The sequence below is a fragment of the Papaver somniferum genome, unplaced genomic scaffold (assembly GCF_003573695.1).
Source record: "Papaver somniferum cultivar HN1 unplaced genomic scaffold, ASM357369v1 unplaced-scaffold_84, whole genome shotgun sequence".
Classification (NCBI taxonomy): domain Eukaryota; kingdom Viridiplantae; phylum Streptophyta; class Magnoliopsida; order Ranunculales; family Papaveraceae; genus Papaver; species Papaver somniferum.
The window spans coordinates 280,537-345,007 of NW_020651415.1; the positions used below are offsets into that span (position 1 = coordinate 280,537).

The following is a 64,471-nucleotide window of genomic DNA, read 5'->3' on the forward strand; positions in this document are numbered from 1 at the left end:
TTTTCACTAATGTCTAAGGTGAAATTTAAATCCCCAACCAACATCCAAGGATTTTTAATATTCTCACTAAGACCTTGTATATACTCCCATTGATCCTTCCTATTAACCGTATTTAGATCCCCATACATACACGACAGAAAACATAATAACCCATTAATTTTGACTGACACCGTAATGATATTAAACTTCAGTTCTAAAAATTGTGCCATGCAATTAGAATTCCAAGCCACAATTTGACCACCCAATTTGCCAATTGAAGGAATTATAATCCAATCCCTAAAGTGAAGTTTTTTAGTCGTATTTTTCATTTTTTTCTCGACCCATTTCGTTTCAGAAATAAAGACCAAATCAGGAGCATACTTTTCAAGCAAAAATTTCAGATGATTAAATGCTTTAGGACTGTTACATCCTTGAGCATTGTAGAAAATTATTTTCATCCTAAATGATACTTGTTTAAAACTGATAAAACTAGAAAAATTTTGAGAAACTTAGCATGCAGAGTAAACTCAAGATACAACATCACCAAGCAAACAGAGTAAACACAAGTATTTTCAAAAGAATAATGAAAGAGTACCAGTAGAGACAACAATATTACCACACAAACAGAGTAAACACAAATAAGCTGAAAGAGATAAACTAAGAAAAACAGCATAGAATGCAATAGTTTAGAACTAACCTGATCAGAGCCTCCAGCACTTGAGCTCCCTTCCCCTAGCTTTAATTTCCTCACTTTGTCCGAAACCACAACTTCCTCCTTATTTTCCTCATCTAGCAAAACAGCTGGTAAGAGGTTTGCATCAATAGATTCCCATGGTTACACAAATGGCACATTAGTTACCCCTTCTCTACCCTTTTCATAACCCAAATTTCAATATTCATCTAGCATCCAAGCATAACCCTGAAGATAGTGTCTACCAGCCAACACTTTTTCCATGAATTTTTCTTTCTCCCTTTGTTTCTGGTATTCCATCTTCATTTCTTCATTGACATTTGACTCCTTATCTTCCTTATCAGTCTTATTTTCTTCGTCTCCTAAATTATCAACCTTTTGTTCCTCAATGACCACTTCCTTTGCTTTGATATTAGGATTTGGACTAACCCAGTCAATCTCCATCCTCTGCCTCTTGCCATTAGCCTTATTCACTGCCTCTTTATCTATTAGACTCATAAACTCATTTGAGGACTGAACTTTAATTTTTCCCATGTTTGCTTTGTTCTTCTTCAGAGTTAAAAATGCCTTAGCTTCTTCTTTTGTACTGACAACCAATGGACTTTGTCTCTTAAGCTTTGGAGTATCCTTCTTACAATCATATCCATCAGGATGCATCAACCAATTGCAATAAGAGCAAGTTCTTACAGGGAGACCTTCATAATAATCTTGACATTATCTTTCACACAGCTTAAATAGACCAAGACATCAACCTTCTTCACCAGGGGCTTATTAACATCAATAATGACAAACACCTTATACTCGCCATCATGAGGGCCAATCATAGTCAGGACTTCACCAATCAGAGGAGCAACCTTTCTTGCTAAATAAACTCTATCAGCATAAATGTACTTAAAAGTGAATTTATCCCAAAAAAAACATTTACAGAAATCTAAATCTGATAATCTAACATGTTCTATCTTTTCTCTAAAAGTTAAGAGTCTACCTTCTACAGAAGCTACAACCGTTACTATTTTAGCAAACTCATCAGGATCTTCAAAAGTAAGAAAAAACATGTTCTCAACTCTTGATTCCCTTACCTCCAGTTTCCAATTAAGATTCCACCTGTTCTTCAAGCTTCTCCTCACCTCATCATGTTTGAATTCTCTGCGATAAAGACCTACTTCCCTGAAAACTTTCCCAACTAGATGCATGGATTCTCCATTTATGATACAGTTAGCAACTTTCCTCAAGAAATCAAGCATTCTCATGTTTCCCTTATCTATTAAATTAGCTTTTTATTCCATTAAGTCTACTACCTTGTTTAAACCTAGAAACATTATTAGGTCTCTCATTGAAAAAGAAGATTGAAAATGCAGAACATAAGTTTTACTTAAGCAATTTTTTTTGTAGACAAATAGATTGATAAAGAAAAACATCCCTGTGACTAGATTCATAAATATAGGAGAGGGAAATATACTACAACACTCTAATTACCAAGCTAATTGCCACTTGTATAAAACTTTCTAACATTTTCATGCAAAATACAATTACCCCAATTAAACAAAGATTTATTCTTTTATCTACTTCCATAGAAATCTTAATTCTGCAGAGAATAATGATTACCTTCCTTGTAATTTCCAAAAACAATAGACCATTTTTGCATGAAAACTCTTCAACTGTATATTCCATTTCAGACTTACACGTGCCGATCTGCTTCCTGTCAATTTCATAAATCACTGAGTTGAACCACCTAGTCAACATCCTTAGAGAGGATCTAGCAAAACCCTCGTAGCAGATTTCATCGCCATGGAATCCGGTAGGAGGAAGAATAGTTTCATGGAAGGCTAACTCTTGCTGGAGAGCTCCAAAATCAGGCTGAAAATAAATCCATGAAAACAAAGAAATCAAAGTTTAATTCAAAATCGAAAAACAAATTTCCTTAACGTTGCGATAAAAAAAACAGATTAAAAAGAAAAATTCATACGAAGAAATTTATAAAAACATTAGGATTCGCAAATTTTAGTTTATCCTGCTTGAAATTTTCATAGAAGATGATCTTGAATTTTGGATCGGTGAATAAAGAATCAACTCATCATTCGCTCGATTCCCAGAGTTTCCTCCAAGTTTTTTTTTTTTTGTTATCGCTATGGTCATTATCTTGTATTGACTTCGGTTAATGCGTGTTCATCTGTGTTGGCGAACCCTAATGGGTAGAGCTAGAAAGTGATATTTGGGTAGAAATTTTCCACATAATATTGTGGAGATTGATCACTTGTATTTATATGAAAAACTGGATATGGTAGTCAAAACAGAATAACAGAAATACAAGTAAGATCCTAGATAATAGTTGGAGAGACTTGACTCAAGGTTTATCTTGCGTAGACTATGAAGATAGTTGCAACTGTTTTGTAGTTGACTGAGTACTCTGGCTAACACCCTCCCTCAAGTTGAACTGTAGTTGACGGATGTTCAACTTGTCACAGAGAAACTGATATCTGGTTGAAGATAATCCTTTAGTAAATATGTCCGCTATTTGATCCCTGGAACTGATGAAATGCACTCGTAGTTGCTTATATGTCACTCTTTCACGAACAAAGTGATTGTCGATCTCAATATGCTTTGTTCGTGCATGGAAGATTGGGTTTGCTGTGAGATAAGTCGCACCCAGATTATCACACCATAAGGAAGGTGTGGGTTTATGAATTCCCAATTCCTATAACAAACACTGAATCCAAATAAGTTCTGAAGTTGCAATAGCAATGCCACAATACTCTGGTTTAGTGCTTGACTTTGAAACAGTCTTTTGCTTCCTGGCACTTCAAGAGATAAGATTACCCCCAAAATAGATACAGTGGCCACTTGTGGACCTGTGATCATCTAAATTCCCTGCCCGATCTGCATCCGAATAGGCATTGAGAGAATAATTTATGGCTGGATGGAAGAACAAGCCATAGTCGATTGTCTGCTTCAAGTAACGTAAGATACGGTTCACCAGTTCTCAATGCTCCAAATACGGTTCATGCATAAATTGACAGGCCTTGTTAACAACCACAGCTATGTCAGGACGTGTTATGTGAAGATATTGCAACGCCCCCACAACACTTCTGTAGAGAGTAGGATCGGTAAACTTCTCAGCCCCATGTCTACGAACTTGGACGTTAGCATCCAGTGGTGTGCAAACCGGCTTAACTCCATCTAGTTTGGTGCGATGTAGCAAATCTGATATGTACTTCCTTTGTGAAAGCACCAGCTTGTTACCTTGTTTTAACACCTCAACACCCAGGAAATAAGATAGCGCTCCCATGTCCTTAACAACAAAGGCAGTTCCTAAATCAGTCACCAGCTGATCAATCAACTTAGACTCAGATCCTGTAACAATGATATCATCGACATAAATTAAACACATATGTAGTTGAACCACCAGAAATTCTGATAAATAGAGATGAGTCTGCCACTGATGCCTTGAACCCTAGCTGCAGAAGATGACTGCTGAGACGAGAAAACCACGCACGCAGTGCCTGTTTGAGGCCATACAAGGATTTATGCAGCTTGCAGACGTGACTAGGGAAGTTTGGATCGACATAGCCAGCAGGCTGCTTCATGCAAACTTCCTCTTCCAAGACACCATGTAAAAATGCATTCTCGACATCTAGTTGACGCAACTTCCAGCCATTCATTACTACAAGTGATAGAACGAGTCTGATAGTACATGGTTTGATTAATGGTGAGAATGTTTCACCATAATCTACTCCTTCTTGCTGTGTAAACCCTTTAACAACCAAGCGTGCTTTATGGCGCTGTATAGTTCCATCTAGGTTTCTCTTAATCCGATAACCCCCTTTAGACCTAACCACATTCATGCCATTTTCATACTTTACAAGGGAGTAAGTTCCGTTACGTATCAGTGCATTAATTTGATTGTCCATTGCATCTCTCCATTCAGGCATTTTGCAAGCCTTAGAGTCGCATGTGGGTTCCATAAATTCTTCATCTTGAAAAGGATACATAGTTGTGGTGAGACATAATTTTTGGACTGGTTTGGTAATACCTGCTTTAGCTCGAGTTACCATTGTGTGTCCTTGTTGCTGGTGCTGAGATGTAGTTTGTTCTTCAGAAACAGCTTGAGCATGACACAAGGAAGTAGCGGGTTACTCAGCTGATGCAGCTGTAGAGTGCAGTGGAGAATCAGGAATATAGCAGCAACAAAAACAAACCATAAAATCTGCAAAAATCTTGTATGTATGCATTTCCAAGCACCAATATCAGCACCAGTGAAAATGAATGCAGCAATATCTCGAATTACAACCATAAGAACTACACCCCTGGAAAGTTGTAACCTGTGTAGTAATCCTGCACCACTGGATTCTTGAGTATTTGTCTTGCAAAACTGGTTTCCGTAACCACACTCACCTACTAACAATCACACATCCATAACATAAATAATCCTTTATTGCAGACATCAAGCAGGATAATGATGGTGAACTAGCACATAAAGTAGAAGTAGTATGTTACATATCAAGGCACAGAAAAACAAACCATCTGCACTCTAATTTAGCTCCAACAAAAGAACAACTGACTAAAGAAGCAACTTAGTAGTAAGAGCTTGGAAGACGTAGTCTAACTCAGACACATTGCCAACATCACATTTTGCAAATACCATGACATGATAGAGCAATTGAGAGCAACAGATGGAATTACACTAACATATGAGCAGGATTGATAGTTGTTTTGCATTATTCAGCACACTAAAAACTCAAAGCTGCAGACTATAACAACCAGCAATCCATAAACAACAACAACCCATTTGAAGTATGTTGTCTCACTGTCAATCTTCACTCTTGAATTATTCATGAATATTCAATACTTGGACTGTTTTCAGCAATCCAAAGTTGAAGAAACTTATTGCAGTACTATGTAAAGTACCATTATTATGCACTAAAATGAAAAGAGAAAAGATAAAGGGAACCAGGCCACATCCTCAATTGAATGCAGATGCATCAAAGAGAACTTCAACTTGTACTTAATATATCTCATCAATTTCAATTCCGAAACATCATCCTCAACTCCATTATTACACACACAAATCAACTCACTCACATACCACTACTGTGAGAAATGTATCAAAGTAACATTGAGAGGAGGAGCTAACCGAAGCAAAATTAAGCACTTAATGGTGCCACAAACAATCAACACACACATACCCCAAAATTCTGCTGGATTTAAGAAGAGTCTTTCCCCACTATCAATGGAACAACATTAAGCTTCTTCCTAACTAACTATTGTAGCAGAAATAGGCATGCTCAGACCGAATAGATCCGGGAATCAGTACCTGTAGGATTTGATAAAAGAACTAGGTCAAAATCGTACCAAGTTATGATGAAAACAGAACTTGCAGACGAAATTGAATTTTGTTGAGATAGTGATGTAGAAATTAAACACATGAGATCAAATCTAAAGTAATCTAAAGATTAAGATGGAGATTACCAGCAGAGATTCGAGTTTTAGCTGTTGAGGTAGAGAAATTTCAGATCCAAACAACCAACCGGAAATCCAAAATTACCAAGAGCTCAAGTTCTAAAAACGAATTTTAGATCCAAAAAACACGCTTAATCCTAATTGACGACGTTGCAGTAAGCATCAGGATCAAATCCAATTCCACACCAATTCCTGTAAATCTTCACTTCTTAGAAAACCTTATCAAACTATGGAACAAATCTTCTTGAAGATGAATCAGAGACGAAGAACATCGGAGATATTTACTGCCAATAGATACTCTCGTAACAATGAAATAACGAAACCAACAAACAAGGGATAGTCTGGCATTATTCGGCAACTTATGAAAGTACTTATCAAAGTACCCGTATTATTTACCAACAGAAAAATAAGAAACTGATTTCAATATGAAGTAAAAAAATAGCAGTAAAGATAACTAAACCAGGATACATCTTAATTGAATGTAGACTCATCAAAAAGAATATCAATTTGTACTTAATGTAACTCACAAACTCCAATTCGATGTTCAATCGCAGAAATATCATTAAAACCGCAAGATACTTCAACACATTAGTGAGGACTACCTTGAAATAAGAATTGAGACCAACAACTTCTCAATCTTCTGCTGAATCTAACCGGTGGAACGACTTTAAGTTTTCGCCCTAACTAGACCCTAGTGTAGCGGACTAGAACACGCTCAGACTATCTCGGCATCAGGAATCAAGAATAGCAGATCTTGATAAAGAAATTAGATGCAAAATACATGCTAATTATGATGTATAAGGAAGTTGAAAATGAAACTGGATGTAGGTGAGCAATTCAATTCATCAGAATATCATGAGTGTGTTGCTGATGGTGTGTACTACTTATTGGTTCTGGATATGGGCTCTACCTCTTGCATATTTGTATTTATGAATGAATACATCCTACATCTTTGCTGTCTCTTACACCTCACACGTGCATAGCACACGGCTCTCACTTGACTTGCACAATACACACACTCTATGCTATTACCCTCCCTCAATCTCTAGTGGACTGTAAGAAGACCACTTGAGGTTGGACTCTCACAAGACTTGCACAATATACACACTCTATGCTATTACGGTGTGCTAGCTAGGTTACTGTACACCGTCATTTAGTGTTTTTGTAAGTGAATAGGTGCAGCAAGCCAGCCCCAGCCCCAGCCAGTAAATGCCTCAAATAAAATTCTCATTCGCAGCCAGGTATGGACTATGGAGACAAACTGGCAGAGAATAATGATTTACAAATAATCATAAAGGTTGCTTTTCCATTTTTGAAAATCCAAGGTGATGCATGCTTCGGAACGACAGCTACTCATCTCATAAGACTTCTTCTTCACTGCATATATTTCTCGCCTCTACTACGAGTCTACGACCTGCGTCTAAGTTGGGAAACTGGATTTGGATTATTATCCTCTTAAGATAAAACGTTCGTTAGGCCCAAACAGAACCCTTTTAGCCTTTAGGGTTTACTAATTTACTTAACCATATAAATCTCAGAACCTCTTTTCTACTCGCCGTCTTCAATCCATTTTGTGATCCTTTCTCCAATTTCCACTCGTCGTCTTCATCTCATATTCCCATTTTCACAATGATGCCCTTTAGGGCCAGAAGACCTTATAGCCAAAAATCTTTTTCCAACAAACTGTTTTTCTTGGTTTACCTCTTTTTTTAGTTTTAGAGGAATCGAAACCATTATGATTTTTGATTCACTTTTTGGAGAAAAGTTAGATTTAATCTGTGAACCTTTCCACATACCCTGGAGGGGGAGTCAGTGTGATAGCATAGCATGATGTTATGTTGTCTCAATGGTAAGTAAAAATTGTTTTTTGATTGATTTATTCTCTTGTATCTTTGAAGTTAAGAATTACGATCCAGAGTATATTTTTTCTTTATGTTGGTGTTTGTTTGAGACATCATCAATTCATATTGTTATTCATGTTTGATTGATTTGGCTAGTTAAAAGGACCTGATGATCTTTATCTACTCTTCCTCTAACAAAGTGGTTTGGAATAATGTAAGTAAATTCTTTTTACCCTAGCTCTTTTTTTTTTGGTTGTAAGTTCTTTTTTTTCCTTGTAGATTTAACGTTGAGGATGCACCTGCAGGGAAAAGAAGTTAAGAGGAACAGCTCCTACCATGTGCCATCAGTGCCAGAGGAATGAAAGAAAAAGGAGGTCATTAGATAATAGGAGTTCAGGTAAATATACCACTCAGCATAACATAGTTTATGAACCCAAGGTACCTTGAAACGTAGCTTCTATCTGCTATTCTGTGTCTTGCTCTTGGGCAATCTCTTTTAGGAGAGAAAAAAGAGATCTTAACAATATTACAGAGTACTTAACTTCGGTTTCTTGCTCTAGGTTCAATTCTTCTTTCTTCAAGTCCAATATATGAAATAAAAAGTATATTTCCTTTACTACTACAGTAGTTGTAGTACTACTAATTATTAAAGCAAACAACTAAGAAAGTGAACCAAAATGTGCATTTCATCGATTCATTGGATTGCACCCAAGAAACTATCCGACTAACATTCATATATAGAGCCAGCGATTTTTCTCACACCTTAACAGTAAGACCCCAATCGTTCAGTTTCAGCTTCTTATCTTTTGATCGGAATTTCATTTCCTTGGTTCGAATCGTGCTTGATCATACTGAACTCCTATATGAAGCTACCCAAGAACTGATGGAGAAACTAGCTGTTGAACGTTTACAAGTTTATATGGTGGAAACTGTTGCTAGCATTGTTGAAGGTCATGATGTTGGCAAAATTATTTGGCAAAGAAGCTGATAGATTGAAGCCTGTTGCTGTAGTCATGAGAACCAAAGAAATAAGTCTAATTCCAAGGTTATCCTTCTCTCCCACACGTATTTCGGACATATGTTGATGAGTTTCCAACTTTTACCACAAAAAAATTGACATTTTGTTCATGTGTAATGATAGGGTTAATTTTTCTTAATTTCAGTGTTCTCAATGGAAGTGTGTGAACATTGTTTCCATCATTGTAAATCCGCGAAGATAATAGTTGTTCCTGGAAAAGGCATTGTTAAATAGTTGACAACGGCACCGAACCACACACGGCACAATTTCTCGAGACAAAAGGGTAATAGTGTCATAGTTCATGTCGTTCAGTTGGTAAGGGCTATCTCAATCAATTAAAACCCATTAAGAGTGTCTCCAATTCGTAGGAATGGGCTTCATTTCATGTCGCCTTCTTGTGTTCTTCACATGGATGCCTTTAGGGTTTAGCCAGAATTTGTTGTCTTCTGTCTTCATAAATTTAGTTAATGCTTATAGTAATTTCGAATTGCATACCAAAATTGCCGATTTTCAAGTGAAAACTGCCTACAATGCTTTCATTGGTGAGCTAAGTTTCTTGCCGAATCTCCATCCTAACCAACTTACTTACAAAGCCATTTGTTGGAGTATTCACATCGTACCTAAAATACAACCTTTCATATGGAAATGTAAAGAAAATATCCTACCCACTGATGGAAGACTCTTGTAGTATAGAAACCAAACTGACCATTTTTGCTGGTATGATAATTCAAGTATAAACCACCAAGCCACCCATATCTAGTTCATACACCTGTTTACTAGCATTATGGACTGAACACGAATAAAAATCTAGAACCCGCTTTTTTAGATGGACCGGATGCGGGTGGCATTAGAAAATTTCACTTGTTGCTCACATCCCTGAATTGCCATTAGTGCCAAAGGAATGGCCCAAACGGGTGGTGGTAAGTTCACGCACTAATCTAGAAACCTTTTTTTGAGGCTTACATTCGTGTAAGTTCGGCTGAAAAGTTATCCGCCGAATCTTAAGTTATTAGCCAAACCTAGACAAAAATACAGCCGGACCTTGAGTATGCCTCAAAACTTTTTGGTCTGCTTCAAAATAGGCTTCCTAATCTATGGGTCACTAAGAATACCCGTTTCTATCCTTGGGCTTAACCCATCAAATCTTTAGGACATTATGCCCTTTAGGATTTGCCTACATTCTTTAGTCTTGGGGATATACATGAAAGGGATATACATGTCTGCTTTCTACCCCTCTCTCTCATCTCAGATCTAGTTTGATAAATTTCAGGTGAATTTTGATTCGTCGCGTGTTTTGGAGGCAAACTCAATGAATAAAGATTACACAGTGATTTCTCCTCTCAAAAAGTAAGTAAATGCAATTTCATTTGTTTTAGTTGGTTAAGATTCTGATGTTTTTGGTTGCTGCTCACTTAATTTCAGATTTTCTATTTGATCTCTAAATGTTACATCCTACTTTAAGTTGATTTTTACTTTTATTTTGAAATTCAGGGCGTCCAATGTTGCAAGGAAGATTGAAATCTGCAGAGATTACTCTGTTGCTGACTATCTTACAAGACAAATCAAAGCAGAATCATAACGTGATGACCGCCTCACTGATTCAACAGAGAAAAGATTAACAATCGATTCAAATTAGAATTCACATTGGCTGATTGAAAATCAAATCAATGTTTTCGGGAAACTTTATGGGAGTGCATTCAAATTTTGTAGAGTCTAACTTTTCATAAACATGTATTGATTTTTACTGGAATTTGTTTGTGGTCGATAATTGTAGACCATGAAAATGGAACAAAATCAAATCAATTGTATACACTGCTTCACAGTTTGGGTATGAATTTCTAGTGCTTCAAACATCATTGTAAATGGCTATTTTAGAGGAAAGTCATGGAAAAATGTAACCCATCAAGTGGAAGGTACTAGATGCCCCAAATAAAATTGGTATCCATTAAAATTACCAGATTTAACCAGGTTGTAAGACTGTGTATCTAAATAGCTGGCTCTGGGTGTATCTAGTTATCATCCAAAGGGATTGATTGCCATTTTGATACGGATGGATCACTGTAAATCTGATTTCCAGTAAGTACTCTTTGCTATTCCAGCTGTTTGTCTTGTCATATTGGCTAACTTTTTGATCCTTCTTTTAATGCACCCAACGTGTTTGTAATTGTAGCCAAGAGGAAGTGAAAATCAAATGAAGAAGCCAATTGAACTAAAAGTCTAGGTGTGTCTATTTCTTTGTCCCACCAAAAACTTGCTCTAAAAAATTTTCTTTCCTTTAATTTATTATGGATCGGGTCTTCTTTATTCATTGTTGTGAAATTTAATCTTTTATCTCCTACCAGAGTCCCTTTCCATTAATTGAATTTATAGCTACCTGCATGAATTGATTGATCACTAGTTACAATTACACACCTGATGACTTGTTTCTGACACAACCACAAACTAAAATGATTGATTATTTGCAGACAGGAAATTATTACGAGACAGGAAACTGTAAATGCTCATTCAAGTTGAAATTTCATCAACTTGCTGCTGGGTTTGCCTGAATTTTGGAATTTTCGTTGTTCATAATTCGATATGGATACTGCCAAAAAGACTTGTTTCTCTGTCCTACTCTCTGTTTTTGTCCTTTTGAATAAGCCTCTTGATTCATTTGCAGCTGGTACCTTCTCGGCGGGTGAGACTCTTAGCGGAAATCAAACAATTACGTCAAGAGATGGCAACTTTATGATGGGATTCTTCTCACCAGGTGAGTCTCGGAATTATTTCATAGGTATCTGGTATAACTATGATAGGGTGTCGGTGCAGACAGTAGTTTCGGTGGCTAATAGAGAGAAGCCGCTTAGTGATCCAGATTCTTCTGAACTCAAACTTTTAGCAAATGGTAATCTAGTTCTCTATGGCCCGTCAAATTCCTCAATTTGGTCTACCAATTCAACTTTAGGTACTTTTAATACTACTGAAGCAGTTTTAGGTGATGATGGAAATCTAGTTTTAAGAGATAAGTCTGATCCGTCTATTGTACTCTGGCAGAGTTTTTATTATCCAACTGATACTTGGTTACCTGGTGGGAAAATTGGGCTCAATAAGAAAGTTGGTGTAAATAAGTTGCTTACTTCATGGAGAAATCAAGAAGATCCAGCTACCCGAATGTTCAACCTAGAACTAGACCCAACTGGAATCAATCAGTATCTTATAAGGTGGAACAAGTCCATACAGGTCTGGACAAGTGGGGAATGGATTGAACGAGAAAAATACTTCACGTTAATTCCCCAGATGAGAGGAAATTACATTTACAATTTTAGTTACACTTCAAATGAAAATGAGAGTTATGTTACTTATAATCTTTATAATAAATCGGTTGTTGTGAGAATGTTAATGGATGTTTCTGGGTTGATGAAACAATTTACATGGTCAGATACAGCCGAAAAATGGATTTTATATTGGACTCAACCGAAGCATTTTTGTGATGTTTATGGTGTCTGTGGACCATTTGGCAATTGTATCCAGGACACATTGAAATGTGAGTGTTTGCCTGGTTTCGTCGAACGATCTCCTTCAGATTGGAATCTTCGGGATTCAAGTGGTGGGTGTCTTAGGAATACGTCTTTGCAATGTGGGAGTAAAGATATTGGTTTTTCACCAATTCGAAGCTCGAAATTGCCTGATGATTCCCAGTCTCGACAAGTCAACAGTGCGGAAGAATGCAAATAAGCTTGCCAGAGTTCTTGTGCTTGCAATGGTTATGCGTATGAGAACACAGTGTGTCAAATATGGCAGGGAGATATGATGAATGTAAGTCAACAATCAGATGGTAGAGCAGGGAATCTATATCTCAAACGTGCAGATTCGGAGTTTCTCACTGAAGGTAAGCAATATGTTCTCCTAATAAGATACCAAATATATGATCATATTCAGGGGTATTCCCTCACTATCACAGGTTTATTTCCAACACAAGTGCATAACCACATAATTGACTGTGCTTCAGTCTACAATTGTTTCAGTCAGAACGAGAAAGGTGGTAATTTGGAAGATCATTGTTCCAGTAATAATCTCTTTGGTGGCAATTATCATGGGTGTATTAGGATACATGTATTCGTGCAAGAGGAATAAGGCTAATGAAAGAGGTAACTACCTTCTCCTTTATTTGGTTGGGGATATTGCATCACCACAGAACAATTCTACTAATCTTGTCATGGAACAATGGAAGGAGAATTTTTTTAGCAACTGTCAGCAATTCAAGCTAGTTGTATTTACGAATTACATTGCTAATTGTTTCTTCGCTTCCCTACCCTGTTCATGAATACGCAGGAAGATCAAAAGGACTCCAGGGGGTGTTGAAAACCAACACTACCGACAACGAAACACCAAGAAACATGTTTAATGATGGTGAATGTGAAGGGGATGAATTACAAATGTTTAACCTGGCCTGTTTAGCAATTGCTACAAATGACTACTGCGTGGAAAATAAATTGGGAGAAGGGGGTTTCGGGCCAGTTTATAAGGTCTGTTTGCATAAGTTTGATTACTGTAATAATTTTGATGAACATTTGCACGTTTCTATTTACAAAAGTTTCTGTATGCGCATTGTTTATAGGGTAAATTAGAAAACGGGCAGCAAATTGCAGTGAAAAGACTTTCGAAAAGCTCTGGACAGGGAATTGAAGAGTTCAAGAATGAGGTTGTGTTGATTTCCAAACTTCAGCACCGTAACCTTGTGAAGCTACTTGGTTGCTGCGTAGAAGGAGAAGAGAACATGTTAATATACGAGTTCATGCCCAACAAAAGCCTGGATGTGTTTCTATTTGGTTTGTTTCTTTTCTCATATGATATACCATCAAACGCTGTTTCATCTTTGAATATAACAAAAGGTATACTTCATCTCAAATTGGTACTAATGGCAGATCCAAGGAAAAAATCATGTCTAGATTGGGATAGAAGGTTTGATATTATTGGAGGGATTGCTCGTGGCCTTCTTTATCTTCATCGCGACTCTCGATTAAGAGTTATTCATAGAGATCTAAAAGTCAGTAACATTCTCTTGGATGAAGACATGATCCCAAAGATTTCAGACTTTGGAATGGCGAGGATATTTGGTGGGAACCAAACTATCGATAACACTAACCGGGTCGTTGGTACATTGTAAACACCATGTTTCTCCCTTTATCAACTTTAATTATGATAACTCATCTAGTGATCTACTAAATAACATGCCCTGGCAAACAAACGCAGTGGTTATATGTCTCCGGAATATGTAATGGGAGGGACATTTTCTGAGAAGTCTGATGTCTTCAGTTTTGGAGTGTTAGTGCTTGAAGTTGTGAGTGGTAAGAGAAACAACAGCTTTTACAGTCCCGAACAACCTTTGAACCTTCTACTTCATGTAAGTATTATATAACTATTTGAATTCCTAGTTGTATTATATGATTGTGTTAAATGAACTTAGGGACATACTTTTGACATTTTTGTTTCAGGCTTGGAGTCTCTGGAATGAAGGCAAATGGTCAGAAATTTTAGATGAGGATTTGGGTGATCTGAATTCTCCATTTGAAGTGATGAAATGCATACATATTGGGTTGTTGTGTTGTCAGAATAGAGCTGTAGATAGGCCAACCATGGCTGAAGTGGAGCTCATGCTTAACTATGAGACTGATCGTCCATCTCCCAAAGAACCTCCATATACTGTCCCAGCAGTTTCAGATAAGCCTGGTCACTCCTCAAGTAACAATGTCACTTTGACCAGAATTGAAGGTCGATAGGTTACTTAACAAGCTGTTTTTTTTTCCTTCTCAACCAGCTCACAAGGAGGATTATACTACTAAAGAACATAAAAATAAAACAGGGAGGGGCAGCAAAGGGCCTGACCTCCTGAAGAGGGGAAAATAACAATTGTTCACTGAGTGTATTAAGTTTCCATAAGCATTCTCCACAATTGTTTTCAATGTCTTTCCATAGTAGAACTAGTTGGAATACAAATGAATTAACTCCATTTGATCTTGATAAACAAAGCTATTTGGCCACAGAAGAAAAGGATCACATTGATAAGCTCCATAACATTTTGAGGCCAACATTTATCTCAGAGTTTTAGCTAACTTAACTGACATTCCACAATGAAAATATTTCATCCCTTAGAGCCAGCACTATGGAGAGCCCCATCCCTTTCCTATCCCTCATATGTAGGGAAGGGATAGCAAAAGGAAGCTAAGCTTGCTATGGTGCTCTCTCATCCCTTCCCTACACAAAACAGCTACTCAGTAGCCGTGTGAATAGTACCAAACGGGTACTGAGTACCCGTAAATTATCATGGGTAATTTGGAAGATCATTGTACCTGTAACAGTCTCTTTGGTGGCAATTATCATGGGTGTAATAGGATACATGTATCTGTGGAAGAGGAATAAGGCCAATGAAAGAGGTAACTACCTTCTCCTTTATTTTGGCTGGGGATATTGCATCATCAGAACCAATTCTAGTAGTCTTGTCATGGACTAATAAAAGAAGAAAATTTTTTAGAAACTGTCGCCAATTCACGCTAGTTGTATTTATAAATTACATAGCCCTAACTGTTTCATCACTTCTCTACCCTGTTCATGAATGCGCACGAAGATTTAAAGGACTCCAGGGGGTGTTACAAACCAACACTACCGACAGCGTAACACCAAATAGAAACATGTTTAATGGTGGTAAAAGTGAAGGGGAATCACATGAATTACAAATGTTTAACCTGTCCTGTTTAGCAATTGCCACAAATGCCTACTGCATGGAAAATAAATTGGGAGAAGGGGGTTTTGGGCCAGTTTATAAGGTATGTTTGATTATTATAATAATTGTGATGAACTTTTGCACATTTCTATTTACTACAATTTCTGTATGGGCATTGGAGTATGGTTTATAGGGCAAATTAGAAAATGGGCAGCAAATTGCAGTGAAAAGACTTTCGAAAAGCTCTGGACAGGGTATTGAAGAGTTCAAAAATGAGGTTATGTTGATTCCCAAACTTCAGCACCGTAACCTTGTGAAGTTGCTCGGTTGCTGCATAGAAGGAGAAGAGAACATGTTAATATATGAGTTCATGCCCAACTCTTAATAAATATTAAGAGTTATTCATCGAGATCTCAAAGTCATTAACATTCTCTTGGATGAAGACATGACCCTAAAAATTTCAGACTTTGGGATGGCAAGGATATTTGGTGGGAAACAAACTATCGATAATACTAACCGGGTCGTTGGTACATTGTGAGCACCATTCTATTCTCTTTATCATCAACTTAAATTTTGATAGCTCATCTAGTCATCCACTATATGACATGCCCTGGCAAATAAATGCAGTGGTTATATGTCTCCGGAGTACGTAATGGGAGGGACATTTTCGGAGAAGTCTGATGTCTTCAGTTTTGGAGTGTAATTAGTGCTTGAACTTGTAAGTGGCAAGAGAAATAACAGCTTCTACAGTTCCGAACAACCTTCAAACCTTCTTCTTCATGTAAGTATATATTCTATAACTATATGAATTCCTTGTTGTGTTATATAAATGTGTTAAATGAACTTTATGCTTCAACATTTTATTTTCAGGCTTGGGGTCTTTGAAATGAAGGAAAATGGTCAGATATTGTCGATGAGGATTTGGGTGATCTAGGTTCTCCTTTCGAAGTGATGAAATGCATACATATTGGTCTGCTATGTTGTCAGAATAGAGCAGTAGATAGGCCGACCATGGCTGAAATGGATCTCATGCTTAACTGTGATATTGATCGTCCATCTCCCAAAGAACTTTTCAGATAATCCTGGTAACTCCTCAAGTCACATTTGAAGGTCGATAGGGTTTTTTTCTTTTACTTTTCCCTTTTTTTCCGAACAAACTCACAAGGAGGATTATACTACTAAAGAAGATGAAAATAAAACAGGGAGGGGAGGCGAAGGGCCTGACCTCTTGAAGAGAGGAAGAAAGCACCTTATCAATTGTTCACAGTGTATTCAGTTTACATAAGTTCCTTATCAGTATTCTCCACAATAGTTTTCATTATGTTTCCAGAGTAGAACCAGTTGGATTAATATGAAGCTGCCTGTCTATCTCAAGAATGCTGCTCATTTTCATATGAATCAACTCTTTGTAACATAAACGAGTGGCCATTTGGTCTTAATAAACAAAGTTATTTGACCACAGAAGAAACAGATACACATTGCTCGACACGGCTAAGCTCCATAATTTCTTAAGGCCATTTTTTTATAGAAGAGACAGAGCTTTTACCCAAAATATTGTATTGTATTTCATTGACCATAAGAGGTATTTCAAAATGAAAATCTTTCATCCCTTAAGATTTGCTTGCTGTTAAAAATTTAAAATCGAAGAACTAGTCGCTACTAGTTAGCGTACCACTATTCAATTGGTAATGGGCAGGTAATTTAAACCCAGCAAGAGTTTTTATCCATGGGCCTCAGTTCATGTATCTTTAGAGAGGCAAAGACGGTCTCAACTCTTAACTCAATACCCTTTTACTCATGGGTAACCTAGCCAAAGGAGCCGAAGCGGGGTTGAGATTGTGTCACAATGGGGTAAACTAACTCTACCTTCCATGTTAATTTTTGTAATATTACGCCATTGGAGGCTCGAACCTGGGACCTCCTGGAACGCATGAAACTTTGGGAAACGAGGATGACCAGCTGAGTTAGGTGCCTGTTCTTAGTTAATAATGATAATGATTAGTTAATAATGTTAATGAATGACTAGGTTAAGTTGTTAATGTTTTATTAGTTGAAAAAAAATATGACTTTTGAGTGAGAGAGGAAGAAAAAGTAAAAAAAAAACTAGGGTTTTTGAGATTTGGGTGAGTTTTGTGATTCAAAATGGATGATCTGGGTGAATCTTCATCTCGTAGACACAATATAATACACATCAACTTCAACAATGATCCGGATTTGGCTAATTTTTTGGATTATGAGAATGATTTTGCTCCAACTTTAACTCAACCTCAACCTAAAACTCAAGATGATGGTTTTTATGAGCCAAATCCAGAGGACGAATACATTGATGAAGAACCTTCTTCTAATAATACACAGGTTGTGGTGGTTCTTCTTTTTCTTCATCTTTCTCATCTTTATCTCCTCCATCTTCATCTTCAGTGACTGTATTTCCTTTACTTCTTGGTCGTTGTTGCTCATCTTCTTCTTTTTCTTCATTTTCATCTCCATTTAGGTTACCTGATACTCCTTGTTCTTCTTCATCTTCAGTCTTATTACTTGCAGAATTTCCCTTGTTAGCTTCACTTCCTTCAAATTCTTCATGTATTTGTTTCTCTGTCTCTCGGTTCTCTGTATCGGAGGTTATACCTCTACCCCTACCACTAAATTTTTGTCCCCTAACACAAATAAAGAAAAAAATAAGTGCAACAAACACACAAGGTTCGGCATTAGTACAACAACAAGATTCGGAACCTACCTTGGACCTTCAACTAAAACTTATAACTACTAGACAAACCCTCATGGAACGGAACAAGGAAACTTTTGGTCATCTTCCAACTATGATCAAAAAATCGACAACAAAAATAAAACAGGCTCAACATCAATGAGCTACCCAATTAGGTAACGACCTATAATTCTGGATGGGTCTGGAAAAACAAATAAGAAGAGATCACACAGACTGCTACAATGTCATTAAAATGCTGGAAACAAAGATCCATGATTCAATGGCTACAATCAGGCAATCTCAACACAACCTTCTTCCACATTAAAGCACCATCCATCGAGCATGCAACAATATACAACAACTTCAAGACCCACATAATAATTGGGTTAACAAGAAGGAAAATGTGGTTCAACTCATTCTTGACCACTACTCCCAACAATACACGAGTCAACCTACAATCATAGACGAAGATCTTTTCGTAAATATCAATTCAGATTAACTCCCATACAAAGGACCTTATTACTAAGGAGGTAATTGTAGCAGAAATCAAACAAGATTTATTCTCCATAAACTCCAAGAGTGCTCCTGGTCCAGATGGTTATACGAGTAAGTTTTTCAAATTATTTTTTGAAACAACTCATCCTCAATTGATTGCTATGGTTCGTAGTTTTTTCAATGATCTTAATATACATCCTCTCACGAATCACACAAACCTAACACTAATACCCAAACTGGACCACCCATCAAAGCCTTCTCAATTCAGACCCATAGGACTTTTAAACGTCACATATAAAATCATTGAAAAAATCCTAGTTAATTAGACCCCTTCTCTCATTTCTAATAAGCCCTTTCAAAGTGCCTTCGAACCACAAATATCAATTGATGATAACATAGCGATTGCTGGAGAGTTATTCCGCCATATAAAAACTTCAAGCCTCACCAGTGACCCAAAAATAGCTCTAAAACTAGATATCCATAAAGCCTACGACAATTTAGATTGGGGAATCATCAAAACTGCCTTCAGTAAACTTGGAGTTCCAATAATCTTTGTAAATTACATTATGCTATGCGTCGATCACAATAGTTACATACTCGGTCAACATAAATGGTAAACCTCATGGATATATCAGCCCAACTAGAGGTATTAGAAAAAAAGACTCATTATCTTCCTATATATTCATAATATGTGCAAAAATCTTGGAAACCTTCAAAACCAAAAGTTTTTTCGACTTAACATTTCAAGAAAAGTGCCAACCATTATTCATTTAATGTATGCTGATGACCTGCTAATCACTTATAAGTCCTCTGATCATAGTAATCTCCATTTGAAGAACCTTCTTCACTCTTACTGCACTTCAGCGGGCCAGGTAATTAATACTTCCAAATCAGTAATTAATCATCACTCGAGATTGAATCTGGTAGACATAAGTAATCTGGAACAATTTTTCAATATTTCGTCCACATCAAAACTTCCAATCTATCTTGGAATCCAATTTAAACAAGGAAGGGCATCTAATCACACCTTTGCGCCTCTTCTTCAAAAATTAGCTCGAAAAGCTAAAGGGTGGATAACAAAATGTCTGACTCAAGATGGAAGATTGGTACTCATTAAAACCTCCCTAACCCCCACATCAAACCACCTCATGCAAACACAAAATCTACCCATTAATGTCTACAAACAAATAGATTATATCATCAGGAATTTTTTCTGGGTACCTGATTCGTCAGTTAAAAAGATTCGTCCTATTGGTTGGGATAAGGTAACAAAACCAATATCTGAAGGAGGACTAGGCATAAGAAAAAGCAGTGATCATAACAAGGCACTTCTCATGAAAAGAATCTTCAATTTACATTAACAATCTAACTCCATCTGTGGAAGTTTGTGCAGTGAAAAATATCTCAGCCAGCAACCAAATTCTACATGGCATTGATACTATACCATCTTCCTCCAGCGCTTAATGGATACAACTAGATTTTCTCTTCCTTCTTATGCAACAACTTATTTTTCATCGTATTGGAAATGGATTATCAACACCAATAAAAGCCAATTGGATTCTGCACTCCCCAAACCTAGATCCAGCTCAATGTTATTCTATCTGGAAAGTAGTTGATATCATAGATCTGATCTCTCATAATTGAAACCAGGAAAAACTGAATGCCCTACCCAATCTTGCAACTCAAAAAATAATAAACATCCACCTACCCCAAGATAGTCCAGTGCAAAATAGTCTGGCACCACTCAAAGTCTGGAAAATACACTACTTCTTCGGGATACAAATGTCTAACCCAAGGTCAACCTACTCAAAACCCCCTTCCACCAATACAATTCTTGTGGACTTTACCGTGTCCCCCAAAAATTCAGCTTTTCTTGTGGAAAGCAATCAATGAGGGTCTACCAACCTTCTCTCTTTTACATCACATATATCTAACCAACTCTGAAATTTTCCCCAAAAGCTAACAAGGAATCAACATCTCACCTACTAATTCATTGACCAACTGCGACTTCATCTTGGAATACCTTATTCACTCAGTTATCAACCTCAAATTCCAACTATAACTCCACATTCCATTTAACGCATCAAACAACCATTTCCCAAGTTCTACAACAATCAACACCAGTATCGGTCATCTCTTCTGTCTGCTTTCTACTCTAGACCTTATGGTTGGCAAGGAATGAACTAGTTTACTTACAAAATAAAACAACATCAGAACAATCCTAGCTTGGGCGAAAAAACAACAAAAATAATATTCCATGGCAATAGAATTTTCACCTCCTTTGTTACCAGGAGATTCACTAGTAATTAACCACTCAAGAAGTTCCACAAGAATCTCAACAATTTCGGTAGGATGGTCCACACCAAACTTGAATTGGATTAAGATTAACACAGATGGGGAAGCCAGAGGGCTTCCAGGTTTTGCAGATGTGTGTTTCATTTGTAGAGATTCTGAAGCACGAACAATTATGGCTTTAGCTCAACCTCTAGGAATTACAACAACCTTAACTGCTGAAACTTGGGATCTGCTTTTGGCATCAAGAACAACAACAGAAATGCAATGGCCAAATTTCTCTTCGAAACGAACTCAGAAAACCTTATGCTCTTTGTCGCATCCGCTACCGAGGAAAACTCACAAGTGCAATCTAATGGGTTTTGTAGTGAATTTTAACTTTGTTTAGAAATCTTTTCATATACTCAATGATCTTAGATTGCACAATGATTTCTCCTCTCATAAGTAAGTTGTTTCATATATCTCTTCGAATAAAATTCAGAATATGTGTTCTCACTGTTGTTAATTGCATATATATGGTTGTAAAAAAAATTCCCTTTAGATCTAGACTATTGTGTATATCTGAGTGTGATTATCTTACTTATTAATCATATTAAATATTCAAAGAGTAAATTAGATAAAATACCCTTCTATGATTTAGGGAAACCAGCGTTAAACTTTCCCGAAAATCAGAAAAATAACTAGTGTTAATCAAACGACTGGTTGGCAGGTAACCCCCGGGTTAACCCTAGCCCAACTGTTTTCTAGTAAGGTTAGATATAACAACCCTAATCCGACCAATTTATCCAAAAGCCAAGTCGATCCAGGTTGAAACAAACCGTGTTACGGTCAACCTGCAAGCCGAGTTAAGAATTGATAACTCTACTTCAGATACCAATGCGTCTACCTCCACCAATAACCTCTGCTAGCCCACCATCGCCTGCATCACCAACACCTCCTAATCTTCCATAAAAACCAAAAAGTAACTCCTATAACATGATCGTCCTCCCTCAACACTTACACACCAACACCAAATCCTCAACAATGTCCTGGTATAAAACATAATTAAAAAGATCAGTACATTTGAGATAAAAATTAGCAAATCTTGCAATATAAACTTATATTATTGGATTGAGATCAGTGAATAGATTATATTCACCAAGAATTTTGAAGAACCCCAAACCCAAGTTAAAATATACCCTTTAATTACAAGAACAGAATAAAAATACATTCGTGTCCTCATCTCTTGTTACCAGAAGAATTGTAATTGTAATTAGAATCACAATTATCGGTGAATGAATGAAACAAATAAAAATTGAAACCTAAGCAAGAAGATAATTCTAGATCTGGTACTTGTAATAGGTATTGAATGAAAAAAGAGTGGTTTTTACCTCGTAAGAGTCGGGAAACCATCAACTACTAGCAAACATATGCAACCATCAAATCAGTATCAGTGAGATTTAAACAACATCTAGGGATGAAATGTTTAGGGAAGAGGTTGATAATGAAAAATTAAAGGTTCGAAGATCATTACCCTCTACTTCTATAGAGACCAAATAAACTGGAAGTAGGGTTTGGTAAACGAAAATTAGGTTCGGATTAGTATGAACAAGTACGTGTATAAAATGTAATGAATTAGGTAAAATTGTGTGTGTATTTTGAGTGATTCATGGTTAGGGTTTGGTATTATTCGACCTCTAAACTTTGAAGAGAAAGAAAACTCAACAATTCTCTCTTCAACTTTTATACAACTGAGGAATACGATTGAAAAATATATCAACGAAATAAAGGGAAAAATCTTCCAAACTCTTCGCTCGTAAGAGAGGAGAAGAAATGAAGAGGAAGAAGAAAAGAGAGGCGCGGTTAGGTTAGAGAGGAGGAAGAAGAGCGAGCGATAAATTTTGGGTCTGAGACTTTGTGATCAAGTATGGTGTGAAAGACTTAGATCATGCAAACCAAACCGACCTAAAAAAGGAAAGACCCGTGGAAAATATGTCGGCTAACCATTTACAAACTTATAGGAAAATGTAGCTAACCGGTTTTGGGCACAAAATTAAAAGTTGATGGTACGCATATATAAACCTAATTTATTTGTCGGACATATTCCGTTATTTAGTGGTTTATTATTGAATCACACACCTAGTAAATTATCACGTTTTAGAAGGACAATTTTTAATGTTGTATGAAAGAATTTATTTGTTAAATCATAATCACGGAATTGATGTGTCATTTAAAAGTGTGATTAATAGGCCTTTCTGGACTAAAGAGAGTTGTTACAGTACAGGTTTGTTGTTCCTTTACTTTTTTGAATACGGACTAAAAGAATTGTTCCAAGTGCGTGACTTATACAAGTTGGAGGCGCAGGTATACTGAGGGAACTACGTGAACTATAAGTGTAGTTGCTTGGTCTCAACTATATGAAGTTGATTTAGATTTTGTATAACGGATTATTTCTGAGAGTATTCAATTCTGGACAAGGTCCCGAGGTTTTTATGCATTTGCGGTTTCCTCATTAACAAAATATGTTGTATGATTTACTTTTACTTTCCGCAATTATAATTTTTTTTATTATAATTTAAAGTAAATTACACAGACATTAATTCCTTGTTACTTGATAAAAATTCTATAGTGTTTGGTTAACTCCGAACCTATTGTAAGGTAGTCATACTTTGTTGTTGTCTTGTCTCGATCTCTTATTTATAGAAGATCATACAAAGTGTGAATACCAATTTTTTGTATTGTATCGACTCAGTCCTTAGACAATCACTTTCGGATAAAGGACTTGTAGGTGGAAAAGTTTTAGATTGAGGTATATTTGGGTACCCTCGTTTTTTCACCGTCTATAACCTTTGATGGTAGCCTCTACGAGACTATTGGGTATAAGATTCTCTATATTCATCCCATTAAACATGCAATATTCATCAAGTCCTTTCGATGTAAATTCTCTAGCATTAACAAGGATGGTGAGCCTTTGCACTTTGCGTTGTGTGATATGTGCTAGGAGTTTTAAAAAAATTAAACACATTGTTGTGAGCAATAACTGATTCAATGTGTCGAATCACCACCAGATCCATAAATCACTTGAATGGTTCGCATTCTTCATGGATATATGTTCACTAACAAAACTTTATTTATTTGAAGAATGAATTATTTACCATTTGCATCAAGGTAAAATAGGATGGTCTCAATCATGTTTTATTAAATAACTTTGTAAGACGAGTGACGTGTGTTCTTAATATAAAGCATAATGGGGAGAGGCTGTGCAAATCTAGTAACTTTAGAAATCATTGATTGTAATAGATGTCGTAACTTTGCATTCCATTATCTCATTGTCTTGTACGCTCAAATGAAGTGATGCCTGTGCTAGTACTTTCAAAACAAAACATCGTGTCACAACCAATGTGTCTTATGGCTATGTCAAAGTTTTTATGAATCCATCCCAATCAGTTCATTGTTGGGGTTAATATAGATTCAAGCAAAAACACCCCTTCCATATTCATTCCATAATTTATTGCTGCAATCAACTCCATTCTCCTTGTAAGTTTCTAGAAAGGTAGGTAGGAATACCTTTTGCACTTAACTAGGTGATTATCCTTCAATACATACAGAGCTTATGCGACTTTTATTTTTTGTTTCATCTTGGCAAAAAAAAATTGAGCAGTGCTTTTCTCGATAATCTAATCATCGTAGTTACATTATAAGGAATTAGTTCAACAACTAGTGAATATTCTTTAAATTAGTGGAAGAAAAACAACTATCAGTTACACATTTGGGTCTTGAGAGTTTTAATAAGTGGTGTGGACTTATTACGTAACAAAAATGGGATTCAACTCTAGAGTGTATATATATTACGTTTCACCCAATATATCTCAAGTTCTTTAGAGAATTTATGTCTCGTGTTTTCATTCCATAAGTACAAACATTGGATCTATTCAACTGAATAAGATAGTCAATTTGCTAGGCAAAGTTTTTGTTGCCATTAAAGTTGATGTCAACATTGGTTGCTACTATGATATACACATTGCATTGTATGTATCAACACCTATGACCAGGTGCATTTCCAACTCTTTCATTTATGATGGGAGCTAGAATTACATTTTAGTTGATCCCATGTTCGGGTGATGCTTGTGTGTTGGCATTATTACTACCAAAGACAAAATTATATCTTTGTCATATGATACGTATCTCCCTCTGCACATATTTCACAATGCCAGCAAATGGATTACATCCCTCAGAATATTCAAATTTTGGGGACAAATATCGAATATCGAATAGTGACGCTCAAGCACTTCTCACTTTTCACTTTGGTTCCCGTCGTAGATGGACAAAACCCGAAAAATCTTAGTCACGTCGGGTCATGTACCGGATCTGGTTGGACCGGATTAGAATGGACATATAGGACCTGGTTGGATGGATCGGGTTAGATGGACCAAGTTGGATGGACCGGATCTGGTTGGACCAGGGTTGAATGGACCGGACCTATTTGGAACAAACATGGCTTTCCTTCTCTACTTTCCCAGGATCTCAACAACATGTAATAATATGGTTTTCCATCTTTTCCCAGAGTTTCACTTCTCCTCTTTTTCCATACGTTTCGTTTATCCTCTTTCCCAGAAGATTTCCTCGTGAGTAATCAGATCACATCACAAACACAACATTAGCATTAGCGTCAGCATCAGCATCACATACTCATTATAGTCACCAAATAAACATAATACATTGTAAAAGTAAAGGGACTTGCAGTACAGGACGAAAGCAGTACAATCATATAGGACGAAGGCAGTATAGGACGAAAGCATACAATCATACAGCACGAAAGCAGTACAATAATACATGACCAAAGGAATCGTGTTTGAAAAATAAAAAAAATAGATCATGGGTTAAAATTGGATGGTAAACATTTATTATAAAGAATATACACATGAAACAGTGTTAAGATAGCAAACGTACAATAGTCGAATAAATAACGGTGTTAAAGGGTCCATGCTTATGGATGTCCTTTTGGTTTTCCCTTTTTGATGTATACATATGTATTATGTCCATATAACCAAGAGAATATCCATCAATAGAGAATCTTTCACCTTCTCCATCTCTTTCTTTTTCCCTATCTTTTATACTAAAACACGTTATCATGTCTGATGCTTTACCGCATAGCGATAGATTTTTTTCTTCTTCTAAATAGATGATAAACACAAGTTGTTTGAATCAAATACATTACATTGGAATCAATGAAATCGTCATCCCAAATCAGATAAGTTGGATCTATTTTTTCCATTTTTTTATTGAATAGATTTTGGCAAATTTCATATTAAAGCGATTGATTACATTATTTGTATGCTTGTTTATATTGCCATTGATTTTGTTAAAATCCGTTGATTGTAAATCACTAGGAATTGATTTGATTCTTTGAATCCGGTTTTTTAGGTTGATTGTAAGTATTTGTTGCCATCGTAGCTATTAGATGATGATTGATCGGATTTTATGATAGATAGTAATATTAATCAAATCTAAATGTACAATGATGATTGACGGTATTTTACTATACAAACCAGACACTAATCCTTGTGCATTACCTTTTGTGAAGGAAAATCTTCCGTGAAATCGTGAAAGAAAGTTTGTTCGATTTCTCGTGAATTTGTGAAATAAATCTTACGTCGGTCCAACAGGTCCAACCAGTCCGTCCCGGTCTATACCAACCAACCTGGTTTAATCCATCCCAACCCGACCGGTTCGGTCCAGCCCAAATCGTCCCGGTCAGGTCCATCTTGTCCTATTCAGCCCGGTTCTGGTGTCCTGTTCCGGCGTGGTTTTAGGTTGCGCGACCAAGTTTGTTCCAGTTCTATCTATATAGTATATACAACGGGAACCAAAAATTGAGGTATGTAACTAACTAATGTCGTTTTTTTACACTGAATATTTGTTGGGATTATCTGTTTCGAAGTTTTTAGAACATGTATAGTTATATTTTTTTGTCTTAAGATAAGTGCATATCATATAAACGGTCAACTTAAACTATGATTTGTTGATTTCGACCATTAAGAATTTTGTTGTTATTTTGTTCTCTTGAATATGATATTGGCTAGTTGAATGATATTTATTTTTTTGTTCAATTGGTTGTACCAACTTAATTCCAATGTTTTCATTTGAGGATTAAAAGTACTTGAGCACCATTATTGCATACTTGATATTTTCCCTAAATTTGAATGTCCCGTGAGATATAATCCACTGGCTCGACTATTAAGAGTCAGTATTTTCAAAAGATACATTGCAAATAAAATCACAAGTATTCCAAATTTTGTGGAAGAACTCATAAAAGATGATATATGAGTCATAATTTTTTCATTTCTCTATTTCGTCCATGATACTAGCGAAACAGTATATTTTGAAATATGACAACAAAAGAACTATTTTTAGTAATATATTCAACCTAAAGTAAGTGATTCACATGTATATTGATATTCTCTTGGCCTATTGAGATAAAGAAATTTCTCAAATTAAGCTAAATGTAGCAAAATTGAAAATGTAACGAACCCCAAAGTAATGAGGGTTAGACGTACCGACTCATATAAAGCATGTGAAAAGGGACATATATATCATGAGATAAAAATATTATTTTTTCCCCAGCAATAATGATACCAAAGTATAGGTATCAATTGAACATGGGAATGGCGAGTGTACTTACTTTGCAGATAGAGCTTGATGATAGTTTGTTTAAAGAGCTTTCTGATGAATCGACCATCGCTTGTGAAACTCGAACCGTGATTGCTTGATCAATTTTCTCGCTCTTGCATTCTTGGGAGAATGATTTTTGTTATTTGGTTGGTGCTTTAAGTATATTTTTACCATGGAATGGTTGTGTATTATGTAGAATGAAATTCCAACGGTCATATTTTGTAAAAAAAAAACTAGCTGTTTTTTTGAATCCATCTACGTCGGCATGGTCGTGTATAAAAATACTATGCCGGGGTGGCTACCGGCGTAGTATTGTATATAAATAAACAATGCCGGCATTATGACCAACATATGTTTATTGGTCGGAATAGATATCGTTAGATGATTTATAGTCAACATATGTTTATTGCTACAATGTTTAGCAATCGGAGAAACATTCATTTTAAGCATTACCATTTACCAAAATGTATAAGTTAACTAGATCCAAACTGTGGAACAATATTTAAATTAATATAGACTAATAACAATTGTTGTGAGTTAAAATAAAAAATTTGGTGATCTCTATTTGATAATAATTAAATATTGTTCAATTGTTCTTCTTTTTTTTTAACATAGAAAAAAGAGGTTTCCTCGTGTTACAGGTAAAAGGGGACCATAAGGTCCATAGTTGGAGGTTCTATAAATCATTACGTTTTGATTCAAGTTCTGCAAGATCAAATAAGTTAGAATCGTCCATAGAGCATTTCTTGTCCGGTTATGTTTGATAGAATACTTGTTACAAAAAACAACTAAAATGGCTGTCCAATTTATATAAGATCTCATTACCAAAATAAAGGATTGAACTAAGAAGTTGATATCGAATTTGGTGGTGTTGCACTAATCTTGTATCTTTTTTGTCTTTCCTTTGCATACATTCTTATAAGAAACAAAAGAGTAGGTTCTGAGTTACTTGCGAAGGTAATGATATTCCCACTCCACTCCCTGGACCAATTAAAAATTGTGTCAGCTCCTTCTTTCTCAAGTTGGTCTATGATTGCTGCGATGAAAACGACCCTCTACCTTCTCCGAATTGCCTTGTGAAATCACACATAGTCAGACCAATTCCATATTTAGCATTAGAGTTCATCATTGACAATGCGTTGTTGATCTTTATGTCTATCCTTTTGTTTTCCCTCCAGCTTAATTCTTCACTTTCAGAGTTTCATCATTTAGGGGTTATAAAATAGAGATTGCATTATGTTATGCCATGTGCTCTCCAATGTCATGTAGTCTTTTATGTATTTAACAATGTTTTTAGACATGAGGACACCATTTTGACTTTTTTTCTTAAAAGCGACACTACGTCTCGCTTTTCAAATATGCCAAACAATAACACTACATAGAACATGCCATTCTATTCATATCCTTCTCTATCTGAATTTTCAAAGCAATTACTTTGTCATGCATGAAAATTATTTGAAACTAATAATTGTTCAAAAATTGTTATAAGATGCGAAAGCTTCTGTTTCTATTTTCCAGTAAAATTAAGAAATGTCAGTGGTTAGTATATACTGCTGGGTGATAATGAAACCTTGAGATTCTCTTTAATAAAAACCCAAAGTTGTAAAAATATTAATTAGAGCCATTAGTATACTAGTTGCTAGGTGATATTAGAGCTGAAGTCCTCTCTTGAACGTTAAATAACATGTTATCGATCTCCAGCAGGAAAATTATCATTTTATTATGATAAGCTTCTTCATTTATGAGGATATTTATTCATCTGGCAGCAGGCAATCCATCCGAAAATCAATTTCCTTACGTGGTCTTTGGTTCATAGCAAGTTTAACACTATAGCTATGTTTCAACCGAAAGCTATGAATCTGCAATAATAATTGTGCTTTGTGTGGTGGAGGAGACGAGACACATGACCATCTTTTGTTGCACTGTATGATTGCATACAAGATTTGGTATAACTTAACACCTTCTACGGGTTGGATTTGTTTATTGCCAGGTTGAATGATAGCATTAGCGAAATCATGGCATACAACACAACTCTCTGAATCTGGAAACTACATGTGAAGATTGATCCCAACAGCAATCATTAACACGTTATCCAAAGAGAGGAATCGTAAAAGATTTGAAGCAAACTACATGTTCAAAACAGATGACGATCTCATCTTTGGATCCAAGACTTCGGTTCTAACTTGGGCAGCAGTTGCAGGTCACGGAGTTCACCTGAACTTCTCTGATACTGTAATGTCCAATTGGCAGGCAATGTCTCATCTAACTCTGGCATAATTTCTTGTATATTCCTTCTTTTATTAATATATCTTCCTCTTCGAATCGTAAAATTTTCCAGCGAAAGAGAAAACTCAAGATTTAAAGAGAGCTATTCAGCCAAATCAAATTGGCATTATCTGATGTACAATAGATGTGTGAACCAAACTGAATAGCCAAATCTTCAGGGTTGGCATGGATTAACTAAAATTAAACCAAACTAATGATCAAATCTTTTATTGAGAATATCTTCTTAGTTGGCTATAGCTGAGCTGCATTAATTGCACGATCTTATTAATTTTCTATATATCTGGACTATAATAAATAAACCAAACCGGAAGTAATAATGTTTTTACAGTTAAAGGTAGTTTGTAGAGGCGTAAAATGTGCTGGCACAACACAGCACAACCCATTTGGAGGTGAGCTAGCCGTACTGTGTGTTGTGCCGAGACAGAAATTAAGGGGTGTCGTGTTGTGTCGTATTTGAGGATGTGATGTGCTGTGTTACAGTGCCGATTAGTCTAGCCCAACACCATGTCACGAAAAATGATATTATCGCTCCATATCAAGAAAAATGATACCGTCTGGAAAAGTGATACCATCACGATGTGTCGTGATGATATTTTCACTGCGTATCAGGAAAAGTGATATTTTCACGTCATGCATTGAAAAATGATACTTTCACGCTGTGTCAGGAAAAGTAATACTTTCACACCGTGTCAGGAAAAATGATATTTTCACGCCGTGTCAGAAATAGTGATACTTTAACTCCGTGTTAGGAAAAATTTTACTTTCACGAGCGTGTCAGGAAATATGATACATTCACGCGCGTGTCAGGAAAAGTGATACATTCACGCCGTGTCAAGAAAAATGATACTTTCACTCTGTGTCAGAGAAAATGATACTTTTGTGCCTTGTCTGGACTATTGATACTTTCATTCCGTGTCAGAAAAAAATAATATTGTCAGGAAAAGTGATATCTTAACGTCGCTGTTAGGTAAAATATTTTTTTTACCCCATATCAAAAAAATGATATTTTAACGCCATATCAGGAAAGTAGTGCTTCCACATCGTGTCAGTAAAAATGATACTTCCACATTATACCAAGAAAAATGATAAAGTAATACAAAAAAATAATGGCAAATTGAAAGGTGACATGTGCTGGAAAATTGGGCTACCAGCTCTTTCTCTTACTCAAGGGATATTAGCTCTTAAGTTTAGCATTTTAAAGAGAAGTAAGTGGGCCTTCGGGTGATAAGGAAACCCTCCCGTAGGTTCAACTCCTTAATTAAAGATCAAAAAATTGGAAGAATCTTAATTAGAGCATCCAGCGTAGCAGGTAAGTGATAACTACAAAGTCCACTCTTTAACATGAAATAACACGTTAATGATGCTTGGTTTATATATTATATATTGAACGCCATTAAACAATAAGAATAATAAATATAATAATAATAATCCTGTATTCATCATCTATTATCGTCAAGAAAATGATCATAAGTAAGCATTGATGGATCCAGTACTACAATAGTTTCATTTCACACAAAATTGGTTAAAAAGATAAAAAATCAATAATTTTTAGATGAAAAGGATAATTAGGTTTTGATATTGTTTAAATGGATAAAAATATAAAAGTAATTAGGATGTAAATAATTTCATCCTATCCATTTTCAAATATTTTTTCTTATTTTTAATTTACATCAGGATGCATCCAATTTTATCCTTACTATTTTATAAGTTTAAGTCAGGATGAATCCAGTTTCATCCTTTCAATTTTTTTAGTGTCAATTTCACTCGTACTAATTTTTATTTGTCCATTTGAACTTTGTTTTAAATTTTTTTTGGACAAATAACTCATTTTCCGTTCATTTTACCATATATAGTTCTGGCTAATCCAGATAAGTACCGAAAAAAAACGATATATGAACAACAAATTCTGATAACATTTAGTTGTCCGATTCGAATTTTACCAAAAAATCAATTAGCGCTGTTTATCAGTAATTGATTTCAACTTTTTTTCTTTAAGCAATTTGATTTCAACTTGCGTGCATGCTGTGGTGTGGTGGCAACATTAAGTGGAACAATTTTCTGTCGGGGACTCGTATCGATTGTTATCATTTGAGTTGTAGAGATTTTCCTCCATGCTATTTGTAGTTAACATGAAAGATCTGTACCGACGACATATTGATCAATGTTTATGGGTGTTATTGGAATGATACCAATTCGATTTTATGCTGTGTTTTTATACTGTTAGCCAATGCTAGATAGATGGTCAAGTGTGTCCGGCGTTTCTAGTACTTGATCAATCAAATTCCTTCGATATTTTCGTTGATTGTTTCTTTTTTGTGTTAATTTCGTAAGGTGATTGTATTTTTCGGAGCATTATAGTGAACAAAAATGTACGATTGATTTTCCATGCATCATACTCGTAACAATGGTCTCGGAATAGAATATTACGATCACTTCTGATCGATGCAATTGTCATCAAAAGTATTAATTGTCCTTTCAGATGTACACAAAGCCACATGCATTAATTAAAAGCTAGGCCAAACAGTTGACTTTCCAAATAGTTGGGCTGCAAAAGTAGTATAAATAAGAACAATCTCAACAAACAATTTACTCGAGTCATACCAACAAAAAAACCGTAAACACAAGAATTTTCTTCTAAAGACATGGGGAACAAAAAAGTCATGAGCTTGTTCTTTGTATTGTCTATGATTTTTATGGTGTTCTTAGCTTCCGTTAATGCAGGATGTTCCGCTGGTGTTGGCCAGCCTTGTGGAATTTTGCCATGGGTGTTCAGAGGATGCTGTGGTGATAACGTTCATTGCGACAGCTTCTGGTCGGGGATCTGCATCGATTGTGATCAAGTGACTTGCTCCGATAATTCGGTATGCTGTTAATTTAGTGGTGGTTAGTTCTGCTTGTTTTTTAGTGGTAATGGTGTTGGTATCTGGATGTAATCAATTTGTTTTATGCAATAATCGATGATCTTTGTTTTGCTTCAGTCATAATTAAGACGGTCAAGTGTGACCGTTTCTAGTACTTGATAGATCAAATGCTCTTGATCATTTCGTTTGAATTTTCTTTGCGTGTTTTACCGTGTGTGATGATCTCTTGGAGATTGTAATATGATTATACATAATGAATACATGATTGTTTTTCCGTATGGAATACTCATGACAGTGGTCGGAATAGATAATAAACAATCAAATCTGGAGGTTTGAAATTAAACTCATTTCTGAATAGAGCAATATCAGTGTTAGTCCTGGTATACCTGAATTCAGTCAATTTCTTTCAGGTATTCGTTGTATATTTTTGTTTTGCTTCACTAATAAGATCATTTGAGCTGTCGATATATTGATTAGCCAAAACTAGCTACACATGCTCAAGTGTGACCGTTTCTATTACTTGATCGATCAAATGCTCTAGATCATTTCTTTGATCTTTGGTAATTAAATGATTGATTTTCCACACGACACGAGTAACAGTGGTTGCAGCAGATGATGACTGATGCTGTTAATACATTGCTTTCAATAATTAAGGCTAGACACAGAACAGTTGACTTCCCAAACACTTAAATCTCTGTAGCAAAATATTATAAGCAACCACAAACTAATCAAAAGTGTCACGAGTCCGTTCATGGTAATAGTTATGATTTCTGTGGGTTTTTTTTACCAGGTGAGATTGGGGTGTATCGAGATTAATTAGGGTATATTTATTTTGTTCCCATCCAAAATGGTGTGTTAAGGGGTGTTTAAAAGATTCTAAAAGACCAATTCATCCTTACTATTTTCAACTAAATTTAAACCTTGCCGACTAAAACTAAAACTAAAACCTATCAAAATAATTTTCAAAAATATGGGTTTTGAGATTGGGTATGATTTTATACCCAATCACAAATCCTTTATGATTCAACATTCTTACCAAACGTCGGCATGGTATTTTTTGGCAACCTTGCCGACTAATATTAGTCGTTATCTTCCTAGATTGAATACTGTAACGACTTTTCATTTCTGAAATTAGCATTTACAGGGTCGACACGGTATTCATCCTTATACCTTGCCGACTATAATTTAGTTGGCAGGTTATGTAATTAACACCTTGCCGACTAATCATGTATTTATAACACCTTTCTTTGTATGCCAAAAATCCTATAATCGGCAGGGTATTCTTTTGTCGACGTTGCCAACTATAAGTTCGTCGGCAAAACCAACACTACAGGGGGTGTTGAAAACCAACACTACCGACAGCCTAACACCAAATAGAAACATGTTTAATGGTGGTAAAAGCGAAGGGGAATCACATGAATTACAAATGTTTAACCTGTCCTGTTTAGCAATTGCCACAAATGCCTACTGCATGGAAAATAAATTGGGAGAAGGGGGTTTTGGGCCAGTTTATAAGGTATGTTTGATTATTATAATAATTGTGATGAACTTTTGCACATTTCTATTTACTACAATTTCTGTATGGGCATTGGAGTATGGTTTATAGGGCAAATTAGAAAATGGGCAGCAAATTGCAGTGAAAAGACTTTCGAAAAGCTCTGGACAGGGTATTGAAGAGTTCAAAAATGAGGTTATGTTGATTCCCAAACTTCAGCACCGTAACCTTGTGAAGTTGCTCGGTTGCTGCATAGAAGGAGAAGAGAACATGTTAATATATGAGTTCATGCCCAACTCTTAATAAATATTAAGAGTTATTCATCGAGATCTCAAAGTCATTAACATTCTCTTGGATGAAGACATGACCCTAAAAATTTCAGACTTTGGGATGGCAAGGATATTTGGTGGGAAACAAACTATCGATAATACTAACCGGGTCGTTGGTACATTGTGAGCACCATTCTATTCTCTTTATCATCAACTTAAATTTTGATAGCTCATCTAGTCATCCACTATATGACATGCCCTGGCAAATAAATGCAGTGGTTATATGTCTCCGGAGTACGTAATGGGAGGGACATTTTCGGAGAAGTCTGATGTCTTCAGTTTTGGAGTGTAATTAGTGCTTGAACTTGTAAGTGGCAAGAGAAATAACAGCTTCTACAGTTCCGAACAACCTTCAAACCTTCTTCTTCATGTAAGTATATATTCTATAACTATATGAATTCCTTGTTGTGTTATATAAATGTGTTAAATGAACTTTATGCTTCAACATTTTATTTTCAGGCTTGGGGTCTTTGAAATGAAGGAAAATGGTCAGATATTGTCGATGAGGATTTGGGTGATCTAGGTTCTCCTTTCGAAGTGATGAAATGCATACATATTGGTCTGCTATGTTGTCAGAATAGAGCAGTAGATAGGCCGACCATGGCTGAAATGGATCTCATGCTTAACTGTGATATTGATCGTCCATCTCCCAAAGAACTTTTCAGATAATCCTGGTAACTCCTCAAGTCACATTTGAAGGTCGATAGGGTTTTTTTCTTTTACTTTTCCCTTTTTTTCCGAACAAACTCACAAGGAGGATTATACTACTACTGAAGATGAAAATAAAACAGGGAGGGGAGGCGAAGGGCCTGACCTCTTGAAGAGAGGAAGAAAGCACCTTATCAATTGTTCACAGTGTATTCAGTTTACATAAGTTCCTTATCAGTATTCTCCACAATAGTTTTCATTATGTTTCCAGAGTAGAACCAGTTGGATTAATATGAAGCTGCCTGTCTATCTCAAGAATGCTGCTCATTTTCATATGAATCAACTCTTTGTAACATAAACGAGTGGCCATTTGGTCTTAATAAACAAAGTTATTTGACCACAGAAGAAACAGATACACATTGCTCGACACGGCTAAGCTCCATAATTTCTTAAGGCCATTTTTTTATAGAAGAGACAGAGCTTTTACCCAAAATATTGTATTGTATTTCATTGACCATAAGAGGTATTTCAAAATGAAAATCTTTCATCCCTTAAGATTTGCTTGCTGTTAAAAATTTAAAATCGAAGAACTAGTCGCTACTAGTTAGCGTACCACTATTCAATTGGTAATGGGCAGGTAATTTAAACCCAGCAAGAGTTTTTATCCATGGGCCTCAGTTCATGTATCTTTAGAGAGGCAAAGACGGTCTCAACTCTTAACTCAATACCCTTTTACTCATGGGTAACCTAGCCAAAGGAGCCGAAGCGGGGTTGAGATTGTGTCACAATGGGGTAAACTAACTCTACCTTCCATGTTAATTTTTGTAATATTACGCCATTGGAGGCTCGAACCTGGGACCTCCTGGAACGCATGAAACTTTGGGAAACGAGGATGACCAGCTGAGTTAGGTGCCTGTTCTTAGTTAATAATGATAATGATTAGTTAATAATGTTAATGAATGACTAGGTTAAGTTGTTAATTTTATTAGTTGAAAAAAAATATGACTTTTGAGTGAGAGAAGAAAAAGTAAAAAAAAAACTAGGGTTTTTGAGATTTGGGTGAGTTTTGTGATTCAAAATGGATGATCTGGGTGAATCTTCATCTCGTAGACACAATATAATACACATCAACTTCAACAATGATCCGGATTTGGCTAATTTTTTGGATTATGAGAATGATTTTGCTCCAACTTTAACTCAACCTCAACCTAAAACTCAAGATGATGGTTTTTATGAGCCAAATCCAGAGGACGAATACATTGATGAAGAACCTTCTTCTAATAATACACAGGTTGTGGTGGTTCTTCTTTTTCTTCATCTTTCTCATCTTTATCTCCTCCATCTTCATCTTCAGTGACTGTATTTCCTTTACTTCTTGGTCGTTGTTGCTCATCTTCTTCTTTTTCTTCATTTTCATCTCCATTTAGGTTACCTGATACTCCTTGTTCTTCTTCATCTTCAGTCTTATTACTTGCAGAATTTCCCTTGTTAGCTTCACTTCCTTCAAATTCTTCATGTATTTGTTTCTCTGTCTCTCGGTTCTCTGTATCGGAGGTTATACCTCTACCCCTACCACTAAATTTTTGTCCCCTAACACAAATAAAGAAAAAAATAAGTGCAACAAACACACAAGGTTCGGCATTAGTACAACAACAAGATTCGGAACCTACCTTGGACCTTCAACTAAAACTTATAACTACTAGACAAACCCTCATGGAACGGAACAAGGAAACTTTTGGTCATCTTCCAACTATGATCAAAAAATCGACAACAAAAATAAAACAGGCTCAACATCAATGAGCTACCCAATTAGGTAACGACCTATAATTCTGGATGGGTCTGGAAAAACAAATAAGAAGAGATCACACAGACTGCTACAATGTCATTAAAATGCTGGAAACAAAGATCCATGATTCAATGGCTACAATCAGGCAATCTCAACACAACCTTCTTCCACATTAAAGCACCATCCATCGAGCATGCAACAATATACAACAACTTCAAGACCCACATAATAATTGGGTTAACAAGAAGGAAAATGTGGTTCAACTCATTCTTGACCACTACTCCCAACAATACACGAGTCAACCTACAATCATAGACGAAGATATTTTCGTAAATATCAATTCAGATTAACTCCCATACAAAGGACCTTATTACTAAGGAGGTAATTGTAGCAGAAATCAAACAAGATTTATTCTCCATAAACTCCAAGAGTGCTCCTGGTCCAGATGGTTATACGAGTAAGTTTTTCAAATTATTTTTTGAAACAACTCATCCTCAATTGATTGCTATGGTTCGTAGTTTTTTCAATGATCTTAATATACATCCTCTCACGAATCACACAAACCTAACACTAATACCCAAACTGGACCACCCATCAAAGCCTTCTCAATTCAGACCCATAGGACTTTTAAACGTCACATATAAAATCATTGAAAAAATCCTAGTTAATTAGACCCCTTCTCTCATTTCTAATAAGCCCTTTCAAAGTGCCTTCGAACCACAAATATCAATTGATGATAACATAGCGATTGCTGGAGAGTTATTCCGCCATATAAAAACTTCAAGCCTCACCAGTGACCCAAAAATAGCTCTAAAACTAGATATCCATAAAGCCTACGACAATTTAGATTGGGGAATCATCAAAACTGCCTTCAGTAAACTTGGAGTTCCAATAATCTTTGTAAATTACATTATGCTATGCGTCGATCACAATAGTTACATACTCGGTCAACATAAATGGTAAACCTCATGGATATATCAGCCCAACTAGAGGTATTAGAAAAAAAGACTCATTATCTTCCTATATATTCATAATATGTGCAAAAATCTTGGAAACCTTCAAAACCAAAAGTTTTTTCGACTTAACATTTCAAGAAAAGTGCCAACCATTATTCATTTAATGTATGCTGATGACCTGCTAATCACTTATAAGTCCTCTGATCATAGTAATCTCCATTTGAAGAACCTTCTTCACTCTTACTGCACTTCAGGGCCAGGTAATTAATACTTCCAAATCAGTAATTAATCATCACTCGAGATTGAATCTGGTAGACATAAGTAATCTGGAACAATTTTTCAATATTTCGTCCACATCAAAACTTCCAATCTATCTTGGAATCCAATTTAAACAAGGAAGGGCATCTAATCACACCTTTGCGCCTCTTCTTCAAAAATTAGCTCGAAAAGCTAAAGGGTGGATAACAAAATGTCTGACTCAAGATGGAAGATTGGTACTCATTAAAACCTCCCTAACCCCCACATCAAACCACCTCATGCAAACACAAAATCTACCCATTAATGTCTACAAACAAATAGATTATATCATCAGGAATTTTTTCTGGGTACCTGATTCGTCAGTTAAAAAGATTCGTCCTATTGGTTGGGATAAGGTAACAAAACCAATATCTGAAGGAGGACTAGGCATAAGAAAAAGCAGTGATCATAACAAGGCACTTCTCATGAAAAGAATCTTCAATTTACATTAACAATCTAACTCCATCTGTGGAAGTTTGTGCAGTGAAAAATATCTCAGCCAGCAACCAAATTCTACATGGCATTGATACTATACCATCTTCCTCCAGCGCTTAATGGATACAACTAGATTTTCTTCCTTCTTATGCAACAACTTATTTTTCATCGTATTGGAAATGGATTATCAACACCAATAAAAGCCAATTGGATTCTGCACTCCCCAAACCTAGATCCAGCTCAATGTTATTCATCTGGAAAGTAGTTGATATCATAGATCTGATCTCTCATAATTGAAACCAGGAAAAACTGAATGCCCTACCCAATCTTGCAACTCAAAAAATAATAAACATCCACCTACCCCAAGATAGTCCAGTGCAAAATAGTCTGGCACCACTCAAAGTCTGGAAAATACACTACTTCTTCGGGATACAAATGTCTAACCCAAGGTCAACCTACTCAAAACCCCCTTCCACCAATACAATTCTTGTGGACTTTACCGTGTCCCCAAAAATTCAGCTTTTCTTGTGGAAAGCAATCAATGAGGGTCTACCAACCTTCTCTCTTTTACATCACATATATCTAACCAACTCTGAAATTTTCCCCAAAAGCTAACAAGGAATCAACATCTCACCTACTAATTCATTGACCAACTGCGACTTCATCTTGGAATACCTTATTCACTCAGTTATCAACCTCAAATTCCAACTATAACTCCACATTCCATTTAACGCATCAAACAACCATTTCCCAAGTTCTACAACAATCAACACCAGTATCGGTCATCTCTTCTGTCTGCTTTCTACTCTAGACCTTATGGTTGGCAAGGAATGAACTAGTTTACTTACAAAAAAAACAACATCAGAACAATCCTAGCTTGGGCGAAAAAACAACAAAAATAATATTCCATGGCAATAGAATTTTCACCTCCTTTGTTACCAGGAGATTCACTAGTAATTAACCACTCAAGAAGTTCCACAAGAATCTCAACAATTTCGGTAGGATGGTCCACACCAAACTTGAATTGGATTAAGATTAACACAGATGGGGAAGCCAGAGGGCTTCCAGGTTTTGCAGATGTGTGTTTCATTTGTAGAGATTCTGAAGCACGAACAATTATGGCTTTAGCTCAACCTCTAGGAATTACAACAACCTTAACTGCTGAAACTTGGGATCTGCTTTTGGCATCAAGAACAACAACAGAAATGCAATGGCCAAATTTCTCTTCGAAACGAACTCAGAAAACCTTATGCTCTTTGTCGCATCCGCTACCGAGGAAAACTCACAAGTGCAATCTAATGGGTTTTGTAGTGAATTTTAACTTTGTTTAGAAATCTTTTCATATACTCAATGATCTTAGATTGCACAATGATTTCTCCTCTCATAAGTAAGTTGTTTCATATATCTCTTCGAATAAAATCAGTATGTGTTCTCACTGTTGTTAATTGCATATATTGGTTGTAAAAAATTCCTTTAGATTAGACTATTGTGTATATCTGAGTGTGATTATCTTATTATATCATATTAAATATTCAAAGAGTAAATTAGATAAAATACCCTTCTATGATTTAGGGAAACCAGCGTTAAACTTTCCGAAAATCAGAAAAATAACTAGTGTTAATCAAACGACTGGTTGGCAGGTAACCCCCGGGTTAACCCTAGCCCAACTGTTTTCTAGTAAGGTTAGATATAACAACCCTAATCCGACCAATTTATCCAAAAGCCAAGTCGATCCAGGTTGAAACAAACCGTGTTACGGTCAACCTGCAAGCCGAGTTAAGAATTGATAACTCTACTTCAGATACCAATGCGTCTACCTCCACCAATAACCTCTGCTAGCCCACCATCGCCTGCATCACCAACACCTCCTAATCTTCCATAAAAACCAAAAAGTAACTCCTATAACATGATCGTCCTCCCTCAACACTTACACACCAACACCAAATCCTCAACAATGTCCTGGTATAAAACATAATTAAAAAGATCAGTACATTTGAGATAAAAATTAGCAAATCTTGCAATATAAACTTATATTATTGGATTGAGATCAGTGAATAGATTATATTCACCAAGAATTTTGAAGAACCCCAAACCCAAGTTAAAATATACCCTTTAATTACAAGAACAGAATAAAAATACATTCGTGTCCTCATCTCTTGTTACCAGAAGAATTGTAATTGTAATTAGAATCACAATTATCGGTGAATGAATGAAACAAATAAAAATTGAAACCTAAGCAAGAAGATAATTCTAGATCTGGTACTTGTAATAGGTATTGAATGAAAAAAGAGTGGTTTTTACCTCGTAAGAGTCGGGAAACCATCAACTACTAGCAAACATATGCAACCATCAAATCAGTATCAGTGAGATTTAAACAACATCTAGGGATGAAATGTTTAGGGAAGAGGTTGATAATGAAAAATTAAAGGTTCGAAGATCATTACCCTCTACTTCTATAGAGACCAAATAAACTGGAAGTAGGGTTTGGTAAACGAAAATTAGGTTCGGATTAGTATGAACAAGTACGTGTATAAAATGTAATGAATTAGGTAAAATTGTGTGTGTATTTTGAGTGATTCATGGTTAGGGTTTGGTATTATTCGACCTCTAAACTTTGAAGAGAAAGAAAACTCAACAATTCTCTCTTCAACTTTTATACAACTGAGGAATACGATTGAAAAATATATCAACGAAATAAAGGGAAAAATCTTCCAAACTCTTCGCTCGTAAGAGAGGAGAAGAAATGAAGAGGAAGAAGAAAAGAGAGGCGCGGTTAGGTTAGAGAGGAGGAAGAAGAGCGAGCGATAAATTTTGGGTCTGAGACTTTGTGATCAAGTATGGTGTGAAAGACTTAGATCATGCAAACCAAACCGACCTAAAAAAGGAAAGACCCGTGGAAAATATGTCGGCTAACCATTTACAAACTTATAGGAAAATGTAGCTAACCGGTTTTGGGCACAAAATTAAAAGTTGATGGTATGCATATATAAACCTAATTTATTTGTCGGACATATTCCGTTATTTAGTGGTTTATTATTGAATCACACACCTAGTAAATTATCACGTTTTAGAAGGACAATTTTTAATGTTGTATGAAAGAATTTATTTGTTAAATCATAATCACGGAATTGATGTGTCATTTAAAAGTGTGATTAATAGGCCTTTCTGGACTAAAGAGAGTTGTTACAGTACAGGTTTGTTGTTCCTTTACTTTTTTGAATACGGACTAAAAGAATTGTTCCAAGTGCGTGACTTATACAAGTTGGAGGCGCAGGTATACTGAGGGAACTACGTGAACTATAAGTGTAGTTGCTTGGTCTCAACTATATGAAGTTGATTTAGATTTTGTATAACGGATTATTTCTGAGAGTATTCAATTCTGGACAAGGTCCCGAGGTTTTTATGCATTTGCGGTTTCCTCATTAACAAAATATTGTTGTATGATTTACTTTTACTTTCCGCAATTATAATTTTTTTTATTATAATTTAAAGTAAATTACACAGACATTAATTCCTTGTTACTTGATAAAAATTCTATAGTGTTTGGTTAACTCCGAACCTATTGTAAGGTAGTCATACTTTGTTGTTGTCTTGTCTCGATCTCTTATTTATAGAAGATCATACAAAGTGTGAATACCAATTTTTTGTATTGTATCGACTCAGTCCTTAGACAATCACTTTCGGATAAAGGACTTGTAGGTGGAAAAGTTTTAGATTGAGGTATATTTGGGTACCCTCGTTTTTTCACCGTCTATAACCTTTGATGGTAGCCTCTACGAGACTATTGGGTATAAGATTCTCTATATTCATCCCATTAAACATGCAATATTCATCAAGTCCTTTCGATGTAAATTCTCTAGCATTAACAAGGATGGTGAGCCTTTGCACTTTGCGTTGTGTGATATGTGCTAGGAGTTTTAAAAAAATTAAACACATTGTTGTGAGCAATAACTGATTCAATGTGTCGAATCACCACCAGATCCATAAATCACTTGAATGGTTCGCATTCTTCATGGATATATGTTCACTAACAAAACTTTATTTATTTGAAGAATGAATTATTTACCATTTGCATCAAGGTAAAATAGGATGGTCTCAATCATGTTTTATTAAATAAAGACTTTGTAAGACGAGTGACGTGTGTTCTTAATATAAAGCATAATGGGGAGAGGCTGTGCAAATCTAGTAACTTTAGAAATCATTGATTGTAATAGATGTCGTAACTTTGCATTCCATTATCTCATTGTCTTGTACGCTCAAATGAAGTGATGCCTGTGCTAGTACTTTCAAAACAAAACATCGTGTCACAACCAATGTGTCTTATGGCTATGTCAAAGTTTTTATGAATCCATCCCAATCAGTTCATTGTTGGGGTTAATATAGATTCAAGCAAAAACACCCCTTCCATATTCATTCCATAATTTATTGCTGCAATCAACTCCATTCTCCTTGTAAGTTTCTAGAAAGGTAGGTAGGAATACCTTTTGCACTTAACTAGGTGATTATCCTTCAATACATACAGAGCTTATGCGACTTTTATTTTTTGTTTCATCTTGGCAAAAAAAAATTGAGCAGTGCTTTTCTCGATAATCTAATCATCGTAGTTACATTATAAGGAATTAGTTCAACAACTAGTGAATATTCTTTAAATTAGTGGAAGAAAAACAACTATCAGTTACACATTTGGGTCTTGAGAGTTTTAATAAGTGGTGTGGACTTATTACGTAACAAAAATGGGATTCAACTCTAGAGTGTATATATATTACGTTTCACCCAATATATCTCAAGTTCTTTAGAGAATTTATGTCTCGTGTTTTCATTCCATAAGTACAAACATTGGATCTATTTCAACTGAATAAGATAGTCAATTTGCTAGGCAAAGTTTTTGTTGCCATTAAAGTTGATGTCAACATTGGTTGCTACTATGATATACACATTGCATTGTATGTATCAACACCTATGACCAGGTGCATTTCCAACTCTTTCATTTATGATGGGAGCTAGAATTACATTTTAGTTGATCCCATGTTCGGGTGATGCTTGTGTGTTGGCATTATTACTACCAAAGACAAAATTATATCTTTGTCATATGATACGTATCTCCCTCTGCACATATTTCACAATGCCAGCAAATGGATTACATCCCTCAGAATATTCAAATTTTGGGGACAAATATCGAATATCGAATAGTGACGCTCAAGCACTTCTCACTTTTCACTTTGGTTCCCGTCGTAGATGGACAAAACCCGAAAAATCTTAGTCACGTCGGGTCATGTACCGGATCTGGTTGGACCGGATTAGAATGGACATATAGGACCTGGTTGGATGGATCGGGTTAGATGGACCAGTTGGATGGACCGGATCTGGTTGGACCAGGGTTGAATGGACCGGACCTATTTGGAACAAACATGGCTTTCCTTCTCTACTTTCCCAGGATCTCAACAACATGTAATAATATGGTTTTCCATCTTTTCCCAGAGTTTCACTTCTCCTTTTTTCCATACGTTTCGTTTATCCTCTTTCCCAGAAGATTTCCTCGTGAGTAATCAGATCATCACAAACACAACATTAGCATTAGCGTCAGCATCAGCATCACATACTCATTATAGTCACCAAATAAACATAATACATTGTAAAAGTAAAGGGACTTGCAGTACAGGACGAAAGCAGTACAATCATATAGGACGAAGGCAGTATAGGACGAAAGCATACAATCATACAGCACGAAAGCAGTACAATAATACATGACCAAAGGAATCGTGTTTGAAAAATAAAAAAATAGATCATGGGTTAAAATTGGATGGTAAACATTTATTATAAAGAATATACACATGAAACAGTGTTAAGATAGCAAACGTACAATAGTCGAATAAATAACGGTGTTAAAGGGTCCATGCTTATGGATGTCCTTTTGGTTTTCCCTTTTTGATGTATACATATGTATTATGTCCATATAACCAAGAGAATATCCATCAATAGAGAATCTTTCACCTTCTCCATCTCTTTCTTTTTCCCTATCTTTTATACTAAAACACGTTATCATGTCTGATGCTTTACCGCATAGCGATAGATTTTTTCTTCTTCTAAATAGATGATAAACACAAGTTGTTTGAATCAAATACATTACATTGGAATCAATGAAATCGTCATCCCAAATCAGATAAGTTGGATCTATTTTTTCCATTTTTTTATTGAATAGATTTTGGCAAATTTCATATTAAAGCGATTGATTACATTATTTGTATGCTTGTTTATATTGCCATTGATTTTGTTAAAATCCGTTGATTGTAAATCACTAGGAATTGATTTGATTCTTTGAATCCGGTTTTTTAGGTTGATTGTAAGTATTTGTTGCCATCGTAGCTATTAGATGATGATTGATCGGATTTTATGATAGATAGTAATATTAATCAAATCTAAATGTACAATGATGATTGACGGTATTTTACTATACAAACCAGACACTAATCCTTGTGCATTACCTTTTGTGAAGGAAAATCTTCCGTGAAATCGTGAAAGAAAGTTTGTTCGATTTCTCGTGAATTTGTGAAATAAATCTTACGTCGGTCCAACAGGTCCAACCAGTCCGTCCCGGTCTATACCAACCAACCTGGTTTAATCCATCCCAACCCGACCGGTTCGGTCCAGCCCAAATCGTCCCGGTCAGGTCCATCTTGTCCTATTCAGCCCGGTTCTGGTGTCCTGTTCCGGCGTGGTTTTAGGTTGCGCGACCAAGTTTGTTCCAGTTCTATCTATATAGTATATACAACGGGAACCAAAAATTGAGGTATGTAACTAACTAATGTCGTTTTTTTACACTGAATATTTGTTGGGATTATCTGTTTCGAAGTTTTTAGAACATGTATAGTTATATTTTTTTGTCTTAAGATAAGTGCATATCATATAAACGGTCAACTTAAACTATGATTTGTTGATTTCGACCATTAAGAATTTTGTTGTTATTTTGTTCTCTTGAATATGATATTGGCTAGTTGAATGATATTTATTTTTTGTTCAATTGGTTGTACCAACTTAATTCCAATGTTTTCATTTGAGGATTAAAAGTACTTGAGCACCATTATTGCATACTTGATATTTTCCCTAAATTTGAATGTCCCGTGAGATATAATCCACTGGCTCGACTATTAAGAGTCAGTATTTTCAAAAGATACATTGCAAATAAAATCACAAGTATTCCAAATTTTGTGGAAGAACTCATAAAAGATGATATATGAGTCATAATTTTTTCATTTCTCTATTTCGTCCATGATACTAGCGAAACAGTATATTTTGAAATATGACAACAAAAGAACTATTTTTAGTAATATATTCAACCTAAAGTAAGTGATTCACATGTATATTGATATTCTCTTGGCCTATTGAGATAAAGAAATTTCTCAAATTAAGCTAAATGTAGCAAAATTGAAAATGTAACGAACCCCAAAGTAATGAGGGTTAGACGTACCGACTCATATAAAGCATGTGAAAAGGGACATATATATCATGAGATAAAAATATTATTTTTTCCCCAGCAATAATGATACCAAAGTATAGGTATCAATTGAACATGGGAATGGCGAGTGTACTTACTTTGCAGATAGAGCTTGATGATAGTTTGTTTAAAGAGCTTTCTGATGAATCGCCATCGCTTGTGAAACTCGAACCGTGATTGCTTGATCAATTTTCTCGCTCTTGCATTCTTGGGAGAATGATTTTTGTTATTTGGTTGGTGCTTTAAGTATATTTTTACCATGGAATGGTTGTGTATTATGTAGAATGAAATTCCAACGGTCATATTTTGTAAAAAAAAAACTAGCTGTTTTTTTGAATCCATCTACGTCGGCATGGTCGTGTATAAAAATACTATGCCGGGGTGGCTACCGGCGTAGTATTGTATAAATAAACAATGCCGGCATTATGACCAACATATGTTTATTGGTCGGAATAGATATCGTTAGATGATTTATAGTCAACATATGTTTATTGCTACAATGTTTAGCAATCGGAGAAACATTCATTTTAAGCATTACCATTTACCAAAATGTATAAGTTAACTAGATCCAAACTGTGGAACAATATTTAAATTAATATAGACTAATAACAATTGTTGTGAGTTAAAATAAAAAATTTGGTGATCTCTATTTGATAATAATTAAATATTGTTCAATTGTCTTCTTTTTTTTTAACATAGAAAAAAGAGGTTTCCTCGTGTTACAGGTAAAAGGGGACCATAAGGTCCATAGTTGGAGGTTCTATAAATCATTACGTTTTGATTCAAGTTCTGCAAGATCAAATAAGTTAGAATCGTCCATAGAGCATTTCTTGTCCGGTTATGTTTGATAGAATACTTGTTACAAAAAACAACTAAAATGGCTGTCCAATTTATATAAGATCTCATTACCAAAATAAAGGATTGAACTAAGAAGTTGATATCGAATTTGGTGGGTGTTGCACTAATCTTGTATCTTTTTTGTCTTTCCTTTGCATACATTCTTATAAGAAACAAAAGAGTAGGTTCTGAGTTACTTGCGAAGGTAATGATATTCCCACTCCACTCCCTGGACCAATTAAAAATTGTGTCAGCTCCTTCTTTCTCAAGTTGGTCTATGATTGCTGCGATGAAAACGACCCTCTACCTTCTCCGAATTGCCTTGTGAAATCACACATAGTCAGACCAATTCCATATTTAGCATTAGAGTTCATCATTGACAATGCGTTGTTGATCTTTATGTCTATCCTTTTGTTTTCCCTCCAGCTTAATTCTTCACTTTCAGAGTTTCATCATTTAGGGGTTATAAAATAGAGATTGCATTATGTTATGCCATGTGCTCTCCAATGTCATGTAGTCTTTTATGTATTTAACAATGTTTTTAGACATGAGGACACCATTTTGACTTTTTTTCTTAAAAGCGACACTACGTCTCGCTTTTCAAATATGCCAAACAATAACACTACATAGAACATGCCATTCTATTCATATCCTTCTCTATCTGAATTTTCAAAGCAATTACTTTGTCATGCATGAAAATTATTTGAAACTAATAATTGTTCAAAAATTGTTATAAGATGCGAAAGCTTCTGTTTCTATTTTCCAGTAAAATTAAGAAATGTCAGTGGTTAGTATATACTGCTGGGTGATAATGAAACCTTGAGATTCTCTTTAATAAAAACCCAAAGTTGTAAAAATATTAATTAGAGCCATTAGTATACTAGTTGCTAGGTGATATTAGAGCTGAAGTCCTCTCTTGAACGTTAAATAACATGTTATCGATCTCCAGCAGGAAAATTATCATTTTATTATGATAAGCTTCTTCATTTATGAGGATATTTATTCATCTGGCAGCAGGCAATCCATCCGAAAATCAATTTCCTTACGTGGTCTTTGGTTCATAGCAAGTTTAACACTATAGCTATGTTTCAACCGAAAGCTATGAATCTGCAATAATAATTGTGCTTTGTGTGGTGGAGGAGACGAGACACATGACCATCTTTTGTTGCACTGTATGATTGCATACAAGATTTGGTATAACTTAACACCTTCTACGGGTTGGATTTGTTTATTGCCAGGTTGAATGATAGCATTAGCGAAATCATGGCATACAACACAACTCTCTGAATCTGGAAACTACATGTGAAGATTGATCCCAACAGCAATCATTAACACGTTATCCAAAGAGAGGAATCGTAAAAGATTTGAAGCAAACTACATGTTCAAAACAGATGACGATCTCATCTTTGGATCCAAGACTTCGGTTCTAACTTGGGCAGCAGTTGCAGGTCACGGAGTTCACCTGAACTTCTCTGATACTGTAATGTCCAATTGGCAGGCAATGTCTCATCTAACTCTGGCATAATTTCTTGTATATTCCTTCTTTTATTAATATATCTTCCTCTTCGAATCGTAAAATTTTCCAGCGAAAGAGAAAACTCAAGATTTAAAGAGAGCTATTCAGCCAAATCAAATTGGCATTATCTGATGTACAATAGATGTGTGAACCAAACTGAATAGCCAAATCTTCAGGGTTGGCATGGATTAACTAAAATTAAACCAAACTAATGATCAAATCTTTTATTGAGAATATCTTCTTAGTTGGCTATAGCTGAGCTGCATTAATTGCACGATCTTATTAATTTTCTATATATCTGGACTATAATAAATAAACCAAACCGGAAGTAATAATGTTTTTACAGTTAAAGGTAGTTTGTAGAGGCGTAAAATGTGCTGGCACAACACAGCACAACCCATTTGGAGGTGAGCTAGCCGTACTGTGTGTGTGCCGAGACAGAAATTAAGGGGTGTCGTGTTGTGTCGTATTTGAGGATGTGATGTGCTGTGTTACAGTGCCGATTAGTCTAGCCCAACACCATGTCACGAAAAATGATATTATCGCTCCATATCAAGAAAAATGATACCGTCTGGAAAAGTGATACCATCACGTGTCGTGATGATATTTTCACTGCGTATCAGGAAAAGTGATATTTTCACGTCATGCATTGAAAAATGATACTTTCACCGCTGTGTCAGGAAAAGTAATACTTTCACACCGTGTCAGGAAAAATGATATTTTCACGCCGTGTCAGAAATAGTGATACTTTAACTCCGTGTTAGGAAAAATTTTACTTTCACGAGCGTGTCAGGAAATATGATACATTCACGCGCGTGTCAGGAAAAGTGATACATTCACGCCGTGTCAAGAAAAATGATACTTTCACTCTGTGTCAGAGAAAATGATACTTTTGTGCCTTGTCTGGACTATTGATACTTTCATTCCGTGTCAGAAAAAAATAATATTGTCAGGAAAAGTGATATCTTAACGTCGCTGTTAGGTAAAATATTTTTTTTACCCCATATCAAAAAAATGATATTTTAACGCCATATCAGGAAAGTAGTGCTTCCACATCGTGTCAGTAAAAATGATACTTCCACATTATACCAAGAAAAATGATAAAGTAATACAAAAAAATAATGGCAAATTGAAAGGTGACATGTGCTGGAAAATTGGGCTACCAGCTCTTTCTCTTACTCAAGGGATATTAGCTCTTAAGTTTAGCATTTTAAAGAGAAGTAAGTGGGCCTTCGGGTGATAAGGAAACCCTCCCGTAGGTTCAACTCCTTAATTAAAGATCAAAAAATTGGAAGAATCTTAATTAGAGCATCCAGCGTAGCAGGTAAGTGATAACTACAAAGTCCACTCTTTAACATGAAATAACACGTTAATGATGCTTGGTTTATATTATATATTGAACGCCATTAAACAATAAGAATAATAAATATAATAATAATAATCCTGTATTCATCATCTATTATCGTCAAGAAAATGATCATAAGTAAGCATTGATGGATCCAGTACTACAATAGTTTCATTTCACACAAAATTGGTTAAAAAGATAAAAAATCAATAATTTTTAGATGAAAAGGATAATTAGGTTTTGATATTGTTTAAATGGGAAAAATATAAAAGTAATTAGGATGTAAATAATTTCATCCTATCCATTTTCAAATATTTTTTCTTATTTTTAATTTACATCAGGATGCATCCAATTTTATCCTTACTATTTTATAAGTTTAAGTCAGGATGAATCCAGTTTCATCCTTTCAATTTTTTTAGTGTCAATTTCACTCGTACTAATTTTTATTTGTCCATTTGAACTTTGTTTTAAATTTTTTTTGGACAAATAACTCATTTTCCGTTCATTTTACCATATATAGTTCTGGCTAATCCAGATAAGTACCGAAAAAAAACGATATATGAACAACAAATTCTGATAACATTTAGTTGTCCGATTCGAATTTTACCAAAAAATCAATTAGCGCTGTTTATCAGTAATTGATTTCAACTTTTTTTCTTTAAGCAATTTGATTTCAACTTGCGTGCATGCTGTGGTGTGGTGGCAACATTAAGTGGAACAATTTTCTGTCGGGGACTCGTATCGATTGTTATCATTTGAGTTGTAGAGATTTTCCTCCATGCTATTTGTAGTTAACATGAAAGATCTGTACCGACGACATATTGATCAATGTTTATGGGTGTTATTGGAATGATACCAATTCGATTTTATGCTGTGTTTTTATACTGTTAGCCAATGCTAGATAGATGGTCAAGTGTGTCCGGCGTTTCTAGTACTTGATCAATCAAATTCCTTCGATATTTTCGTTGATTGTTTCTTTTTTGTGTTAATTTCGTAAGGTGATTGTATTTTTCGGAGCATTATAGTGAACAAAAATGTACGATTGATTTTCCATGCATCATACTCGTAACAATGGTCTCGGAATAGAATATTACGATCACTTCTGATCGATGCAATTGTCATCAAAAGTATTAATTGTCCTTTCAGATGTACACAAAGCCACATGCATTAATTAAAAGCTAGGCCAAACAGTTGACTTTCCAAATAGTTGGGCTGCAAAAGTAGTATAAATAAGAACAATCTCAACAAACAATTTACTCGAGTCATACCAACAAAAAAACCGTAAACACAAGAATTTTCTTCTAAAGACATGGGGAACAAAAAAGTCATGAGCTTGTTCTTTGTATTGTCTATGATTTTTATGGTGTTCTTAGCTTCCGTTAATGCAGGATGTTCCGCTGGTGTTGGCCAGCCTTGTGGAATTTTGCCATGGGTGTTCAGAGGATGCTGTGGTGATAACGTTCATTGCGACAGCTTCTGGTCGGGGATCTGCATCGATTGTGATCAAGTGACTTGCTCCGATAATTCGGTATGCTGTTAATTTAGTGGTGGTTAGTTCTGCTTGTTTTTTAGTGGTAATGGTGTTGGTATCTGGATGTAATCAATTTGTTTTATGCAATAATCGATGATCTTTGTTTTGCTTCAGTCATAATTAAGACGGTCAAGTGTGACCGTTTCTAGTACTTGATAGATCAAATGCTCTTGATCATTTCGTTTGAATTTTCTTTGCGTGTTTTACCGTGTGTGATGATCTCTTGGAGATTGTAATATGATTATACATAATGAATACATGATTGTTTTTCCGTATGGAATACTCATGACAGTGGTCGGAATAGATAATAAACAATCAAATCTGGAGGTTTGAAATTAAACTCATTTCTGAATAGAGCAATATCAGTGTTAGTCCTGGTATACCTGAATTCAGTCAATTTCTTTCAGGTATTCGTTGTATATTTTTGTTTTGCTTCACTAATAAGATCATTTGAGCTGTCGATATATTGATTAGCCAAAACTAGCTACACATGCTCAAGTGTGACCGTTTCTATTACTTGATCGATCAAATGCTCTAGATCATTTCTTTGATCTTTGGTAATTAAATGATTGATTTTCCACACGACACGAGTAACAGTGGTTGCAGCAGATGATGACTGATGCTGTTAATACATTGCTTTCAATAATTAAGGCTAGACACAGAACAGTTGACTTCCCAAACACTTAAATCTCTGTAGCAAAATATTATAAGCAACCACAAACTAATCAAAAGTGTCACGAGTCCGTTCATGGTAATAGTTATGATTTCTGTGGGTTTTTTTTTACCAGGTGAGATTGGGGTGTATCGAGATTAATTAGGGTATATTTATTTGTTCCCATCCAAAATGGTGTGTTAAGGGGTGTTTAAAAGATTCTAAAAGACCAATTCATCCTTACTATTTTCAACTAAATTTAAACCTTGCCGACTAAAACTAAAACTAAAACCTATCAAAATAATTTTCAAAAATATGGGTTTTGAGATTGGGTATGATTTTATACCCAATCACAAATCCTTTATGATTCAACATTCTTACCAAACGTCGGCATGGTATTTTTTGGCAACCTTGCCGACTAATATTAGTCGTTATCTTCCTAGATTGAATACTGTAACGACTTTTCATTTCTGAAATTAGCATTTACAGGGTCGACACGGTATTCATCCTTATACCTTGCCGACTATAATTTAGTTGGCAGGTTATGTAATTAACACCTTGCCGACTAATCATGTATTTATAACACCTTTCTTTGTATGCCAAAAATCCTATAATCGGCAGGGTATTCTTTTGTCGACGTTGCCAACTATAAGTTCGTCGGCAAAACCAACACTACAGGGGGTGTTGAAAACCAACACTACCGACAGCCTAACACCAAATAGAAACATGTTTAATGGTGGTAAAAGCGAAGGGGAATCACATGAATTACAAATGTTTAACCTGTCCTGTTTAGCAATTGCCACAAATGCCTACTGCATGGAAAATAAATTGGGAGAAGGGGGTTTTGGGCCAGTTTATAAGGTATGTTTGATTATTATAATAATTGTGATGAACTTTTGCACATTTCTATTTACTACAATTTCTGTATGGGCATTGGAGTATGGTTTATAGGGCAAATTAGAAAATGGGCAGCAAATTGCAGTGAAAAGACTTTCGAAAAGCTCTGGACAGGGTATTGAAGAGTTCAAAAATGAGGTTATGTTGATTCCCAAACTTCAGCACCGTAACCTTGTGAAGTTGCTCGGTTGCTGCATAGAAGGAGAAGAGAACATGTTAATATATGAGTTCATGCCCAACTCTTAATAATATTAAGAGTTATTCATCGAGATCTCAAAGTCATTAACATTCTCTTGGATGAAGACATGACCCTAAAAATTTCAGACTTTGGGATGGCAAGGATATTTGGTGGGAAACAAACTATCGATAATACTAACCGGGTCGTTGGTACATTGTGAGCACCATTCTATTCTCTTTATCATCAACTTAAATTTTGATAGCTCATCTAGTCATCCACTATATGACATGCCCTGGCAAATAAATGCAGTGGTTATATGTCTCCGGAGTACGTAATGGGAGGGACATTTTCGGAGAAGTCTGATGTCTTCAGTTTTGGAGTGTAATTAGTGCTTGAACTTGTAAGTGGCAAGAGAAATAACAGCTTCTACAGTTCCGAACAACCTTCAAACCTTCTTCTTCATGTAAGTATATATTCTATAACTATATGAATTCCTTGTTGTGTTATATAAATGTGTTAAATGAACTTTATGCTTCAACATTTTATTTTCAGGCTTGGGGTCTTTGAAATGAAGGAAAATGGTCAGATATTGTCGATGAGGATTTGGGTGATCTAGGTTCTCCTTTCGAAGTGATGAAATGCATACATATTGGTCTGCTATGTTGTCAGAATAGAGCAGTAGATAGGCCGACCATGGCTGAAATGGATCTCATGCTTAACTGTGATATTGATCGTCCATCTCCAAAGAACTTTTCAGATAATCCTGGTAACTCCTCAAGTCACATTTGAAGGTCGATAGGGTTTTTTTCTTTTACTTTTCCCTTTTTTTCCGAACAAACTCAAGGAGGATTATACTACTAAAGAAGATGAAAATAAAACAGGGAGGGAGGCGAAGGGCCTGACCTCTTGAAGAGAGGAAGAAAGCACCTTATCAATTGTTCACAGTGTATTCAGTTTACATAAGTTCCTTATCAGTATTCTCCACAATAGTTTTCATTATGTTTCCAGAGTAGAACCAGTTGGATTAATATGAAGCTGCCTGTCTATCTCAAGAATGCTGCTCATTTTCATATGAATCAACTCTTTGTAACTAAACGAGTGGCCATTTGGTCTTAATAAACAAAGTTATTTGACCACAGAAGAAACAGATACACATTGCTCGACACGGCTAAGCTCCATAATTTCTTAAGGCCATTTTTTTATAGAAGAGACAGAGCTTTTACCCAAAATATTGTATTGTATTTCATTGACCATAAGAGGTATTTCAAAATGAAAATCTTTCATCCCTTAAGATTTGCTTGCTGTTAAAAATTTAAAATCGAAGAACTAGTCGCTACTAGTTAGCGTACCACTATTCAATTGGTAATGGGCAGGTAATTTAAACCCAGCAAGAGTTTTTATCCATGGGCCTCAGTTCATGTATCTTTAGAGAGGCGAAGACGGTCTCAACTCTTAACTCAATACCCTTTTTCTCAAAACCTGTTTTGAGGCATACTGAGTTTTTTTTACGCATACGGAATAATGGTAAAATAGGGTCACTAAATAAAAAAATACCATCACCCCTTATCTATCCTTTTTTATAATGGCATATTTACCCTATTATTATTAGTTTTAATAATAATGATTTAAATTATTGGATAACGATTATTACATGAAACTAGTTGGAAGCCTAACAAGCTAATCTCCAACGACATAGCACTACATTAATTGAACAGGTTTTTGTGTTATCCTACCAGCCAGCCTCATGGGTAACCTAGCCAAAGGGGGCAAACTAACTCTACCTGCCATGTTGATTTTTGCAATATTACGCCATTGGGGGCTCGAACGTGGGACCTCCTGGAACGCATGAAACTTTGGGAAACGAGGATGACCAGCTGAGCTAGGTTCCCGTTCTTAGTTAATAATGATAATGATTAGTTAATAATGTTAATGATTGACTAGGTTAAGTTGTTAGTGTTATATTAGTTGAAAAAAATCTGACTTTTGAGTGAGAGAGTTGGGTTTTTGAGAGAGGAAGAAAAAGTGAAAAAAAGACAAGGGTTTTTGAGATTTGGATGATTTTTGTAATTTAAATGGATGATCCGGGTGAATCTTCATCTCGTAGACACAATATAATACACATCAACTTCTACAAGGATCCGTATTTGGATAATTTTTTGGATTATGAGAATGATTTTGCTCCAACTTTAACTCAACCTCAACCTAAAACTCAAGATGATGGTTTTTATGAGCCAAATCCAGAGGACGAATATATTGATGAAGAACCTTCTTCAAATAATACACAAGTTGTGGTGGTTCTTCTTTTTCTTCATCTTCATCTTCTTTTTCTTCATCTTTATCTCCTTCATCTTCATCTTCAATGATTGTCTTTACTTTACTTCTTGGTCGTTGTTGCTCATCTTCTTCTTATTCTTCATCTCCATTTAGGTTACCTAGTACTCCTTGTTCTTCATCTCCAGTCTCATTACTTGCAGAATTTCCCTTGTTAGCTTCACTTCCTTCAAATTCTCCTTGTATTTGTTTCTTTGTATCTCGCTTCTCTGCATCGGAGGTTGTATAGCCCCTTTCTTGTGCTCCCAAATTTTTATTGCCTACTCGAGGTTGGGAAGTTTTATCACTTGAAGGAGTTACTTCCATAGAACTCTACCACGACCACTAACTTTTTGTCCCCTAACACACAAAAATAAAAAAAATAAGTACAACAAACACACAAGGTTCGGCAAAAAATACTAGGTTCGCCTATAAATATAACATGTTCGGCTTTAAAAATATTGTTCGTATGATATTTATGCGTTACTGAACATCCAGGGCAATGTTCGGCTAAAAATATAAGAGTACTAAAATTGGATGAACATCATGAAACTTATGTACCTACTCAACTCGTGTGTTCGGCCTAAAATCGACCCAAGTCGAATAAGTCGTACCTAAGACAGATCAAGGTTCGGCCCAAAATCCAGCAAACGAGAATTAATAAGCCGTACCTAAGACAGATTAAGGTTCAGTCGAAAATCCAGCAAACTCGAATAAGCCGTACCTAAGCCAGACTAATGTTCGTCCAAAAATCCACCAAAATCGAATAAACCTTACCTAGGCCAGAGTAATGTTCGGCTCAAAATCATGTTTACAAAATTTGATGAATTGTTCTTCTAAAGCCTAGGTTCGTCCGAAAATTTTGGGCTGAACATAAAACTGTAACCCTAATTTCAATTTCTAAATCCTATTCAATCGATAAAACATACTCGAATCAGGTTTGTTATAAATACCTTCTAATATACATCTTAATGTCGTCGGGTTTCGGATTTCGCTCTTCACCGGCGCTCACATCGATTAGGGATTCCTTTGCTTGATTACTTGCTTAATTATAATGGATTTCAACATACGTGTCTGGACGTATATCTCTAGCACAACGCTTCGTTTTATCATACATTTGTAGTTATAATTTTAATCGACGATCAAAGATTTTTCATCGAACGATTAATCGAGTTATGAAAATGTGCGTGGGGGGGGGGGGGGGGGGGGGGGGGGGGGGGCTGCTTCTCAAAGGGATAAGAAGAAGGAAGAAGAAGAATTACATAAGAAAAAAATGTTGACTGATTTTTTGGTTTTGAGTAGTTTTAGTTTAGGTTTTTCTTTAGTCAAAAGATATTTAAGTAATGTAATAAATTTTAGTTTAAATTGAAAGGAAATTAAGTAATATAATCTAATTAAAAGGTAACCTACTAATTTTGGTATGGTTTGGACACCATTATAAGGATATTTAGTATGCCTAAAAAAACAGTATGCCTCAAAACAGGTTTTTTTTTCTCTCTTTTTTTCTAGGGAAAAACATTTAAATCCAACGAATTTTATCCAAACTGGTGGAGGCCTATTAATCCGTTTCTCTTTGGATTGGATGCAGGTGAACTTTTTAATCGGTCATTTTCACGGTTGGGCGTAGGTGGAATATCACCCATCCGTTGACATTCAATAAAGCTTTGGGATTTTTGTGCATATATATGTAATGTTAATATCATACATATACGAAGGTCATTAAAGAAAATTGGTAGATAATATTATAATTTGCTTTTGAGAGGTAACGAAAATCCTTAATGATATTCCAAAAGTACTAATTTTGAACTGATCGGAAGCCTTCGTATTAATAAATATTAAATTAGAATTGGAGTGGATTTCATTAAATTTGAGTTGGCGTGGATTTCAGCAGTTATAGGGTCCGAAGCCCTACCTTCATAGTGGGAGGAAGCATACTAATCACCAGACCACTTGATGATAAAGATAGATTATATTACATGTGATCAATATATTTATGCATTTTCATAATTTTCTCAGATCCGCAAATCCAATCAGTTTATCCGCTTACCCGTGAATACCACATCCGACAGGTAATGAATTGGACGCGAGGGAGAATCTAAAACTAGGAATTACTAGTTAATCCAGTTTAGAAAGAATTGTTTAGTGTGAAGTCCAACACTAAATAACTCTACTCGCTGGTCCAAAAACATGTTTTTGGACCAAATATTGTAATCGATGGTCCAAATACGTGTGGAAGCTATGATGTGTAGTTTTGTAAATGCCTAAACAACCCTTCTATTCAAATCTAATTCAGTTTTATCAGTTCGTTCTTCACAAATTGGAGAACTCTGGCGATGGCGATGGAGATTGAAGGAAAAAAATCAGAGATTCCAACTCTCTCTACAAACTAGATACGTAGGTGTCGATAATGGTAAATCATCGTTGTTTTCATTTCAAATTAGTACATATTGATTTTGATTCTAGGTATATGAAATATGAAAAAGATAAGACTTCTTTCTAATCTCTCTGATTTTGATTCTAGGTATATTGTTCTTTCAAAATAAATTGTTCTGGATATTTCATTTTTGGGTTTATAAAAACCAAAATCTCTTATTTCTTTTTTTAGTTCATGAATCTGATTTGAAATTAGAACGGAGATTCGTAATCAATTTAACGTTCTCATCGTTTTAGTGTAGAATTTTTTATTTTTTTTCCAAAATTTTAAGATCGAGTGTTTGCTTATATTCGACCGATCTCTTAAGAATATACGTCGATTCTAAATATGAATTTGGAATGATGATTATCATGACTTAATTTGCAAACCCCTCTGAAATTTTCTGAAAAAAAATAGATTGACACTACGACCTAATCTTCATTGACATTATGAGACATCCTAAAGAGTTTCTTAATATGTACCATGATAAATTGAAAACTGTATTTTTGAAGCTACCAAACAAGAAATGATACTTTCTGTTTGTATGCATTATTTGTCGGTATGAGGTCAACGTTCCACATATTGCAGGAAAACATACATTTTACTAAGTAACAGTGATCACCTTAACACGTATGATACATCTATCAGTTGGATTGTCTTATGATGATGATCATGCACATGCTACTAAAATGAAGTGCGGGTAAGTGGAACATGACGCTCTTTTCATTTTTTGTTCTTCGTACTTGAATTTTAGTGATTTTTTTCTAACAACATGCACCTTACTTTAATGATTTTGAAAAAAAATTTCTCCGTGCTTGAATTTTAGTGCTTTGTTTCTAACAACATGCACCTTACTTTAAGATATATATATATATATGTATTATGATATGTTCTAGGTTTTCACTCGGTTCATATCAATATGTACTAGGTTTTCACTTGGCGCATATCAATAAATTGTAGGTTTTTACTCATTGCATACCAATATATACTAGGTTTTCACTTAGTGTGCATCAATATCTCTAAGATTTCATTCAGTACATATCAAAATCTACTAGTTAGATTTTCATTTTTTTTTTCTTTTAGTGGTAAAAGGATTATTCTCAAAAATCGATAAGTTTGGAGGTTATTGAACTGAAACCACTTGTTAAAGAGATTTAACCGGTCTAACCTTTTTATTAGTAGCCTTTCTGAGTTTTCAACATTGCTTATAATAATGTGGTAGATTTTTGCGTCAGTGTAGCTTGTAATTGCAGAAAACAAAAGAGAACTAATATAAGAAAAAGAAGCTAAAGGGTGAAACTAGTGTAGTAGACTCTAAAAAATACATATCAATATGTACCAGGGTTTTACTCGGTACATATCGATATGTACTGGTGCCAATGCTAAGGTTTGAATCTTTGTGTTGTCTGAGCTGTTATGAGTATCCTTTTTTGCTAAGATAATGCATGCATTCTCAATAAACTGATGTGGTGCCCTGTGCATCCTTCCAAACTTTAATGGTATTCTAGCATTAACCCCTGCGCACTACTTGATAGTTTTGATACCAGCACTAATTATAGTTTCATTATACCTTTTTGTTGGTCGCTCTTTGGAAAGACTACTTGTAGTTCACTCTCTTCTCTTTTTATTTACCACAATTCAAGGATGCGTCACTAATTAATAAGCACTTGCTAGCATCAACTGCCGTTATGAAGTAATACCATATGAGACAATGCAAGTGTAGCTGCAAGAAGCTTCCTTGTAAATTCTTTCACAGAAATCCACTGCATAACAAATTCTTCTCTCTGCATTCTATCATTAACAATGAAATTTAGCGCTCGAGTAATATGTACCGCAAGATATGTATTGAGTATATACTTGAATATGCACTATGGAAGAGAATGGAGATAAAATCACTAACTTTGAAGGACATCTTTCTATTAATGATATAGAGCAGATATTTTATTTTGTCAATTGAGTACATATTTTGTTTTCTTCCATACATGCATATATGTATTTTGATATCTACTAGGTTTTTACCAAGTACATATCTATATCTACTAGATTTTTAGAGTTTTAGATACACTCAGAGTATCTCACTTGTACGAGCATTAACTGATTTCAGGAAGGAGCTGCTCAAATTGCTATCAATGGCTTGGTTCTGCTGTGAAGTTCTGTGACTGAGCCTGTTGTACTTCATGATCTGAAAGGTTCATCGCTACTGTGGATAGATGTAACGGTCTGCGAACGGGTCTGTGAACTTGATATTAGTCTGCTACTAAGTAAACATTGATATGTACTAGGGTTCCACTTATTTTCACTCAGTACATACATATATGTACTAAAGTTGGCAATCTTTTGTTAATATCTTGTCGTGATTATTCAAATGTTTGATATATTTATTAGTCAAAGTAAACTGGTATTTAGTTTTTATTTTGTTAATATTTAAGAAAAGGAATGCTTGTATTAAGGTTTGAACTTTATGATTAATGTCTCATTTTTTATCGCAAGAATTAAAGGGGTTAACATTTTTGAATGTCTCAGTAGTACACTGTAATACGTATGACATGATTAGATAGTGGAAAAATTAGTACATCACAATATGTATTGTAGGATTATATTCAACAAATTTTTAATCCTGCAAAATACGTATTGATAATAAGTAACACTACATATTGACAGGGTAAATGAGGTTTTCACATACAACATATCCGTATTGATAGGTTTTCACATGTCAATATGTAGTTTCAATGTGTTAATAGGCTACTTATGGACCACTGCATACTGGAAAGTTTTACACATAAACTAATATGTTACTTATGCACCACTACATACTGATAAGTTTACACACAAAATAGAAGAAAACCAATCTCTGAGGCTACGAAAACAGGCAAGGGCAGAAAACACATGTGGGTAGAGAGCAAACCATACTGCTCAGGAAAAATCATAATGATAGAAAAGATGATCTAAAGTTCCATCGGCCAAACCACATAGAGGACACAACATGTCAGAGACAGCTCCAAATCTATGTAAATAAGATTTGAAAGGCAATATATCATGAAGGCAATATATTGATTTGGTTGTACAACATTCAAACATTCAGTCACTCAGTCAATACATATCCGTATATATTATAGAAGCACCCAACTTTTCACAGTACATTCAAATATGTACCGGCAGTTCACAGTGTCAAAAACCATCCAGTTTCGTCAATACAACCAAATATGTACTGCAATTTTTACTAGCTAGTACATATTCAAATTTAGGAAAAACATTCAAATGCCAAACTTTAAGCTATTGTCGTTGATCTTGCCGTCAAAAAACTATCCAGTTTCGTCAGTACAACGAAATATGTTCTGCAGTATATTCATACGCATACTAATATGTACTCCTACATATCAATCAATCACTTTTTTCTACAACACAAACGAATATACTGTCGGATCAATATAAACTATTGATATTCGTACAAGTACATATCAATACGTATTACAGGATCATAAAGAACAAAAAGGTTCATACAAAAATCAATGAATTCTTCAAATACATATTAATATGTATTGTAGGATCACTACATAAATAAATAAAAAATGAAAATGTTAGAAAGAAAAAAGTACAAATATTGTTGTTACAGAGATACATAACCATAATTTCTCCAACGCCACCATTACCACCAAGCCAAAACTACTCCTTGTTTGATAAATCGCCGTCGCCAACGAAAACACGTTGAATAATTACACTTGTTTTCGGTTTTTTCTCTTTCTCCATGGGTTTCTCTCCATATTTGTTTTCGGTTTTTCTCTTTAGATTATCCTTTTAGCTTTCCGATGAATCTGGTTTCTATTGCTGATGATGATGAGTTTTGAGAGATGATTAAGCATGGGTTTAGGGTTGAATTAGTCGTTGGTGTTGTTGATTGAGAAGAAGAAACAAGAATAGTTTTCTTCTGAAAAAGTAGATGAAGTTTTCGTCTGAAAAATAAAGAAGAAGAAAGAGATATACGGTCCACACGTGAGTAGTGAGGATAGGCTAGTAATTTTAGGTATTTTTAAACCTTTTTGGACTACCGGATAATTTCTCTATCCTGCTGGACTACACACTAATCTCGAGTAACGGGAAATTTCTCAATCTAAAATCTGCCATTTAAATGGAGTAGATGCAGAAAATACCCAATCTGCATCCACCCACCCATTGCCTACCCCTGTTCCTTTCTGCAGTTGCCTTTCTGTGCTCTCTCTCCGTCTGTGATCCATTGGTCTAAGATTTCATCAAATTAGCTCAGTCTGGTCCGAGAGAAGTTATGTTGGTAGCTTCTGTATACCTTGGATCAAGACTCGATGACTTTTTTCGAGTAATATTATATTGCAATAATAATTTAGTCCAATAATTACAATAAGATGATTCTACCTAACGTCCTATCACGATCATATGTAAAAATAAATAAAAAGGTAGGTGTCAGGAAATTTTCTCCTAGCTTAAGAACTTATATAAATCGAAAGAAAGATAATTGAATCCAACAAATTAAAGTAATGTCAAAAACTCATCATCTAGGTTTCGCTCCTTTTCTCTTCGGGGTTCTCTTAGTTTTCCTTGTTTCAGATTTGGCGTAAGTTTATTCCTATTCCTCTTATTATGTTTTTTTCTCTTTAGTTGCATATGTACACTAGGCATGTAAATGCTAATATTAATTATTTTACTGATTGATTGATTATACGCACAGATGCATCCAAGTCGTTTTATGCGAACCAATCATAGGGCCCTGTGTAAATTGGTGTGATTACTGGTGTTATGTGCAAGGCTTCAACTGTGGTACATGTGATGGAGGTGGTCAGTGCAATTGCAACCCTATCTGTGAATAGGCAAGCTAGGCGAAAGCCTAGGGCTCCCGTATCTTAGGGGTCCCCAGATTATTTTTTTTGTTTTGTTTTGTTGTTTGCATACATATGATAGTTTGTTATGGTCCTGGCCTCAAGGGTTAAATCTATCTTTCATTTCTGGTTCCTTTGTAGTAGGTTCCGTGAACAAGTTGTTGGCTTTTCTAATTAAGGTTAATCAATTTCATGAAATTGCTATGTTTTTTGTAATTTCTTTCTGTTGCGTCTTGTATCAATTACGTTGTTCTGCAGTAAAATCATGTTTTTCTTTTAGTCGTAACGGGTGAATTACATGTTTTTGTGAACAGCGATTCAGAAACAAACACAGAATGTTCAATCCTTTTTGTCTAAATAAATTATCCTGTTCTGTTCGGTGGATTATATAAATGATATCGCAGGCCAATGATTCTTCAATTTATGAAGCGGGGTTAATTCTTTTCGTTTCTTGCTAAGTCGTCGCTGCAGTATACAAAAATAAGTAGAAAAACTGTTGGTTCTAGGAGACTTTCAAAAGAAACTATTACTCCCTCGCTGAAAATCAAAAGAAAAGCATAACCCAATCCAAAAATCAATTGAAATTAGAAAATAATTTCAACCAATTCTATTAATTCTATCAAAAAGGACATGTCAAGATGTTCCAACTGACAATCCTGATCCCACCAATTCTATTGAAAAAGAGATCTTATAATTTAATATAAATCTTTGCTCCCAATTCAAGGACTCGATTATAAGTTGCGACAGTTTTGGACTGTTATTTTTTTTATAAGTTGTTATTTGAGCTGGGGTTTTAGGCTCCAGTTTTTTTTTCTTCTTGTATCTCATTCTAGTTTTTCCTTTTGCATACCATTTTACCCCTTTTGTTCAAAGAAAAGAAAAGAAAAAAAGAGAGCTTTTTGAGACCACCTTTTCACGAAAGTTTTCACATGACTGTATCAAGGCCTAAGACTCTAAAGTGATACCTGTAGCTTCATAATAGCTCTTGTAGAGCTAATAACAGAAACAAGGTTAATTTCTCAAATCAGACCCGAAGAGGAGAAGAGTTTAGCATTTGCTGAGTTTTTTAGTCAGAATAAGTTGTGTTATTTTTATTTCATTCTCTACTTTGTGTTCATTTTTCTGTACCAGAATAGTGTGACAGGAACACCCTCACGAAATATTTTACATCTTCTGAATCACGCCCTACTCGATTTTATAGATAAATCGAGTCTTTATTGATCATTTATGTTTCAAACCATGACAATGTATATATAATTAAGTTAGTTACAAAATCAATAATATAATCTTGGTAGTTGGGATCAAATTTTAGTGCTTCAAAAAGAAAGCAACAAGAGATTGCAACAGAGATCGAGCCAAAGACATCAACATTTGAAATCTGAAGTCCAAAACCAGAACTTTCGTTCATAGAAGGTGCAGGTGACGGAGCCATGCTCTCTTTTGCAGCAGCCATACCGAAAAATCCAAAAAGATCAGTGATATAAAGAAAAATGCCATCTTTGCAAAACTGGATTGAGCCATTTGAATAGAAGAGC

General features: G+C 35.4%; 2 protein-coding genes and 3 long non-coding RNA genes across 8 annotated transcripts; all 5 read left to right on the forward strand.

Moving 5' to 3' along the window:
- Positions 1-10,182: 10,182 nt before the first annotated feature.
- On the forward strand, positions 10,183-14,999 carry LOC113345949 (G-type lectin S-receptor-like serine/threonine-protein kinase At1g11410). Of its 4 annotated transcripts, XM_026589588.1 has the most exons (8): positions 11,646-11,735; positions 12,405-12,854; positions 12,991-13,113; positions 13,298-13,491; positions 13,584-13,794; positions 13,891-14,128; positions 14,219-14,369; positions 14,461-14,999. In XM_026589588.1, exons 2-8 carry the CDS (start codon positions 12,773-12,775, stop codon positions 14,743-14,745), a joined length of 1,284 nt encoding a protein of 427 aa, XP_026445373.1. In that variant the 5' UTR covers positions 11,646-11,735; positions 12,405-12,772; the 3' UTR covers positions 14,746-14,999. The 4 variants fall into 4 exon arrangements, 3 of the variants coding, with proteins under 3 accessions (XP_026445371.1, XP_026445373.1, XP_026445372.1); XM_026589586.1 differs by having other exon boundaries at positions 11,616-11,735; positions 13,584-14,128; XM_026589587.1 differs by lacking the exon at positions 11,646-11,735 and having other exon boundaries at positions 12,654-12,854; positions 12,975-13,113; positions 13,584-14,128.
- A 601-nt stretch (positions 15,000-15,600) lies between these two features.
- On the forward strand, positions 15,601-17,147 carry LOC113345950. The gene is made up of 3 exons (XR_003358339.1): positions 15,601-16,220; positions 16,314-16,467; positions 16,557-17,147. It is a non-coding gene; the product is annotated as an uncharacterized LOC113345950 (long non-coding RNA).
- Positions 17,148-32,705: 15,558 nt separating this feature from the next.
- LOC113345961 lies at positions 32,706-35,558 on the forward strand. The gene is made up of 3 exons (XR_003358340.1): positions 32,706-34,919; positions 35,013-35,166; positions 35,256-35,558. It is a non-coding gene; the product is annotated as an uncharacterized LOC113345961 (long non-coding RNA).
- A 16,972-nt stretch (positions 35,559-52,530) lies between these two features.
- LOC113345873 (G-type lectin S-receptor-like serine/threonine-protein kinase B120) lies at positions 52,531-53,434 on the forward strand. The gene is made up of 2 exons (XM_026589529.1): positions 52,531-53,152; positions 53,243-53,434. Exons 1-2 carry the CDS (start codon positions 53,018-53,020, stop codon positions 53,432-53,434), a joined length of 327 nt encoding a protein of 108 aa, XP_026445314.1. The 5' UTR covers positions 52,531-53,017.
- A 13-nt stretch (positions 53,435-53,447) lies between these two features.
- On the forward strand, positions 53,448-54,107 carry LOC113345828. The gene is made up of 3 exons (XR_003358312.1): positions 53,448-53,582; positions 53,676-53,829; positions 53,919-54,107. It is a non-coding gene; the product is annotated as an uncharacterized LOC113345828 (long non-coding RNA).
- Positions 54,108-64,471: the final 10,364 nt, after the last annotated feature.

What these genes read in the sequence shown, in the direction of transcription:
- LOC113345949 (XM_026589586.1), top strand. Translation starts at nt 12,773, where the DNA reads ATGATGAATGTAAGTCAACAATCAGATGGTAGAGCAGGGAATCTATAT. An exon ending in GAATAAGGCTAATGAAAGAG is followed by an intron (nt 13,114 to 13,297) that starts GTAACTACCTTC and finishes ATGAATACGCAG; the next exon opens with GAAGATCAAAAGGACTCCAG. An exon ending in CTTTGAACCTTCTACTTCAT is followed by an intron (nt 14,370 to 14,460) that starts GTAAGTATTATA and finishes TTTTTGTTTCAG; the next exon opens with GCTTGGAGTCTCTGGAATGA.
- LOC113345873 (XM_026589529.1), top strand. Translation starts at nt 53,018, where the DNA reads ATGTTTAATGGTGGTAAAAGCGAAGGGGAATCACATGAATTACAAATG. An exon ending in GTTTTGGGCCAGTTTATAAG is followed by an intron (nt 53,153 to 53,242) that starts GTATGTTTGATT and finishes TATGGTTTATAG; the next exon opens with GGCAAATTAGAAAATGGGCA.